The sequence below is a fragment of the Gracilinanus agilis genome, chromosome 4 (assembly GCF_016433145.1).
Source record: "Gracilinanus agilis isolate LMUSP501 chromosome 4, AgileGrace, whole genome shotgun sequence".
Lineage (NCBI taxonomy): Eukaryota > Metazoa > Chordata > Mammalia > Didelphimorphia > Didelphidae > Gracilinanus > Gracilinanus agilis.
Genome location: NC_058133.1, coordinates 209605408 through 209677192, shown reverse-complemented (window position 1 = coordinate 209677192; position 71785 = coordinate 209605408). Strand labels below are relative to the sequence as shown.

General features: G+C 39.0%; 3 protein-coding genes and 3 non-coding genes across 6 annotated transcripts in view; 3 read left to right on the top strand and 3 right to left on the bottom strand.

Moving 5' to 3' along the window:
- MRPL58 (mitochondrial ribosomal protein L58) overlaps window positions 1-3612 on the top strand; it is an 11213-nt gene extending 7601 nt beyond the window's left edge. The window contains exons 3-6 of the mRNA XM_044671849.1: window positions 1056-1115; window positions 2058-2140; window positions 2241-2410; window positions 3240-3612. Coding sequence (XP_044527784.1) covers window positions 1056-1115; window positions 2058-2140; window positions 2241-2410; window positions 3240-3324 — 398 coding nt within the window. The 3' untranslated portion in view covers window positions 3325-3612. The remainder of the gene's footprint in view (window positions 1-1055; window positions 1116-2057; window positions 2141-2240; window positions 2411-3239) is intronic.
- An 8198-nt stretch (window positions 3613-11810) lies between these two features.
- Window positions 11811-11883, bottom strand: TRNAR-CCU. The gene has a single exon. It is a non-coding gene; the product is annotated as a tRNA-Arg (tRNA).
- Window positions 11884-12346: 463 nt separating this feature from the next.
- Window positions 12347-12419, bottom strand: TRNAR-UCG. Its single transcript has one exon. It is a non-coding gene; the product is annotated as a tRNA-Arg (tRNA).
- A 349-nt stretch (window positions 12420-12768) lies between these two features.
- TRNAR-UCG lies at window positions 12769-12841 on the top strand. The gene has a single exon. It is a non-coding gene; the product is annotated as a tRNA-Arg (tRNA).
- Window positions 12842-37014: 24173 nt separating this feature from the next.
- On the bottom strand, window positions 37015-44743 carry ATP5PD (ATP synthase peripheral stalk subunit d). The gene is made up of 6 exons (XM_044676913.1): window positions 44658-44743; window positions 42956-43084; window positions 42566-42662; window positions 38979-39050; window positions 38006-38068; window positions 37015-37223 (listed from the first exon to the last, which is right to left on the bottom strand). The coding sequence occupies exons 2-6, from the start codon at window positions 43075-43077 to the stop codon at window positions 37092-37094; spliced, it is 486 nt and encodes a 161-aa protein (XP_044532848.1). The 5' UTR covers window positions 43078-43084; window positions 44658-44743; the 3' UTR covers window positions 37015-37091.
- Window positions 44744-44788: 45 nt separating this feature from the next.
- On the top strand, window positions 44789-65011 carry KCTD2 (potassium channel tetramerization domain containing 2). Its single transcript, XM_044676912.1, has 6 exons — window positions 44789-45312; window positions 50605-50713; window positions 52527-52618; window positions 54238-54333; window positions 59869-59994; window positions 61572-65011. Exons 1-6 carry the CDS (start codon window positions 44929-44931, stop codon window positions 61599-61601), a joined length of 837 nt encoding a protein of 278 aa, XP_044532847.1. The 5' UTR covers window positions 44789-44928; the 3' UTR covers window positions 61602-65011.
- The last annotated feature ends 6774 nt before the right edge of the window (window positions 65012-71785 follow it).

The window sequence follows — 71785 nt, the reverse complement described above, 5'->3', positions numbered from 1 at the left end:
TCACTACTGCCATATAGTAAATTTTAAACTGGATGTCTTGTAGACATCTCAAATTCAGTATGTCCAAAACAAAACTCACTCATTCTCTTTCCCTCCCATTGACCACAATTCCCAAACTTTGTTTCAACCTCACTTCCTTATTCTCACTCACTTATCCAATCAATTTCCAAATCTTGTGTTTTCTTTCTTCACAACATTGTTCACATACATTCTCTTCCCTCTCTTCACAAAGCTACCATCATAGTGAAGGCCTTTACCACCTCTTACCTGAAGTATCAAAGTTGCTATCTAATTGGACTCCCTTCCAAAAGTCTCTGTCCACCCCACTCCATCCTCCACACAGCTGCCAAAATGATTTTCTAGTAAGTGCAGGTCCAACCATGTTGTCCCCCAACTCAGTAAATTCTAATGACTCCTTATTACCCTTTAGGATCAAATGTAAATTCCTGTTTGGTTTGTAAAGCCCTTTACAGCCTGGCTCCTTCCATTCCAACCTTCTTATATATTACTCCCTTCAGTACAGTCTAACCATATGGCCTACCTACTGTTACACTTGATACTTAATCTTCCTTCTGTGTATTTTTGCTTTAGCTGTCCTCCCATGCCTAGAATGTTCTCCTTTATCTCCACCAACCTTTGGAATCCCTGACTTCCTTCAAGATTCAGTTTAAATCCCACCTTCTTTAGGAGCCCTTATTATATAGTTATTCCAACTTGCCAGTATCTACCTGTTCATATATATATATATATATATTAGACTGTAAGCTCCTTGAGGACAAATATTGTTTTTGCTTTTTCTTTATATGCCCAGTTCCTAGCAAAGTGCCTTATATATAACTATAATTAATAAATGTTTATTGATCAATTGTTTTTATTTTTTTGTTATAAATAATAGATAGCTGGGTAGGAAAAGGGGGAAAGATAGGATTAGAAATGAAGGCAATATATTTTTTTAAAACCACAAAGTTAACAATAAAAATTTTAAATAAAAAATAACCTAGTAAAAGGTTCGTTTTGACCCAAAGTAAAATGTCTTTTTTCCTTCTGTCATACAGATCGCCTACAAATATCTTATTCCAAAAGTAGTGGTCCTGGAGGACAGAATGTTAATAAAGGTACCTCAGTGCTCTTTTGTATTAAAACTAAATACTAGAATTGCCTAAGTAATAACTATGCTATAATACAACTCAAGTAGAATAAAGGGGTTTTCAGTAGGGACTTAACTGTGGCCAGCTCATAGTAATCCTGTTCTTCACTCTGGCCTCTGGCCTGATCCTAGAGCTTTTAGCTATGAGTTCCTACAGCTAAGCTTTAAGTACACTTATAAATGAAGAGGGGGATAGTGGGAACTTACTGCCTACCCATGGATATATTTATAGCATCATTCACATAGCCACCATTTTTTTTTTAACCCTTACCTTCTCTCTTAAATTCATAAAAGCAGTAAGGGCTAGGCAATTGAGATTAAGTGACTTGCCCTGGGTCACATAGCTAGAAAATGTTTGAGGCTAGATTTGAATCCAGGACCTCCCATCTCTAAGCCTTGTTCTCTATCCACTAAGCCACTGAGCTGCCCCTATAGCCACCGTCCTTACTACTTTCTTCAGATGTAGAAAATGAACATTGCATTGAGCGTTGATGCAATATGAAAGCAGTATTTTTCTCCTGAAAGTTGTTTCCCATCCTTAAGGCGTTAACCCTCTGTGTTCCTTTATGTCTTAGACTAACTTGAAGGAGATGGTTTGTGTGCTAGAATTTTAGATGTGTTGCTAATTAATTCACCAAATCCATTTTACCCTTTGGACCTTTGATTTTTCATCTATAAATGAAAGAGTTGAACTAATGATCATTAAGATTCCTTCCAGCCCCATATCCTCTGAACTTCACATTCTAGAATTTGAAACATAAAGTTTAGACATCTTTTCTCCTGGAGTGTCATCAAGGACAGTTTACAATTTAACTTTTTTCAGGATTACAAGCCTAAAATGTCTTTGTTATTATGCTTTTCATCAGAGCTTCTCAGTGAACTTAGATTATATTCTCCCTCTCATTCACAGTAAATACCAAGGCTGAAGTCCGGTTCCATTTAGCAAAAGCAGACTGGATTGCAGAGCCTATCCGGCAAAAGATTGCTGTTTTGGTAACTAACTACCTTTACATTCCCAAGAACCCTTAATTCTGTTTAAGTTTTTGTATTTTCTACTGTGAAATTTTGAGGATTTTTTTTATTCTTATTCCAGTTCAAAAATAAGATCAGCAAATCAGGGGAGTTGATCATTACCTCTGATTCTAGTCGCTATCAGTTTCGAAATTTGGCAGATTGCCTCCAGAAAATCCGGGACATGATTGCCCAGGCTAGTCAAGTTCCCAAGGAGCCATCCAAAGAGGATGCTGTGCTTCGAAGGATCAGGTAATGGAAAATTCTCTGCATTCCTATACTCAGGTTTCTAGAGACCTTCTTTCCATCAAAGCTAAAATCCACAATTTTTTGTTTGTTTTTAAACCCTTATCTTTGTAAGATTTAAATTAATGTCCAGCAGTCCAAGAATTATAAAGTTTATTAATAATCACTAGAAGTAAAGAAATAAAAAGGTAATTATCTAACAAAATAAGACCACATGACTAAATTTTCTTGCCTGTTTAAAAAGCCTGCTCCACCAAAGCCAAGACAGGAAGAGAAGAGAGTAAGAGGCGGGGCTACACCAAATTTATATCCTCCCTACATCAGCACCTATCATGAAGTGGAGAGTGGAGTGGAGAGTGGGGTACTGGGAATTGTAGTTCTAGGGTATAGATGTTAATTGCACACCTTCCGTCTTAGAATCAATACTATATATTGGTTCCAAAGCAGAAGAGTGGTAAGGGCTAGGCAATGGGGGTTAAGTGACTTGCCCAGGGTCACACAGCTGGGAAGTGTCTGAGGCCATATTTGAACCCACCCATCTCTAGGCTTGGCTCTCAATCCACTGAACCACCTAACTGCCTGCCACCACCCCTTACCCTTCCAACAAGTGTTTTAAAGGAGGCATTAAAAGGAATAAGGGCTCATGAGCAGACTATTATAATATCATAAAGATGGGTTTTTTGATGAAGGGCTTTTGATGAAGAAGATTCTGAGTAGGAAGAGAGGAGCTTACCAGTGAATCTCAGTGCTTTTTTTTCTACTCTGTAGTTCCTCTACCTATCACTTTGAAAGTTGTTGATTAGGCATCTAGGCATGTTTTTTTCTCTGTTTTCAGGACAGAAAACATGAATCGTGAAAGGCTAAGACAGAAGAGAATCCATTCTTCCACAAAGGCAAACAGGAAGGTAGATATGGACTGAACTCAGCTTCCAGCTGCCTGGAGCAGGCCTCTTCAGTGGTTCTCAAACTGTTTTTGCTCAAGACCTTCTTGCATCATTCTTTGCCATGAGGAATCATGGCACATTGAACTTTTTGGTTGGCAAGACTAGAAATCACCAGTATAAGTCTCATTCAATTCATAAGATACCAGTGACAAACTCCTTTGAGTCTAACAACTGCAATTGATGGTCATTTGGAACCACAAAGAGACTGTTCTTGGTGGGAAAAAATATACCTCTTTTTATTTAACAATAAAATATCTTCAATGATTTGGTTGTTCATGAAGAATGCTGAGTAACTAGGAGAATGATGTTGTCCTTGACAAGTAGAGGAAGGGTGGGTTTGAGAGAGAAAGAAAATCAGTTGGCCTTTGGGACAACTTGTTGGAAATACATGGTAGTTGGAAGTATCAAGATCTCAAGAATGAAACCAGGCAAGTAAGTACAAGTTTATTTTATGTCTGCATATACCCATGAGATCATGAAATGATGAGTGTTGAGAGAGAAGAAAGCCCAAGACAGAGCCTTGGGATCTGTCAACATGGGCATAATGTTGATGCTAAGAAATCATTGTTAACTTTGGAGAGCATAATAATGGAAATTCTCTCAAGAGGCAGTATTTCTTAATTTTAAAATGATTTATTAATTGACCAGTCAAAACATCCTAACCTGGTCCACTGACTCTTTACAATCTAGCAGGATGAAAAAAAAAAAGCTTCCTTCCTCTGGCACAGGTTCATATACCTCTTGTGAGCTCACCACTCAGCTCCTCTACATCACAAGACAATCTCTGATTGTTAAATAGCCACCAAGGGAGAAATTAATCAAATTGAAAGTAAAAGAACTATTGAACTGTTAAATAAGACTAGGAGCTGGTACTTTGAAAAAACAAATAAAATATATAAAGTGCTAGTCAATCTAATAAAAAAAGAAGAAAATTGAATTAATAGTATCAAAGATGAAAGGGGCAATCTCACCTCTAATGAAGAGGAAATTAAGGGAATTATTAAGAACTATTTTGCTCAATTATATGGCAATAAATATGACAATCTAGGTGAAATGGGTGAATATTTACAAAAATAAAAATTGCCTAGATTAACAAAAGAAGAAATAGAATTCTTAAACAATCCCATCTCAGAAAAAGAAATTCCAGTAGGACTGGAATTTAGAGACTGAAAAGTAATTTGGTGTCAGAATATGAGGAGCCTTGAATGCCAGATTTAAGAGTTTTATATGCAGGTGTATAAAGGTTTTTGTTTTTTAACTAGAGAAATGTATTGCAAAGCTTACTCAAGGAGCAGTGTAAAGAATACTTCTCTACCTTCCCTGTCCTTTTTACTGCTTCTCTACTAGAAATTAGGCTCTTTCCCTTGAACCACTTTGGACCATATTGAATAGGCCAGCTTTGAACTTATCTTGCTAAGACCTTGACTTCCATGGCACTTCTCAGTCATCTCCACACCATGTTGCCAAGCACATACCTACCTCTCTTCCCTTCTCTAACCCCTCTTTATATATTATCTTCCCCTATTAGACTGTAAATTTTTCAAGGTCAGGGACTATCTTATTTGCTCATATTTGCCTTCCCATCATTTAGAATGCAAATTTAGCTTGGGGTTTGGCATATTGAAAACACTTTATAAATATTTTAACCCATCAATCAGAAGCTTTCATAAGAGGCAAGAAAAATAAGGGAAATTCCAACTAAGATGGCAACATGAAAAGCTATCACTAAAACAAACAAGAACAAGAAAAAAAAAACACTGAGTAACTCTGTCCCATAACAGATGGCACAAGGAAATGGAAATAGAAGCAAAGGCCTCTGCAGAGGTCCTTGGCACTGTTTCCAGGGGCTTAGAATGCACTAGGAAAGCAGCTTTAAACCAGGGAAATCTTGGGCCCCTCCAGAGGCTACAACTTTATGGCAAGACCCTCCGGCAAGCATCAGACAAGCCCTGCAAAACGAAGATCAGGGGGTACTCCAAGAAAAATCAGGGAATACCCCACTAGATTACAGCAATGGACAGAATCTGATATCCATGCCACATCCAACCCCAGTCTGAGGCCAAGACTAATCACAGACCTGACCCTAGGTACTCTCCTACCCAGGGACTGCAGAGCAGCTGCTTCTGGATTATAATTGGAACAGGGCCTAGCACTAGTACAATATGTCACACCTACTACCAGCAGCACAACTACCGCAGAAGAGAAGACAATCATTGTCACCAGAACTAACAGGAAAGGAGGAGAGAGATCCTGGCTCTGCACCAGTACTGATCAGAGGACTGAAACTGAAGACGTGAGCAAAGGCACAAAAGAAAAATATGAATATAATGAAGAAATAATCTGAGTCAAAAGAATTCCAAAGTAAAACCCAAGAGAAAGGAAAAAATCCAAAAGATTACAAATAGAACCTCGGAAATAAGAATGACTTGGCCACAAGAAGCCCTAGAATGAATGGATCAAATTAAGAACTATCTGCCACAGATCAAAAATGAAGTTAGAACACTAGGAGAAAGAATAAGCAGCTTAGATTAAAAAAATAGACAACATGACCAAGATAATCAACAATGACTACTTTGACTCTGAAAAACAGAATGTAGGGTAAAGGGTAAAATTATGGTTGGACTGAATATTTAAAAGTATGGTGTCCAGGAATTTAATTACTTAATTCCAAATGAAAGACTCAAGTCAGAATGACTTTTATGGTAGTTTATTTAGTGATTCAGTGAGGCAATGAGAAATCTTAGAACAAAATCATGGGGGCAGCTTGGTGGCTCAGTGAATTGAGAGCCAGACCTAGAGACAGGAGGTCCTGGGTTCAAATGTGACCTCAGGCTCTTCCTAGCTGTGTGACCCTGGGCAAGCCACTCGACCCCCATTTCCTAGCCCTTTCCACTCCTCTGCCTTAGAACCAACACACAGTAGTGATTCAAAGATAGAAGGTAAGGGTTTAAAAAGAAAGAAAAAAAAGGAACTATTAGGACAAAATCAAGAGACTAAAAAATTAGAACAAATGAGATCTGTCAAAAAATAGAAATAGAAAACAATAAGTAACATTGAATTCCCTGAAAACCAATAAACCAACAAAACCAACAAGACCATAAACAAACAAAAAACCTGAATACTGTGTTTCAAGAAAAGACCTAAAACTACTAGTGCTAGAGTACAAAGTGGGAATAGAATCTACTATTGCATACTACTAGCTAATTTTTTGGAGGAAGCCAAATTTGGAAAATCAAAAAGGAGAAATCATAACAGATGAGAAAATAAAGGAATTGACTAGAAACTATTTTGCCTAGTTATATGTTAACAGAACTGACTAAAAAATGGATTAATTAAAAAAATATGATACCTCTATTATCAAAACAAAAACCAGAGAATTTAAACAACCTAATCTCAAAAAAAGACATTTTAAAAGCTATAAATGAATTCCCAAAAGAAACACCTAAGGCCTGGGTGTTTTTACTAGTAAATCCTGTGAAGAACAATGGATTTAGAAATGGCTGAGACAAACCAAGAAAAAAAACAATAAAAAGTACAAGAAGAGTCTTTCTTTTTTACAAAGAATTGGCTGGAGGGTAGGGAAGCAGGGAAGCAAAGATGCCATAAGAACAAAATATCAATAAAACGTTTTTTAAAAGAAAATTTAAAAAAAAACAGCAACAAGGGAAAATCACTTTGGCCACTGTGGAAATTATATATTATAGAGTAGAGAAATTTGAAGTAGGAAGACTAGTGAGGAGGCTGTCATTACAATAGTTCAGTGATGAAGACCTTAACTGGGTAGAGCTGGGGAGTGGCTGTGTGAGTGGAGAGAAGGGAACATATAGGGTCTTCAAGGGTCAGTCTTTAGTCTAACAGGTTGGGGAATCATCCTGTTCAAAAAAGGGTGAAGTGGGATAGGGAAAATAGGTGTGGGAAGGGATCTTATCACTGTCTTTAGGGGCTGTCTCCCCAACCTTCCTAGAAATTTATATTCCCCTATAACTAGTCTAAATTTGAATTTGCATTCCTGTACTCTCAGTTATCATCTGTTGGTCTTCTTTCCTTGCATGAGGTATTGCCAATCTGTTACCATAAACGCTTTTACTAGATACTAAATCAACTTTATAGTCCCAGGAGATTCTTCCTCACACAATGATTTCCAAAGTCAAATTATATTGGGCAGTAAATTATGTCATAATTTATGTAACAGTAATAAATTATGTTGGGCAATAAAGTAGTTAATTTTTTTAACATTCATTTTTTAAAATTCTTTATTTTAATAACAAATTTCCACATAAGTTTTCTGAAGTTATAGTTTCCATATTGTTTCTCTCCCTTAACCATTCATTTTTTTTTAAGTCAAGTTTCAAATTTTTCCTCTCCCACTTTCCCTTCCTTACCCATTGAGAAGGCAAGCAATATGATATCAATTCTACATGGAAAGTTGAGTGAAATATATATCTATATTAGCTGTGTTGCCAAACACACACACACACACACACACACACATAAAGCAAGAAAAATAAAGTGAAAACAGTAAGCTTCAATGTGTACTCAGAGTTCATCAATTCTCTCTGAAGATGGATAACATTTTTGATCTTGTCTTAAATTGTTGTCTTGAACAGAATAGCTAAGTATTTAATAGCTAAATGTCATTATAATATTTATACCTGTTACCATGTACAATGTTCTCTTGGCTCTGCTCACTTCACTTTGCATCAGTTTTCTCAGAATTTTCTGAAACCATCCAAGTAGTTAATTTTTTAAAGTAACGTTGATACTAGCAAGTCTAATTACAGTCTAATACGTATAATGATCATTGAAACAGCCACTTTTGGTATTCATTAAATTTATGCAAAGGCTTTCTAAAAACTTTTAGCACTTTATCTTATATTCCTAAAAAAAAAAAAAGTCTCACCTCTCCTTCATATAACCAGGCTTACATCTCCTTCATTGCCTTTTCCAAACCAAATATCCCCAATGAAAACTAAAAATTATGAACATAAAAATGATGGCACTGTGGAATTTTATATTGAAAACTGTTTATAAAAGGCTTACATCAAGAGGATGTTTATCATTTGAATACCACACTGGTAACCTGTTTCCCATTTTGATTATATTCAAAAAATTCCAATTCTTATGGAATGTACTCTATTCGAGCTATGCCTCTTGTGTTCTCATAGGAGACCCTGCCTACTCATTACTCCCAAGGAAAAAAAGATCCTTAGAAATTCTGAATGGATTTAGTCTCTAATTAACTCTCAGTAAACTGCTATGGAATGGCCTTCTGTCTTCCCACTCTGGAGAAGGAGGAAACAGAATTCACATATCTTTAGGTCTTCTGTATAGAGGGAAATTGTTGAAATAAACAGGATCCTAATCAGATGTATATATAAAATCCAGTGAACTGTGCATCACAAATGGTATAAAGTGTTAAAGACAAAACAAAGTTCTAATTACTCTATTTAGAGGATTACTGAATTTCCATAGAGATCTCTGAGATTTCATTTTTTTCCCAAGTTTAAAATATGTGAAGATTTTTTTGCTCCACATAAGCTGTGTAGTGGGCATTCCTACTAACACTGATTCAGTAGGGGATGCTATTTTGACTTCAGAATGTCATGTTAATTAACGAGAGTATAATATTTAAAGGATCATTTGCTAGAGGAAGAGAGTGCTATGTTCCCCAGGCAAATGTTCCTATTAAGGGTTGCTCCAATAGCATGTTTCAAAGTTATAGCTCCCATGGCAGAAAGTGAAGAAATATTAAGGTTCTTGATAAAGTTAAAGGATGCAATCAAAAAAAGCTAAGTCTTGGCAACTAATCCCCTCACTTTCAGACAATTAGAGGTAGAAGATATGGAAGAAATGTCAGATTTTATATCCTTGGTCTCAAAGATCACTGCAGATGACAACCACAGTCATGAAATTAAAAGACACTTGCTCGTGGAAGGGAATCTATGAAGTTTAGCTAACAGTTACCTAACAAGCAGAACCATGACCTTGCCAACAAATGTCCATAGAGTCAAAGCTGTGGTTTTTCCAACATTAATGTATGGCTATGAGAATTGATCTATCAGGAAAGCTGAGTGCTGAAGAATCAAGGCTTTCTAATGGTTGTCCTGGAGAGGATTTTTTGAGAGCCCCTGGGGACGGCAAGATCAAATCAATCAATATTTAAAGACTATTTTAGACTATTCACTGGGAGGTCAAATACTGAATCTGAATTTTGGCCACATAATGAGCAGACAGGACCCTCTGGGAAAGATCCTTCTGTTGGGGAAGACTGAAGACAGAAGGCAAAAGATAAAATAGCATCATGGAAATAATGAACATGAACTTGGATAGACTTTGAGAGATAGTTGAAGATTCCTGGCATGCTTTGGTTCATAGTGTCATGAAGAATTGGGTATGAATGAATGACTGAACAACAAAGTCATATAGCCCCATCAGTGAGATTTGGCATAAATCATTAGAAATGTCTCCAATTATATGATACTATTGTCATTAGGAGACTAGGCTGAAAGACAGTTTCTGTTACAGTAACAATAAATGAAATAGATCTTTAATAGAAAATTCCCAGAAGGGTATTTGTACATTGACATTTATATGGTAATTTAAGGTTTAAAAGGCACTGTAAGCTAATTATTCCACCTCATCTTTACAACAACCCTGAAAAGTAGGTGCTATAAAGTTTCTTCACATTACAGATGAAGAAGTGAGGCTGAAAAAGGCTAAAGGGCCTTTATTTCCCCAGTCAGTTAATAAGTGAGGAGGGCTCCTCTTTTTTTTCTTTGCATATATGCTGCCAAATCGAGCACCTCTTTTTACCTTTGTAAGGAAATTCTCCTTTCAATTTATAGCCAGGCTTGGCCAAGATGGGGAAATGGTTTAAATAAGTAATCAATCATCAACAAAATGAAGGCTCACCGATATAAAAAGGGAGATGGGGGGGGGGGGGGGGAAGGAGAGGGCAGGGAAGAAATATACATCAGATTAGAGTGACCATTGATGGAAACAGCTGGAAAAAAAATCGTGGTACATGAATAAAATGGGATATTATGTCCCTGTAAGAAATAATAAAAGATAATTTAAGAGAATCCCAAGAAACATAAAAAGCGAAGAGAAGTCAGCAGATCCACCAGAAGAACTTGTACTAAGGATGAGGACAACATTGATCCATGCCATGACCAACCATGTCTCCAGAGCACCAAGGATTATAAAGCACATGGTCCATCCTTCCCCTGCCAGAGGGGTGATGGGCACTCAGGTACAGAATAAGACACATTTTGTAGTATGGACTCAGTGTAGATATATGCTTGGCTACTGTTATTTGATGTTCTTTTTTTTCTTGGTTTTTAATTGGAGTGGAGGAGGGGATGGGGTTAGTCAAAGGCCATTTTGATAGCACATAATATGCAGTTTTTTATATATGAAATTAGAGATTCCCTGTTGGATAAAGAATCCTCTTTCTGTAGAGAAGTGATCATTTTTGAAGAGAGAGGAGATAAATTCAAAATAAAAAATAAGAATAAATGCAAGCTGTCCATGGAGCTTCTTTTTTTATGGCTAATCTGAGTTCTTTGGTGTCAGGATGTTTAAAAGTTCAGAGCAAAAAAATGAAGTTTTTTAAAAAAAAGATCTACACCAGATGGAGGGTGGCTAATCAGTTTGTATGTGAGAGAAAGGGGTTGAAAAGATTAAAAATTTTAAATTAATTAAAATATATAGAGAGACTTGTTGGGGGCAGGGGTTTCATTTTTATAGATAATCAGTTCTTTGGGATAGGAGTATTTAAAAGTTCAGAACAAAAATATTTTTAATTTTTAAAAATGTGTGTGTATATATATACATATTATATATACATATATATGTATATGCTTCTTTTTGGTGACTAAGCAGTTTTTGATGGTGGTGGGAAAGTTGGAGTTGAAAAGTTCAAAAATTTTAAATTAAATTATTTTAAAACTATGTATACATAAACACATTTATATTCACTAGATTGGCAGGCTTCTTTATAGCTAATCAGAGTTCTTTGCGAAATAAAAATAATATATCTGCACCAAAGGAGTCTTTTTTTCCTCCTGGCTAATCAGTTTGCTGGGGAGGTGAGAGGTTAAAAAATTAAAAAAAAAATTTTTTTAATTAATATATGGACTGGAAGGGGAGCTCTTTATAGCTGATCAGTTTTTTGGGTGAGGATGTCTAAAAGTTGGTAACATAATATATAAAGATAGATATAAAAACCTACTATCTTCATATAGTTGCTCATCTCTCTCTCTCTCTCTCTCTCTCTCTCTCTCTCTCTCTCCTTCCCCCCCTCCCTCTGTCCTAATTTTAAGAATGTTTTTAAATTTTAATTTTTAAGTTCATAATTTAAAGAAAAATTAAAATTAAGAAAATGGGCTGAATTGGAAAGAGGCTTCTTTATTCTGTTTTAAATCACTGTTGAGAGCGAAAAGAAAAACGAGCGTACGCTCCACCCCAGATGGGACTCGAACCCACAATCCCTGGCTTAGGAGGCCAGTGCCTTATCCATTAGGCCACTGGGGCTTCCTGTAGCGAGTTGCTGATCACATGCCTCTTCTTCGTCGGACCACGCGCCAGCTCCTTCCCACCTGGATGGAAGAGTGGGGGATGGGGCCCTTGGTGCCAGAACCCGAGCTCTGCGGCTCTCTATGTTCCGGAGCGGGCAACCACTTTGTTGATTGGAGATTTAAAGGTTCTTCTGCCCTTTCGGTCTGGCGGGAAGCGAGGAGGGCGCAGGGATTCCTCTCCCTAGAGTGTCCGTTTTAAAAAACGCTGAGAAGCGCCGGCGCAGAACGTTCTAATGGAGGCCAGCTTGGATTCTGGGACGCGTATAAGCGCTCGCTCGGGTTCTCTCTGCTCAGCCTTCTGCATTTTCGGTATTTGTCAGGGAAGCATCTTCTTGTTTTGTTTCAAAACGTTGCAATCCGCTTAAATGCAAGGTCAGGGATTTGTTTCCACACACATGCCTTTTGGAATTAAAAGGATACGACCACGAAGGGACTCGAACCCTCAATCTTCTGATCCGAAGTCAGACGCCTTATCCATTAGGCCACGCGGTCCCTATGGAAATGGGTCCCGAAAGAGATTAGTTATTTGGATTAGAAGCGGCGTAGCGGAGACATGGAGAAGTAAGTGTTCTTTTCCTTTTAACTTCCTAGGGCTTTCCAAGGAGTTCTGCAGCTGCGGGGCGCCATAAGCATGGGCTGAACTGCAAAACAAAATGGCATTTCAGATTTTCCTGTCTCTATCCCCCGAACCTCCGGGGTCCTTGGTTCCCACCTACCCTCTGGGTTAGGACTGGAAGACCCTCTTCCCTTTACCATACCTTTAAAGATTGCAGAAAGGATAGGAAAAAAAAGCCCGCACATCCCAGGTCCTCACATCCGCTGCGGAAAGACACAGTAGGGTGACCGCGTGGCCTAATGGATAAGGCGTCTGACTTCGGATCAGAAGATTGAGGGTTCGAGTCCCTTCGTGGTCAGATGTTATTTTAGCATGGATCTTTACTGAACCCCATCCGGGATTGGACACGTTCCCTCTGCAGAAGAAAATCTCGCGCTCCCTGGGAACCCGTTCTTGGCAGGGGCTCTCCTAGTCTGCGGGAACCAGGTACCAGCTTCTCATTTCACTCGCGTCCTAGGTACACATGATCATGACCAAGTGAAATATTAGCCATACAAGCCTTCTGCCGGCATGTGTAATGCGTAGCACCTTCAATGCAAGCAAAGTAGATTTGGAGATAGAATTTGGGAGCCATACGTAGGCCAAGGTCAAAATCCGATTATGCATCTTAGTTTTGATATAACCATTTGAAAAGATGTAGTTGGGACTCGCAAAGTAGGACGTTTCCGTGGATACAAAGTGACACTTGGAGACAGCAAAGAAGGAAGCCGGTGAATGGGCTGCAAGACTTGTTCTGGAAAAGGTTAATGGCCATCTTTATCAGACCCTTTTCCAACTCATTCTCTTGGTTTACCAAAGACCACGTGACTCATCATTTCCTTTGTCCAAATGGCCTAATGGTTAAGGCGTTAGTCTTCTAAACAAAGCGTCGTAGGTTCGAGATCCATAGTCGGGTAAAGTCTATCTTCCGCTTTGCAACTCAATGTAAAATCTCCAAATGTTATTCTATTGTTCTCTATCCGTTTTCGAGGCTGTTCCTGGATTCATTGAGTCCAATTTGCTTTCCAAAAGCAGGTTTGCATTTCTCCCTCCCCAAACAAGTATTGAGCCTTTCCTTAACATGCACTACCCTCTACTGGTCTTTTCTTGCACTGCAGGTGAGAGAAACCACGTGATCTTTGTACAGGGTTTTCGGTTAGTGTATTAAATGCTCAATTTGTGTTTTCGGGGTACGCCATATTCCCAGATTTACACCTGTGTAATTTGGTCCCCTAAATCAACCCTTGCAAGGGGACCGTGTGATGGTCTGGGGGATATACTCGTGGGATTACTCTGCCCCGTAGGTCCTCCTTAGATGTGCCTGGGAGCCCGGCTTGCTTTAGCCCCTCAATTTAGGAAGAATTAGACTTTTCCTGAACCATTGCCAGAGCTTTGAGAGGACAGTCTGGGCGTTTTTATTAGACACTCTGCTCCTAACTTTGAAAATCTGGAGAAATAGGGTCAGTGCAATGAGTGTCCATGATTCTAGAAAACCCACTTTCAGACAGACAGAAGGAGGCATGTATGTTTTCTGATAAGCCAATGCAGGGATTCTTTTTGCTTGACTATGCATATTTGTTACAGGGATTTAGGTTTCTTTTCTTTTTCTCAGAAGTGGGATAAGAGAAAGTAGCACAAGAATAGGAAGAAAGAAAAGAAAGAGAAAGGAAGAAGGAAAGAAAGGAATGAAAGAAGGAAGGAAGGAAGGAAGGAAGGAAGGAAGGAAGGAAGGAAGGAAGGAAGGAAGGGGAAGAAAAGAGAGAAATTCAGTAAAACCAATAAATACAAGAAAAGACCTGACATCATATGCACTGTTCCAAAGCCATGGACCCCTCAACAAAAGTCAGTTTTCTGGACCAACAGAAATGTTTGCCAAGCAAAGAAAAATGGCCCTTTATGATCATTTCTATCAGTGTCCTGCCATACTTACTAGATGTAAGATATAATGCAGTAGATTCTCCTTTTATATTAATTATTGTACTATTTTAATCTGAGTCAAACTAATAGTCTTGGACCTATTGAAAGGCTATATGTAACTGTTACTTTTTGTTTTGCAAAACAGGGAATGTCAGCATTAGAGGCTGTCTTCACAGTTCTTATTGTATGTTTTCATTAAGTTTTAGCTAAAACCANAGGGAGGAAGGGAGGAAAGATTTTTTTTTTTTCATTCACAGGGGGAACAAAAAGAAAACCACAAAGAATCACAGACAAGCAAGACAACTTCTTAATAATAACAGGTTAAATAATAGCTAGCACTTATATATCATTTTAAGGTGTGCAAAGTGCTTCTTCACAACCAACTAGGAAGTTAGTGCTATTATTATTACGATTTTACAAATGATAAAACTGAGGCAGATAAAAAGTTAAATGACTTGCCCAGTCACATAAGTATCTGAGTTAGGATTTGAGCTGGATACTCCCTGAGTTTATATCCAGTCCTCTAACCACTATAGTTTCATGATTAAATAGTCAATCCTCTTTCTCTGTTCTACAAAGGATATGGAAATACCCGTTTTATTTCATGTTTGCTAATCTCAGAAATTTTCTTTTTTAAATTATATATTCTTTGAGGACAGGGACTCCTGGATTTGTTTTCCCATCTTTTTTATCTACAATGTGTATCATAGAGCTTTGTATGTGGTAAGCTCTTAATAAAGGTTTGTTGAATTGAATTCATTGAAAAACAGCATATTATCCTCTTCTTCAAAAAGTATTTCAACTCTCCCTGCAGCTCTGTTTGTCTAAAGACTCCCTAGTTGATGGAACCAAGCAAAGGAAACATATTACCAGGGAAGGATTTCAAGGAGGAACCTTAGACCTCAGAAGCCTCAGGACATCACTCTGGTGGAGAGGAAGACTCAGGATGCTGCTGTAGGAGAGGCAGCTTCCTGGGAATGACCCAAGCAAAGGAGTTCACCAGCAGTATGACTTTCTAGTAGTTTCTTATATTAACTAATTATTTTTGCTAAATAGTTCTTGTTTATTCCATATCCAGATTAAACTCTATACATTCTGTAAATTTCAGTGTTTGGGCACAAGGCTCCAATTAATTACCCTACCCTAGTTATGGCTCTACAAGTAACTTTCCATCACAAAATGTATCATAGAGAAGCAGAGTAGAGTCAGGTATAGCCTGATATGCCTGCTAGATTTGGAGAAAGAAAATCTGCATTTTAGAATTAAAGTAGGACTGGTGTAGTAGAAGGAGAGTTGGGCAGATTCAGGAAGACCTGAGTTTAATTCTCCTTCAGAAACTTCAGGGGCAGGTTAATACATAGTAGATTAGTACTAGGCAAAGAGTTGAGAGAACCTGGGTTCAAGTGTGATACTTCCTAGCTGTGCAACCCTGGATAACTCATTTAACCCCAACTGCCTAGACCTTGCTCCTCTTCTGTCTTCGAACTGATACTAAGACAGAAGGTAAGGGTTTAAAAAAAAAAAAAAAAAGCAATTTATTTAGCATACTCTGTATGATCTCCCAACCTCAGTTTTCTCACCTGTAAAATGGAGATGCTAACCTGTTTCACAAGGTTCTTGTAAGGATCAAAAGAGGATCATATGTGAAATGTTTTGTAAACCTTAAAGCCTATATAAATCCTATTAACCAGTTATGTTACTTTGGGCCAGTGATTCCCAAAGTGGATGCCACCGCCCCCTAGTGGGTGCTGCAGTGTTCCAGGGAGGCGGTGATGGCCATAGGTGCATTTATCCTTCCTATTAATTGCTATTAAATTTTTTTAAAAAACAATTTCCTGGGGGCCAAGTAATATTTTTTCTGGAAAGGGGGCGGTAGGCCAAAAAAGCTTGGGAACCACTGCTTTGGGCAAATCACCACACTTCTCTAGCCCTCAGCTTCCTCATCTGTAAAATTAAGGGATCGGGCATCTAAAGTCCCTATGATGATTGTTAACTTGACTTCACTTGGGTTTATATGTCCTATAGGAAGTTGGAAGGGAGGAACCTAGAAGAAAAATCTGGGTTTTCTGGTGAAGAGAAATGCAGGAATTCTCTGCATTGAAGTGATAATTAAAGCTGTAAGAATGAATGGGATTGCAGAAGAAGACTGTACAGAGGAGAGAGGGATTAAAGAAAACAGAGAAGGAGCCATGTTAGAGGCTTTGGAAGAGAGGCAGGAGAAAGTAATGTTTTGGAAGCCAAGAAAGAATGGAAATGATGGGTATTTAAAAGGTCATTTTATCAAATGATGAAAGTATAATATCCAAAATATACAAGTAATTAAAACACCAACCACCATGTGTCATTTTGAAGTAGATAAGAGGTCAAAATGGGAATCATTTTCAAAAAAATAACTGAATTATAACAACTACATGAAAACATGCTCTAAATCATCAATTTTAAGAGATATGCAAATCACTAATAACACTGAACTTTCCTCTCATACCATGCAAATTAGCAAAGTTGACAAAACATGAGAATACTCAAGTGTTGGAGGGACTGAAGGAAGATAGAGACCCCTGATTGGTGGAATCATTAATTCGTCCAACAGTTCCAGATTTAAGATAAAGATATGCTAAATTCACTGGAAGGTTAAATACTGAAGCTAAAGTTTAAAAACTTTGGCTACATAATAATAAGGCAGTACTCACTAGAAAAGATCCTGATATTGGGGATGATTTTGAGAGACACTGGAGGATAGAAATTCCTGCTGTGCTATGGTCCATGGAGTCATGAAGAGTTGAATGTGACTGACCAACTGGACAACTATGTAAATGAAAATATCACAGGAAGTCAACCTCACTCTAGTATACAGCCTGGAGGCAACTGCTTGGCTGAAGCCAAGAGGCTGGCTACTTGTACAAAAAATCTCTGCCCTTTCTCTAGTCATTGTAATTTATTCCAGTTCAGTTCCCCAATCCCTAATAATGAGAAATAAACTCTCCATTTTCAGATTCAATCCCAACTCTGGTGTTACCAGTAAGTTTCTAATAATATTGATACTTTTGGCTCAAAAGTCCAAGGGGTTCCCCAGGAAGGAGAAACACACAAAAGGTACCCAATCATGAATCAAAAACAAAACCAGTCATTTATTCCCACATAGAAAGAGGAATGTGAAGAATTAAAGAATCATAGCATGCAGTACCAAATGATTAGAATAGAATTTCATGTCCAAACTTTTTACTAGTAAGTCATACAGAATGCCGATATAGAACACTAAACCTTCTTGAGACGTAAATTAGGTTTTTTTATAAATTAATTTTTTCGTAGGGCTACTTCATATCTCACCTCTGAGCTAGGCATTGTTTGATCAAACAGCCATGCTTGAATTCCTTACTTTGGCCTCCACTGCTAATGCTTTCCTTGTTACAAACTCAATCCTATTGTGGCTTCTATTTCTGGAAGGTCACCAGCCAGAAACCATCTCCTTTTTCTACCAACCGTGTAATTTGAATTTTGCCCCCAGGACTCTAAATCCCAGTTTCCCATGTTCCTTCTCCTGTTGTGTGCTAACGGAGGGAGGATATAAGTTTTGTGTAGTTCGACCCTTGCTCTTTCTTCCCCAGAATGCAGTTGGTGGAGGTTGGGGGAGAGACAGGCAGGAGAATTTTATTCATGTGGTCATGCTTAAGTTTTGTACTTTGTTCTTTTATTTCTTCTACTTCAAGTGATTACTAATAAATCTTATAAAATATAATACTTGGAGTTATTGGCTATTAATTTAAATCTTACACAACTGTGGCACCCCATGTTATTAGCTCTTCCAGCTCAGAAGCCAATTAGGGCACTATCAGAAGAGGAGCCAGGCATGGCCAGAAGCCAATTTGCAGTGTTCCCTGATGGCTGATCAGAATGGCAGCTGCACATGCTCTCAGTGGGGGAAGGGGAACCAGGAGAAGGACCTCTTTTTATTTGAAAAACTGAAAAACTTATGTTCCCAAAAAACAGACAGTAAAAGATACCTTTTCATTCTCAACAGAGAGGCAGGAAATTACTAGGATAGAATATTATATATGCCCAGGCAGGTAAAGGTCTCTTACCACAAGTTTTTACTTGTTTATGTTTGTCAAAAGGGAAGTTTCCATCTGGAGATAGTATAGGGAATTACTAATGTCAGGATAAATGGCATCAATAAAATACTGTGGGTTTTTTTTTTTTTAAAGAAAGAACATCATTGGATTGAGTCTTCGGTGAGCTTGAACAAAGAAATTTCTATGAAGGTACAAAGATAGAAGTAAGGGATTAAAAAGAGTGTGGGTAGTGTGGAAGGAACAATATTTCCCAAGACTGGGGTCAAATGGCAAATTTTTCCCAGGTCCTTACTACAACACAGGTTAGACAGTGTTTGCTTTCAAAGATATTGAAATTATAAAAAATATTGAAAAAACTATATGAACTAATACAAAATGAAGTGAGAAATACTGGGACCTCATTGTGCACAGTAATAGCAATGTTGTAATGATGAGCAACTGTGAAAGAATTTGCTACTCTGATCTGATCAATATGGTGATCCAAAACAATTTCGAAGAACTCATGATGAAAAAATGTTATCCATGCCCAGAGAGAGAACTGATATACTCTTGAAGTAATTGAAGCATTTTGAAGTATAATTTTCTCACTTTATCTTTCTTGGTTTTTTAAAAATATGGCTAATATAGAAATATGTTTTGAATGATTTCACATTTTTAATTGATATATTTCTCACCTTCTTCAGTGGCTAGGGAAGAGAGTGGAAGGGAGGGAGAGAATTTGGAACTCAAATTTGAAAAAGAAAGGAATATTTAAAATAAACAAATTTTAAAAGAAATTTTAAAAAGAAGAGAAAAAAGAATAAAAATAACATTTAACATTTAATTTTAAATTTTTTTAAAGATATTGAAACTGTCCTTGAAATGTAATTACCCCAGGGGACTAATGGCACCAAACCACTGATATGGTTTCCCAGTCCACTAAGGACATAAAGTGACCGATCCAGGAGGAGTTGGTAACCCCCTCACATTTGGCATATGTCTCCGTGATATTGAGTTTACCATGTGTTGATGTATGGAAATGAGGGAAGCTACTTGGACCCAAAATAATGTTCTATCTTTGCTGAATATCTTGTCTATGCTATGGCTAAGTAAATCTTTTGTCACCTGTTAGATAAGCTACAAGTGTCCGATTTTCTTCTCGAAATACCAGACTGGCCTGAGTCAAGACTGAACTTTAACATATGGTTTAATACATATATGTAAAGAATAAAGTATCTTTGGAGAATCTGGAAGTAATCGCTTTGGCTTTTAAGGTCATAGCTAGACCCCAAGTCCCAAAGCCCATTGGTATGGAACTCTCTTCTCCTAAACGGAGATCAGTGCCCAACACCTGCCTAAGTTTACAAGAGCAGGAGAAAGGAGAACAGCAGCCTTTTTTGTGTCTTGTGTTTCTTCAGGCTCTCTCTCTCTTCCAGCTTTAGGCACTTCTGGCTTCTAGTTTCAAGAGAAATGATGGATGATAACCCCACTTAAGGTTGCTGAAGGAAAACTAAGATTATGGGAAGAAGCTGACACGAGAGGAGTTTACAATCTATGGTGTCCCTGTCTGCAGCTTGCTACACTAGACCCTTTGGGGAACTTCTCTTTGGGTGGGATCTGGGACCCTCTCTTTTGGTTAAGCTGAGCGACCTCACTTCTCTTCTACTCAGTGTCATCTGCTATGAATTCTCCTCTGTATACCTTTTTGTTTGCTATTGACTTGGATAAATGGGTTTCTCTGCTAATTGTTATACCTGTTCATTGTTGAACTGTTATTTGGTGAGAAGGGACAAATCCCGATTCAGGTTACATGGGAAATCTGGAGTGGCTTTATTTCCTTTTTTCCCTCTGATTGTGGTATGGGGGATGGAAAAACCAAAAGCCACCATTGTTGTTGTTGTTTAGTCATTTCAGTTGTGTCCGCTTCTTCAACACTGACCCCATTTGGGGTCTTCTTGACATCTTTTATCTTTATACTGGAGTGGTTTGCCGTTTCCTTTCTCCAGCTTATTTTACAAATGGAGAAACTGAGGCAAACAGGATAAAATGACTTGCCCAGGGTCACATAGCTAGTTAAGTGCCTGAGGCCAGATTTGAACTCAGGGAGATGAGTCTCCCCATTTCAAGCCTTGAAACTCTATCCATTGTGCCACCTAGTTGCCCATCCACACCTAACCCTGATCAGGAATATTCTAGAACATCCCTAGCAAATAAGTCTTCTATTCCTGTCCTTAAAGATGTTCAGCAAAATGGAACTCATGGACAACTTAGGTGGCTCAGTGGATAAAGAGCCAAGTCTGGAGATGGGAGAACTTGGGTTAAAATCTGACTTCAGATATTTCCTAACTGTATAGCCTTCGGCAAATCTTTTAACTCTAATTGTCTCACCCTTACCACTCTTCTGCTTAGTAACCAATACTTAGTGTTGATTCAGTATTACCTTACAGAAGGTAAGAGTTAAAAAAAAAAAAAGAAAAGAAAAAGAACATGTTGTCTCCCCTAATAGAATTTAAGTCTCTTGAGTAAGTCTCTTGATTCCCTCACTTTATCTTTGTGTCCCCAGGCTCTGGGGCAGTGTCTGGCACATTTGTTGTTCAGTCATTTCAATCGTGTCTGACTCTTCATGACTCCATTTGAAATTTTCTTGGCAAAGATGTTTTGTAGAGTGGTTTGCTACTTCCTTCTCCAGCTCATTTGACTGATGAGGAAACTGAGGCAAATAGGGTGAAGCGACTTGGCCAGGGTCCCACAGCTAGTTCATAAAAACGAAGACCTGACATATAGGAAGTCTGTGGATTGATTGATGAATTGATTTTTAAAATTCCATTTTCTGTGGAAGAAAGTTATAGGAGGAACAGGAGAAGAGCCAAATAAACAAGAGAAGTTGATGACATGGAAAAGTTGGGGCTAGTGAAGTATGAGAGGAGTTGAATAAAATTTAGGAGAAAATAAGGAAAATTTGAAAAAATTATCTCTATGTTCTGAACTACAGTATATTCTACTTCCAGGTATAAAGATGCTCACGATCAAGGGCAATTTAAAACATGGTAAAAGTGGACTGGGGAGTAAAAACCAAAGAGGAAGAATGAAGGGAAAAAAAGAGAAGATAATAACAAATCAAAGCAAGATAAATAAAACAAAGGTAAAAGGACAAAGAAAACTGGTATGTAGGATAAACTGATGAAAAAAAAGATAAGCGATTAAGGACATGCTGGATGGAAAGCAACTGAGTTGTGACTATGGAGTTGTTGAAACTAAGGAAAGGAAGTTGAGTGGGTTTGTCAGGTTATGCTCTGAGGTGATTATCCCAGCTCTTCACTGGTCCAGATAAGTCAGTTGGCTCCTCAGAGTTCAGCTACTAGATACCTTCAGGAGTTTAGGATTAGCATTGAAGTTCTAAGGAAGAAAAGGACTAAGTATATATATACAGAGAGAGAGTCAGAGGCAGAGACAGAAAGAAGGCTCATGAGCCCTCATCACTATGTTTCCATCATGATTATCAGTTAAGAATCATTTAGTCAGGGGTAGCTAGTTGGTTCAGCTAGGCCTATAGATGGAAGTCCTGAGTTCAAATTTGACCTCAGACATTTTATGGCTGTGTGACCCTGAGCAAGTCATTTAATCCCCATTACCTAGCCCTTACAGCTCTTCTGCCTTGAAACCAATACACAGCATTGATTTCTAAAATGGAAGGTAAGGATTTTTTTTAATCATTTAGTCAACTCCAACAAACTCATAACAAAAAAAAAAAAGGATATCTACTGCCATTCTGTGGAACAGAATGCCAAATTAAAATACATCATTCTTTACTTTATTTCCTCCATGAACTTTTCTTTAGTGTAAGCAATATGAGTCTTCTTTTATATAAAACATGGAAATGTGTATGATAATATATGTACAACCTATATCATATACCTGCCTTCTTGGGGAGGAGGGTGGAGAGAGAGAACATGGAATGCAAACTATCAGAAAAGAAATATTAATGACAGAAAAGGAAAGTAATAAATGTTGGAGGGGGTGCAGCAAAATCAGGACATTTTAATGCATTGCTGGTGGAGTTGTGAATTGATGGATGGCAATTTGGAACTTTGTCCAAAGGGTGCTAAAAGACTATCTGCCCTTTGATCCAGCCATACCACTGCTGGGTTTGTACCCCAAAGAGATAATAAGGAAAAAAACTTGTACAAAAATATTTATAGCTGCACTCTTTGTGGTGGCAAAAAAATGGAAAATGAGGGGATGCCCTTCAGTTGGGGACTGGCTGAACAAATTGTGGTATCTGTTGGTGATGGAATACTATTGAGCTCAAAGGAATAATGAACTGGAGGAATTCCAGGTGAACTGGAAAGACCTCTAGGAACTGATGCAGAGTGAAAGGAGCAGAGCTAGAAGAACATTGTACACAGAGACTGATACACTGTGGTAAAATGGAAGGTAATTAACATCTGTACTAGCAGCAATGCAATGACCCAGGACAATTCTGAGGGACTTATGAGAAAGAACACTATCCACATCCAGAGAAAGAACTGTAGTTGTAGAAACATAGAAGAAAAACAACTACTTGATCACATGGGTCAATGGGGATGTGATATGATTGACTCTAAACGATCACCCTAGTGCAAATATCAATAATATGGAAATGGGTTTTGATCAATGACACATGTAAAGCCCCGTGAAATTGCTTGTTGGCTATGGGACGGGGGGTGGGAGAAGGGAAGGGAAAGAACATGAATCTTGTAAGCACGGAAAAATATTCCAAATTAATTAATTAATTAATTAAAATTTTCCAGATATAAAAAGAAAAGAAATATTAAAAAATTGTTTTGACATGTCATCTGGAAAAAATGTTATAACAATAAAAAAAGAAATATTTAGTCAGCCAAACTCATAACTTTTAGAAAGGGATATTTACTAAAGTGTTACATTAAGAACAGTTGGTACAAAACATCTATCCCCAAAGTCCATTATAGTCTCCTCAATGCAAATAGTGTCCAAGAGGAAATGGACTGAAATATATAGACCACATATGGCAAAGTGGTAACAGCTCCTAGAAATCCTTTTCTCCCCATTCTGGGGTGTTCAAGTTCTCCTTAAGCACAGCATAGCTTCTTTAATGGGATCTTAGTAGAAAGGTATCTAGTTTTCCCCTGATTCCAGTGCAAACACTGCTACCAGATATTTCAAGGATGACATGTAACGCTGATATGACAACAGGAAATCTTTCTTAGCTTCAAAATTCTCAGGAGCCTCCTCCAACCAAGAGGAAACTAAAGCTCATATGGTAGGACTCTCCTTCCCCTGAGTCACACTTTCTCAAGGGAGTTAGCAAAAAACTAAATTTCTCAAATCACTTAAGTAGGCAAATAGTAATTTTTAGAGAGGATTGAAAAAAAGAGACTAGTTTAAATTAAATTTTTTTTACTCCAAAAAGAACTGAAAGGATATCCATTGATTTGGGAATGGCTAAACATTGTAATGGAATACTATTGTGCCATAAGAAATGATGAACAGGACAACTTCAGAAAAACCTGGAAAAACTTATGTGAACTGAAAATTAGTGTCAAATCTGAGTACTATAGCTCAGGAAAAACTGATGCTAGCAAAGAAAACTAAGGATAACAACAACAACAAAGTCTATTAAGTTATAATGGAAGGTTGAGGTGATGCATACAGAAGAAGCAGATGGAAATTTGCAGAGCTACTTATTTCTTATTTTGTTCCTGTTTTCTGTACCAAGGAGAACAACCTTGACACAGAAAATGATAAAGCAAAAGTAGAGATAATCATGGAGTACCCAGTTGCCTTTCATGGCCTTTGAAAGAAGAAATTGTTCTCATCTGCCCCTTCCACTGGGGGAAGTCTTCACATGCTTGGGGGGTCAATATCTCCCCTAACTTAGCAACAGGTTTGAGGCCTGGCTTAACCCATCAGCCAAAATGTTTTTAATGGGGTTTGGTCACTGTATATGCTACAGCTTCTTGGAGCTTCTGGTGAGAGTTGGGGGAAAGGTAGATAGTAATTGTGAACAAGCAGCCCTGAAGAGAGCTCAGCAAACTCTCACACAAGGGTTACTAGTCCTCCTGGAACACCCCATATACCCCCTACGTAGCTAAGCAAGGACTGAGGAGAAGGGATCACCTGCCAGTAGTAGAATGTCTGCGCCAGATAAATATAGCTCAGAAGGTGATGTTTCAAAGAAGGGAGACATTGTTTACTAAAATCAATTGGCCTTGCCTTTGACTATTGAGGTCTTTGGTTCAGGAAACATAGAGACAGGATTCCTATCTAGTGTTTTATTTGTAGAGACTCAGGGTAGAGAGACAATCCATTTTATTTGAAAATAAAGGATGTCCATTATCAATACTATTTTTTTAAACCCTTACCCTACCTTCCATCTTGGACTCAATACTGCGTATTGGTTCTAAGACAGAAGAGCAAAAAGGGCTAGGAAATTGAGGTTAAGTGACTTGCCCAGGTTCACACAACTAGGAAGTGTTTGGTGCTGAATTTGAACCTAGAACCTCCTGTCTCTAGACCTGAGCCACCCAGTACTATTCTTTAGTGTTGTTTCAGAAATGATAGTGTATCTGGGGGTTCGAGACCTAACAAACATTCTGGGATATGTAATTTAGATAAGTAGTCCTTCCCAACCCCGAGAGACAGATTGGTCTTTGAGTAAGGGGACAGATTTGAGTTACATCCAGGAGTTGTGTAAAGAAGGGCATGTAGCCTATGACAGATGAAACAGACAGCACAGATGGCACATACAGTCTTCCTGGGGGAGATCAGAGGAGAGCAGAGCACTGGCTATACTAGATGGAATAAAGAAATTGGACAGGGGCCACATTAAGGAGAGGTGAAGAGAACTCTAGAAGCTTTTTACTCTCCCCAACTTCCCTTTCCATGTCTGTTTTTCAATAAATGTTTCCTTCTAATTTTCTTCTTTTTTATTTGTCTCTTCATCCTGATTTTCTTGCTTTCAATAAAAATCCATCCTTAACCATAAATGCTTATTCTAAATATCAATATCATTACATGCCTAAGAAGAGGAGGTAGAGGAGGGAGCAAGTAACTAGTTGGAATACACAGAATTAGAAGATCAGCCCAGAGACTATATTCTGTCCTAATTATCTGAGTTGAATTCTAACCTGGGGGCTCAAGAGTTAGGCGTGATTTTTTTTTTTTTTTTTTTTAACCCTTGTACTTTGGTGTATTGGCTCATAGATGGAAGATTGGTAAGGGTGGGCAATGGGGGTCAAGTGACTTGCCCAGGGTCACACAGCTGGGAAGTGGCTGAGGCCAGGTTTGAACCTAGGACCTCCTGTCTCTAGGCCTGACTCTCACTCCACTGAGCTACCCAGCTGCCCCTAGGCGTGATTTTTAATGAATAGTCTCTCTTTTTCATCTGATGTGGACCTTCTCAGACAAAACTCCAATGTCCAAGGAAAGTTTGGGGACAGGGAAAGGTTAGCCAACTTTGATTCAATAATAGGTCATAGTTACTATAGTTATATAAATAAGATAAGAAAAAGAAATTCAAAGAATATGCAAAGGCAAAAGAAGGTAGGGGAAAGAATAGCTATTTGTGTATGATATAATAATGATGGAATTATATAATATTAGAAATGTATATAATATAATACTAGAAATTATATAATAATAAAAATTGAAATATAGCAATGATATAAATGTAATGCCTATTTGGAAATATGCCCAAAGTGCTTTAAAAGAATACCTGCCCTTTGATCCAGCAATACCCTCACTAGGTTTATACCCCAAAGAGATAATAAAAAAGGGTTGTACAAAAATATTCATAGCTGCACTCTTTGTGGGATCAAAAAACTGGAAAATTAGGGGATGTCCCTTGATTGGGGAATGGCTGAATAAATTGTGGTATATGATGGTGATGGAATACTATTGTGCTATAAAGAATGATGAATTATAAGAAAAACAACTGCTTGAACGCATGGGTTGAGGCGGACATGATTGGGGATGTAGACTTGAAACTACCACACCAATGCAACTAACAACAATTTGGAAATAGGTCTTGATCAATGACACATGTTAAAACCTGTGGAAATGTGCGTCGGCCACAGGTGGGGGAATGCGGGGGGTGAAGGGGGAAGTAGGGGTATGAAGCATGTAACCATGTTAAAAATGAATATTAATAAATGTTTTAAAAAAAAGAATGATGAATTGCTTGATTTCTATATGAACTGGAAAGACTTCCATGAACTGATGTGGAGTGAAATAAGCAGAACCAGGAGAACATTGTACACAGAAACTGAAACACTGTGGAACAATCAAATGTAATCAACTTTGCTACTAATAGCAATACAATGGATCCAGGACATCCCTGAGGGACTTATGAGAAAGAATGCTATCCACATTGAGAGACAGAACCATGGGAGGAGGAACACAGAAGAAAAGCATATGATTTCTCACTATATGGGCATATGATTTGGGGTTTTGGTTTTAAAAGATTACTTTATTACAAAAATGAATAATATGGAAAAATAAAATAAACGTAATGTCTACTGTGGCCCAGGCCCAGGCACATGTGCTAAATACTTGACACATATTAAATCCTTTGAGTCTCATAATAATCCGGGGAAGACAGATACCATTATAATTCCAATTTTTCAGTTGAGGAAACTGAGGCAAATAGAAGTTAAATGACTTACTCAAGGTCACATAGCTAGTAAGTGTCTGAGGCCAAATTTGGTCTTCCTGTCTCTAGGTCCAGTGCTCTATCCACTGTACCACCTACCTATGTGATACCTAAAGAATCCTAGAAATTCAACTAAAAATTAGTTGAAATAATAACTTTAGTAAAGTAGTGGGATATAATTTAAACCCACAATTAATAGCTTTCTATATATTACAAACAAAACCTAGTAGGAAGAGACAGAAAAAGAAATCTCATTCAAAAAAATCTAGAGACTATGCAAAGTATCTATCTATCTGTTGTGCCACCTGCACACAAGACACCCTAAAGACTTGCCCAACTATAATGCACTTTTTTGCATAAATAGGTCATCTAAATCTAATCTAAATATAAAATAACAAGATATTAATTCCTCATAGTTGGATCATGCCAATAGAATATAATTTATGGTATCACCTAAATTAATTTACACATTTGGTACCATACTAATACAACTACAATGTAGTTTTATAGTTATAGACAAAAAATAACAAACTGTATCTGGAGGAACAAAAGTTTGAACATCTCAAGCAAGATAATGAAAAGAAAAAAAACTAAATTAAGGAAGACTAGAAGGACCAGATCTCAAAATAAAGTATAAAGCCATAATCATTTAAATAATTTGGTACTAGATTTTTAAAAAAACCCTTATCTTGTCTTAGAATCAATGCTACATATTGATTCCAAGGCAGAAAAGTGATAATGGTTAGGCAATTTGGGGGTTAAGTGACTTGCACAGCTAGGAAGTATCTGAGACAAAATTTGAACCCAAGACCTCTCATCTCTAGGCCCCGCTCTCAAACCATTGAGTCAACTAGCTGACCCTTAACACTAGATTTTTTAAAAAGTGAATCAATGGAACAGATTATGTAAATGATTCAGAGGCAATTATAGTGATATAGTGTTTGGTAAACCCAGGAATACTCTGAGAATGTATGGTTGAATCCCTGAGTCTAAGGAATAGCCTGTCTAGGCTGAAACTCCCTTCTTCAACTATTTCCTATTCCTTCGTACCAATTCATATCAATACTAAATGGGGATAGGGACTCCCTTTTTGATTAAAAAAAAAAGTCTTCCCATAATCCAAAGCCCTCCCTGATCCAAATCCATTCCTATATCTTGTCATTAGCTCCTCTGACTACTAAGCATGAGTCTTCTGCTTATTCTTCACTATCCAAGGACAGAAGGTATCCCTAAATTTGAAGCCTTTTGCTATTATTGATCCTCCTATCTGAAATGCCCTTCAGCTACCTGAAGCCTGGCTCTCCATCCACTGAGCCACTGAACCAATAATTGGTATTGATTCTAAGACAGAAAGTAAGGTTTTGTTGTTTTTTTTTTAAAGGAAACTTATTCAATGATACTACATAAGAAACATACAATAATGATGCACTTGGATGCTGCTTCTCTCAGCTCCACATTTGCAAGTGCCCAACCAGAAGGATGTATTGACTTATAGGAAGCATTAGGAGCTTAGATAAATTCAGTCTTAGACACGTGAGTTAGAAATGTCTCCAGGATGTCCATTTTGAGATGTCCACAAAGCAATTAAAGATGTGAGACTGTCAGGAGAGAGGTTAGGAATGAATAAATAGATCTGAGAATCATCTGCAAAGAGATGATAATGGAATTCATAGGAGCTGATGAGATCACCAAATGAAACAGTCTAGAGAGAGAAGGCTTAGAGCATTTGAACTTTTACTAGGCATGATCTAGAACAGTGGTTCCCAAACTTTTTTGGCCTACTGCCCCCTTTCCGGAAAAAATATTACTTAGCTCCCTGGAAATTAATTTTTTAAAAAATTTAATAGCAATTAATAGGAAAGATAAATGCACCTGTAGCCATCACCACCCATATGGATTGCTGCAGCACCCACCAGGGGGCTCCCACTTTGGGAATCACTGACCTAGAAGATGATCCTGCAAAGGAGATTGGGAAGGAGTGGTCAGACAGGAGGGAAGAGAACCAGGAAAGGAGGGTTTGAGAGTTTCAAAACCTAGAGAGAAAAGAATATTAAGGAGAAGAGTCATTGACAGTGTTAAAGCCTTCAGAGAGGTAAAGAAGGATAAGGGTTGAGGAAAAGCCATTAGACTTGATAGTGAGTTGATCATCGGTAACTTTGGTGAGAACAGTTTCAGTTGAATGATGAAGTAGGCAGCTGGAATGAAAAGGAGGAAAAAGTGAGGGTGAGGGTGTGAAGATGGGATTAACTCTCCCCTGACCATTTTTAGATTTAATCACCAGAAGCTTATATACCCCACTTATTCTTAAGTGGGGGAGGTCTGTGGCCCATGTGTGCGATAGTGGGTGATGAATCAGAATCGACTGCTGCCCCCTGTGCAGTCCTAAGCAAAGCTTTAGCTGTAATTCATCCATGTAAAGTAGGAGGAAGGGACAGAAAGTAATGAAAGGAATGCTCTTTATAAGTGGCAAGAACTTCCTATGAGAGGGGCTTTTGCCTTCAACTTAACCCTGGAGGAGCTCTAGCTGAAGACTGCTTTCTATTAGGACTACTACATGGGTGAGTGAAAGGGCTGACTCCCTTTCTTGGCTTGTTCTGGAGGTACTAGCCTCTGAAGAGGCCCCTTGTTTTGGAGGAGGCCTTGTGGCTAAAACCCTTCTTTAATTTACCTCTGGGCCCCCCTTTACCTGCTGGGGCCTCTGAAGCCCTAACTAATTTGGACCAAGCAGAGTAAATATCTACTCTCTCTGATTTTCTTACTTTCACTCTTTCTCCTTTTGAAAATAAACTACCGTAAAAATCAATTTGGAATTGATTAATTCGTAGGGACCACACTCTGATAAATTTAGTCCAACCCCTTAATTTTTAATCCCTTACATTTGTGGCCCTTTCAAGAGGAAAAGGAAAGGAAGTGGAGGACCTGATTATAGACAGCCTTCTCAAAGAGTTTAGCCAAAGAAACTGAGGCAGACAGAAATAAGGTGACTTGCCCAGCTTGTATTGTCTAAGGGAGGATTTGAACTCAAATCTTCCTGAGTCCATCATGCTCTCCAGTATCCAATATTGGTTGAATACATATAATATGAATTTATTTATATTAATTAGGAATGATAAAAGATAGCACTTGCAGTTACAAAATTTTAGAAGTAAAACCATCTCCTGATACAGAATAAAGGGGTTATATAGGCCAAATATAATGAAAAGCACTGTAGAAGCTAAAAGTTTTGCTGATCTTTCCAGAGGTTCCTAAATGTCCTGGTGAGATTAGCCTAATGGTCGCTAAGTGCATTAAAAGAGAGAATAAATATACCACTAGGGCTTGTATTCCCTAGTTGTTGATGGTTCTAGAAAAATCTAGACCATCAGTATAAAGAAAATGGAAGTGAACTATTACCAGGCCTACAGAAACTGGAGATTTTTATGAAAGCAGATACTGACCAGTCACTAAAGTATAGTGTCTGACCCAAAGGTCTTGCTGGAAAATTGCTGAACCCCACTGAGAACAGGACTGGAAGGGCAGAGGAGAGCAGGAGATTCTGGAGGAATCAACCCATCAGAGGCATGAGCTGGAGGATGTGTGGAGAATGAATGATCCAGGATCTGTAGACCACTGTGGCATGGTGGGTAAAGAGAGCCCAGGGAGAAGTTTTGGAGAAATCAGAGGATGAGAACCCAGATGATTTTGGATGCAAACCGGAGCAAGTTACTGATGCTCACCAGTCAAATAGGTGCTGGCAGCAGGCATCAGCAGCAGTCTCATAGACACCCACAGTAGGGACCAGCATCACTGTAGGTTTTAGTATAGTGAACAGCAATATCGTAGGCCCCAACAGAGTGGGGACCAGGTTATGACCCATGAGTCACAGGTGCCAATATCAGGTAGAATTGCTAGCAATGTTCACAAGTAGGTTTTGATTCTGTCAGAGGCTGAAGCCTCCCATCTCAGCCCTGACACCCTTACCTCCTCTATTAGCCCAATGGGCCCCCACCTATGAGAAAGCGGCCCCTGTCCTTAATGAATTTAGATGCAAAAATGTTCAATAAAATACTAGCAAGGAGGGCAGCTGGGTAGCTCAGTGGATTGAGAGCCAGGCCTAGAGACAGGAGGTCCTAGGTTCAAATCCGGCCTCAGACACTTCCCAGCTGTGTGACCCTGGGCAAGTCACTTGACCCCCATTGCCTACCCTTACCAATCTTCCACCTATAAGTCAATACACAGAAGTTAAGGGTTTAAAATTTAAAAAAAAATAAAAATAAAATAAAAAAATACTAGCAAGGAGACTACAGCAATATTTCACAAAGATCACTCACTTTGACCAGGTAGGATTTGTACCAGGAATGTGGGGATAGTTTATTATTAGGAAAACTATCAGCATAATTGGCCATATCAATAACAACTAACAGAAATCACATGATTATCTCAATCGATGCAGAAAAAGCCTTTGACAAAGTATAATACCCATTCCTATTAAAAACACTAGAAAACATAGGAATAAGTGGGCCACTCCTTAAAATCATACATAGTATCCACCTAAAACTATCAGCAAGTATCATCTGTAATAGAGTTAAGTTAGAAGCCTTCCCAGTAAGATCAGGGGTGAAGAAAAGATACTCATTATCACCACTATTATTTAATATTGTACTAGAAATGCTAGTGGTAGAAATAAGGAAAGAAAAAGAAATTGAAGAAATTAAAGTAGGCAATGAAGAAACTAAACCATCCCTCTTTGCAGATGATATGATGGTATACTTGGGAAATCCTCAAGAATCAACTGAAAAACTAATTGAAATAATAACTTTAGCAAAGTTATTTTATAATATCATCAGCATTTCTATATATTGCTAAGAAAGTTCAATAGAAAGAGAAATTCCATTTAAAATCACTCTAGATAATATAAAATACCTGGAAATCTTCTTACCAAAACAAACACAGGAATTACATGAGCACAACTACAAAAGACTTTTCACACAAGTAAAGTCAGATCTAAACAACTGAAAAAATATTAATTGCTCATAGGTAGGCCAAGCAAATATAATAAAAATGACAATTCTACCTAAATTCTACCTAAATTAATTATCTCCATACCAATCAAATGACCAAATAATTATTTTATAGAACTAGAAAAAGTAATTTCATCTGGAAGAACAAAAAATCAAGAATACCAGGAAATTAATGAAAAAAAAAATGTGAAGGATAGGGGCCTAGTGGGGTACCATATCTCAAACTGTACCATAATGCAGTAATCAACAAAACAGTCTGGTACTGCCTAAGAAACAGAATCAATGGATCTATAAATTAAAAAAACATGGGGGTAAATGACCTTAGCAATCTAGTTTTGATAAATGCAAAGACCCTAGCTTTGGGGATAAAAATTCAATATTTAACAAAAAACATTGGGAAAACTGGAAAACAGTATGGCAGCAACTAGTTATAGACCAATATCCCACCCCCTATACCAAGATATGGTCAAAATGGGTATAAGTAAATTAGGGGAACACAGAATAGTTTGCCAGGCAGATCTATGGAAAAGGGAAGAATTCATGACCTAATAAGAGATAGAGAGCATTATAAAAAATAAAATGGATAATTTTGATTACATTAAATTAAAAGGCTTTTATACAAAGAAAACAATGTAGCCAAGATTAAAATGGAAATCACTGGAAAATTTTTAGTAAAAAATTTCTCTGATAAAGTCTAGTTTCTCAAATTCATAGATAACTAAGTTAAATTTATGTCATTCCCCAATTGACAAATGGTCAAAGGATGTGAGCAAGCAGTTTTCAGATGAAGAAATCAAAGCTATCAATAATCACATGAAAAAATGTTATAAATCCATCTTGATTAGAGAAATGCAAATTAAAGCAACTTTGAGGTACTACCTCACACCTATCAGATTAGCCAATATGACAATAAAGGAAAGTGATAAATGTTAGAGGAAATGTTGCAAAATTGGGACACATGCATTGTTGGTGGAGTTGTATGTGAACTGATTCAACCATTCTGGAGGGTGATTTAGAACTATGCCCAAAGGGCTATAAAACTGCATACCCGTTGATCCAATAATTCCATTTCTGGGTCTGTATACCAAAGCGATCATAAAAAAGGGGAAAGGACCTACTTGTACAAAAATATTTATAGCTGCTCTTTTTTGTTGTGCAAAGAATTGGAAATTAATGGGATGTCCATCAATTGGGGAATGGCTGAACAAATTGTGGCACATGTTGGTGATAGAATACTATTGTGCTATAAGGAATGATGAGTGGAATGATTTCAGAAAAAGCTGGAAAACCCTACATGAACCAGGAGAACATTGTACACAGTAACAGCAATATTGTACAATGGTCAACTGTGATAAGACTTAGCTACTCTCAGCAATACAATGATCCAGGACTATTCTGAAGGACTTAAGACAAAGAATATCCACCTCCAGTCAAGGAATTGGAGTCAGATCAAAGTGTACTATCTTTCACATTAATTTACTTACAGTTTTATTTGGGGTTTTGGTTTTATATAAGTATTCTCTTACAATGACCAATATGAGTATGTTTTGTGTGATAATACATGTATGATCCAGATCTAATTGCTTACCATCTCTGTGAAAGAGGAGGGAAGGGAGAGAGGGAAACAATTGGGATCTTATAGTTTCAGAAAACATATGCTGAAAATTGTTATTACATGTAATTGGGAAAATAAAATATCTTTGAATAAAAAAAGAAAGAAACTGGCCCCCAAGGATTACTATTTGGCATGCTTGACTGGACTCTACCAGCCAAGTATCTGCTAATGGATCAAGTTTCTGACAAATGCTTCCAGTGAGCCAAGCTGCCAGGAACATAGATTGGCAAGAGAGCCTCAAGAAACAGATGGGATGAGTAAAACCTCAATTTATTCAGATACCTGGGTTTGGCCAAATGGTCTGGGATTTGGAGGGAAGAAGACTGGATAATTAGTTTCTTCTTTTTTGGAGTCAAAACCAAGAGAGGAATTTTGCCAATCTCCATCCCATCCATAAAAGTTGTGAGGGACTTCAATGTTTTGCTAAACTGAATACCAATGCAATGCTGTCACAAGGATGGCAAAGGTTTGGGAGTAGATCTACTGTTTATCTTGGCATGGGAGCCATGATGCCATGTTGTGGTGGGTACAGAACCATATGATACCTCTAAAGATGAAGCAGCTACTTCTGCCCAGTGTGACGACTTCCTATAGTTCAAAATATACTTCCAATGGAAAATTTTATCATGTTGTTGTCCCCACCCTCCCATCTCTAGCCAAGAGGTTTGCCCTGCTAAATAGTTTCATCATCATGCCCTTGACCACTTAAGCCTGATTGTCCCACCTCCCAGAAGCACAACCACCAATGAGCAACACCCCAGGAATCAATAAATTTCTTGGATTTGGTTTCCATGGAATTTTACCTGATAAGAACCCACTCCTTTAAAAAAAACAACCCTTACCTTCTGTCTTAAAATTGATATCAGTTCCAAGACCAAAGAGCTAGGCAATAGGTGACTTGCCCAGGGTCACACAGCTAAGGCCACATTTGAACCCAAGACCTCCCATCTCCAGGTCTGGCTTTCAATCCACTAAACCAGGGGTCGGCAAGGTATGGCTCTTTCTGCAGGAGCCATGAAGTCAATTTTTTTTTTCAGGCACTGTTACAAGAGCGTGCACTGTGAGTACTGTATGGCTCTCACGAAATTATATTTTAAAAATGTGGCGTTTATGGCTCTCATGGCCAAAAAGGTTGCTGACCCCTGAACTAAACATCTAGCTGCTCCAATCCACTCCTTTTAGACATTATTGCAGTTGACTATGCTGGAAGCACATCTATGCTGTGGCCCTATTCCTGGTGCTATTCCTGCTTCACACCAGGAAATACACTTCCCTCAATATCATACCAACTTCAGTCTTCCCACATACTAGATTCTAATTTTCAGGATAGGATCCTTTTGAAATGGGGAGATGAAGCCTAGGATCTCTGGGCCTTTTTGAAACCCAGAGGCTGCTGTTGTCCATTACTGGTGATGAAAGGCTCTCAGGTCATTTAAAGGTCTCCGAGAAGAGTGTTAGGTGGAATATTAGGAGCAACATCTATTAAGACTAAAAGACCCTTGCTACCTAGGCTGATTTTTTCCTAAGAAAGGTAATGAAACTGTCCTTGAGTCAATTGATCTAGGTAGGAGACAAAGACTCAAACTATCTTGGTAAAACTTCCTGGTTTCTTAAGCATTAAAGCCCAGGGCACAGGCTCCTCAGTTTGGATAGACTTCCCATTGCCCAAAAGAAACCTTTTGACAAGACTCCAATACTGTAAACAGTTGAGTGGGGCCTTACCCAACTGAATTAATGTGGGGTCTACTGAGGATTTCCATGTTATTGTTGAGTAAACATCCTCTGGTTGAGTTGGATGGCTTACAAAGATCTCATTTCATTCCAACCTCATCTGTCTGGACTACCCCAAGTCAGGCCTATACCAGAACAAATGATATTGAATCACCGAGTCCAGGCTTATATGCTAGACTGAGCCTCCTCCTACCATTAAATATTTTAAATGACCCGCCCACCGCCACTATAAATATAGTCAGCTTCCTACAGTAAGGTGGAAAGGAGGTGGGGGCTGAAATGAAAGGACCTGGATTTTCATTTGTAGCCCACCTTTCCTCAACTCTCTAAAATTCTCACTGCCCACCAGCCACCTTCTACTCTGGAAAAACTCAAAACCATGTTTGGATTAGTGGCTTCTTCTCCAAGATCACTAATTTGGGAAGGGCCCCAGCCTTGCCTCCCCATCCCCATCCTGCACCTGTCCCTGCCCCTCCCACTTTACAGCCCCTCTTTCTGTGATTTTTTTTCTCTGTTAGAATGCAAGTTTCTGAAAACAGGATCCTATTGTTCCCCTGGACTGATATCCCCAGGGCTCAGTATAGTACCTAACACATACTAAGAGGTTAATAAAGTGCTTTATCTGTCCATTTATTTCCTACATGACTTTGCATAAGACATTTCACCTTTCTAGGCCTATTTCCTCATCTCTAAAATGAGAAGGTTGGACCAAATCCTCTCCAAGTTCCCTTCTGATTCTAAACCTATGATCCTCTAGCTTGTTTTTAAACCTTCTGCCTTAGTATCAATTCTAAGACAGAAAAGCAGCAAGGGCTAGGCTATCAGGGTTAAGTGACTTGCCTAGGGTCGTGCAGCTAAGAAGTATCAGGTCCGATTTTAATTCAGGTCCTCAAGCCTATATTTTTTCTATAGGATTCCCTGCAGGTTTTTTCTTTTTTTTTTTTAACATGCTGAGTTTTCCCAGTGAATAAAAATGTTTTTGCTCAACTTTTTATGAAAGTAAAACAAACTTCTTTCAGCTTTTTAAACATTTTCTAACTTGCTTAGCATGGAGGAACAGTAGGTGTTCAGAACTAGAGTCCAAGGACACCAGTTTGAATGCTGGCTCTTCCACTTACTATCTACATGACCTTCAGCATGGCATCTGTTTGAGATTAGAATCTTTAGATTGGATTTTCAACGTAGATGGGATCTTAAAAGTTCAGAGTTCACCTTCCTCATTTTACAGATGTGGGAACCTCAGCCAGAATACTGCCCAGTAGTTCTATAGATCAGTGCTGTATGTAGCTGTGAGCAATGACAACATAGCACTAAGAAAGAGAGCCTCTCATGGACAAATGTGGGGTTATCCACCCAGACAAAATCCCTATCTTTCTTTGGCGCACAGCAGCCTCCCCAATCTTTTCTGTGCATGTCACTCCTACTCCTTTGGGTCAGAGGAGAGATACTGCATTACTTCCAGGGCAATCAGCCTGAATCTACTCTCTAACTTTAGAGAAGAAGCAGATATAAGGCTGTACAACTGCTTTATTCCAAATTTCAAGAGCATATAACAGGAAGGTCACAGCTTCCTCCAAGACCCAATTTTAAAGGTTCTCAATTGGCTGGTGAGGCCAATAAGGATACTTCTTCTTGTCCAGTTTGGTTTGAGGGAAGGCTTCATTCAAATCCTCAATGGTCATCTGTTCAAAAGGAATTATATTCTTGATCTTTTCCAGCTAGAAAAATAAAGAACATAAATAATAAACAATACGCCACAGTGAACAAGAATCAAAAGCAAATGAAAGAGAGAATAAGGAAAAAGACTTGTACAAAAATATTTATAGTTGCCCTCTTTGTGATGGCAAAAAATTGGAAAATGAGGGGTGTCCATTGATTGGGGAATGGCTGAACAAATTGTGGTATTTGATGGTGATGGAATATTATTGTGCTGAAAGGAATAATGAACTGGAGGAATTTCATGTGAACTGGAACAACCTCCAGGAATTAATGCAGAGTGAAAGGAGCAGAACCAGGAGAACATTATACAGAGACAGATACACTATGGCACAATCGAATGTAACAGAATTCTCTACCAGCAGCAATGCAATGACCCAGGACAATCCAGAGGAACTAATGAGAAAGAATGCTATCTACATCCAGAGAAAGAACTGTGGGAGCAGAAAAGAAGAAAAATATATGATTGATCACGTAGTTCAATATGAATATAATTAGGGTTCTGATGTTAAAGATCACTCTACTGCAAATATGAATAATATGGAAATGAGTTTTGAAAAATGATATATGTATACCAGTGGAACTGCTTGTCAGCTCTAGGAGAGGGAAGAAAGGGGAGGGATCATGAATCATGTAACCGTAGAAAAACATTCTAAATTTAAAAATTAAAATAAAATAAAAGGGAAATTAAAAAAGAATAAAAGGCAAATTAATTCTATTAGGCAGGAAGAATTATAGTAGATGGAAAGAGATTCAGTGAGAATAATGTGTGAATAACATTTACCTCCTTCTGAAGTCCTGCAATCCTAGCATTTGAAGCTTTCACAAACTCAGCGCCAATTTTAATCTTTAAGAGATTGGATAAATCATTGTTTTAAAAATCAAATTGTATGCAATATTGCCTCAACCCTGAAATTTCCTGGCTTCCTTGTACCAAGGGTTAAAACCACCCCCAAAATTCTATTTTGTTTGCCTACATGCAACAAGATTATCTACCTTTTCCTGGTCAGTGTATGCAGCCTTGTTAGTGAAGTCCTTTTGGATAAGAGAGGGAGAGGGCCTGGACCAGTAATTTCACAAGAGAAAAGAGAAAGCTCTTTCCACCAAAGTAGGTTGGTAACTCACTTGCACTGAAAAGGGGACTTGCCTAGCATGTGTCATTCAGGCAACACATATTAAACTACAAAAAAATCAGAAACTATGGTTGTTAGTGATAAAGCAGACTCAACTTCTCTACAAAAAAGGAATGATATTTTCACTGTTTTTTGCAAGGAAATTTTTGTTAAATTCAAAGTATTTCAGAAATGTTATTTTATTTATTTTTTTGAATATTTATTTCAATAATAAAATTTCTATTTATATTTACATATGTAATATATTTTATTTATTTATAAATAAATATTATATTCAGAAATATTATCCACAAAATTATTAACCCAAGTAATTTTGGTTATTTAATAGCTGGGTTGGAAAGTAATCTGGCTTTGAAGCAGGAAAACTTTCCCAGAAATATCAGATAAAAATATAAGCATTTTTCAAATGTCTGGATTTCTAACAACATTGCGAACACAGGGAACTCAAAAGTCAGATATTTAAGTAGCATTTCAGCTGTTTCCTAAACTTGGGAGAATACAGAGGTCCATTCAATCTTGCTAAGATTTGACTCAAATCACTCTACCTCAGTCTAGACACTCAGATCCTATACTTTTACCAGGTTTAGGAAAATTCCAAAAAATTGAGCAGCTTTAAGCACTTACATCTTCCTTTTCTTCAGCATCCACGAGGGAAGTGAATTTATCTTCTGGTATGGGTATCTTCAGTTCATTGAACTGAAAACATAAAAATAGAGTAATAATAGTCAGTATAACTGATAACCCAGAAAAGGCTCACAGCAGCCAATCCATAACAGATCTTTCTCCAAAAAACAAAATTACCACCTCTAGGGTTGCTTAGGTTCAAATCAGATGTTTAACTTTTGGGCAATACAGTTATACTCTCTGTGCCTCGGTTTCCTAATCTGTAAAATGAGAGAGCTAGAGTAGTTTTGTTAGGGTTTTTTTAAAACCCATACTTCCATCTTAAAAATCAATACTGTGTACTGGTTCCAAGGCAGAAGAGTGGTAAGGGGGTTGGTTAAGTGACTTGGTCAGGGTCATACAGAGAGGAAGTGGCTGAGGCCAAATTTGAATCCAGAGCCTCTCATCTCTAGATCTGGCTCTCAATCCACTGAGACACCTAGATGCTCCCCTAGAGAGCTTTAAAATCTCTTCTAATTCTACATCTGTGATCCTAAAAAAATACCAACATATCTCTATTTAAAAAATCAAACAATGGAAAGTAATTAATATAAAGGAAGGCACAAGATACAGGCTCAAAGGTAAAACAAAGGCAAGTACAGAATGGAAGAAAAGCAAAAAGTCACATATTAAGAGTATTGGGACCTATTATTTTATCCAGTCCAACTTCATACTCTATGAAGAATCTACTTCTGTAATATCTCTGATGATCAAACAGTCTATGCTTGACCTTCAATGGAAGAGAACTCATGAGTTACATGAAGCAAGTCATTTCATTTTTAGGCAGCTCTAATTCTATAAATTTTTTTTTATATAAGGACAAAATCTTTCTCCTTGTAATTTTTACTTCCTAGTTCTGCTTGTCTGCAAATACAAAGAACAAATCTAATAATTTTATCCTATATGGTATCCCTTCAGATACTTGAAGACAAATCAAACCTATCTCCTTCATTTGTGCCAAAATCCTTCTTGCCAAGTCAAAATCCTGTACTTGTACAAATGATTATTTTATACTCCATCTTCTCTGGCAAGCTGTCCTCTCCATCATCCCACTTTCTCACTAAACTTCTTGTTTACTGACTGCTTTCCTACTATCTACGAATATGTGCAAGTCTCTTCCATCTTCAAAAAAGTCATTTGATTGTCTATCCATCCCTGCTCGCTACTGTCCTATTTTTCTCCTGCCTTTCATGACTAAATTCCTTGAAAAGTCTATCTTCAACCAGGGTCTTGATTTCCTTTCCTCTCTCTTAACGGGCCTGATTTCTGGTTCCCAATCTCATGATTTAAACTGAAGCAGTTCTCTTCAAAGCTACCAATGATCTCTTAATTCCAAATCTAAATCCTCATCTTTCTTAACCTCTCTATAGCTTCGAAGACTAAGAGGATCAATGATACTTTTCTCCTAGATACTCTCTTTTTTCTGTTTCCAAGACACTATGAAACTCTTCGTGAGCTTTCCCAGTTCTCATTCTACCTGTCACATCACGGCTCAGTAGCCTATGCTGGACCTTCATCTAGGGTCTGCCTACTAAAAGGGGAAGTACTCCATGGTTCTACCTTGGATTTTCTTTTTTTCTATACTATTACACTTTGTCATCTTATTAGCTTCCCTAGATTCAATGATCATCTCTATTGAGATGATTATTTATTTATCCATCTTTAAACTCTTTCCTGACCTCCAGTCTCTCATTTCCAACTACCTGTTGGACATCTTGAACTGGTTATCCTGTACATTTAAAGTCAATATGTTCAAAATTGAAGTAATTTTTTTTCCCTTAAGCTCTCCCTTCTTCTAATTTCTGCTATTATTATTGAGAGTCTCCGTAGTCACTGAGGTTTGCTCCTACATATCATCCTAAACTCCTCATTGTGTCTCATCTAATATCCAATTTGTTGCCAAGTCTTATGATTCTGCCTTTGCAAGATGTCCCTTTCTCTCTTTTGACACTGCCCCAAAGTTTCTTCCCACCCCAGTATATCCTCCACTCAACTGTCAAAATGATCTTCCTAAAATGGTAGGTCTGACCATGTCAATAAATTCCAATGGCTCCCTATTACCTCTAAGATGAAATATGTAATCCTCTGGCTTTTAAATCCCTTCATGGTCCATTCCCTTCCAAATCCTGACTCCCCTCTCAAGTACTCTGCAATTCAATGATAATGGCTTTCTGGCTATTCCTCCAACTAGTCATTCCAACTTCATATATTTTCACCAGCTGTTCCCCCATATCTGAAATGTTGTCCTTTCATCTCTTTCCTGGGTTAGCTTGATTTCCTTCAGGACCTGGCTAAAATGTTGCTTATTATGAGAAGTCTTTCCTGATTCCCTTAAAGCTGCCTTGCAAAGATTATCTCCAATCCTATATATACCTTGATTGTACCTAGTTGTATGCATGCTGTTTCTCATCAGAAAGTGAGCCTTCCTTTGTATTCCCAGAGGTTAGCTCATTGCCTGGGACATAAAGGTGCTATGCTCACTGACTTGATTTGACAGCTATCACATCAGCCTCTGAGTCTTTTCTACTTTTCTATTTCAAGCTAAATATCTTCAGTTACTTCAACAAATGCTTATTTGAGTTTCCAGACCAAGTTAATAGACTTTATGAAGAGAAACAAGGAATGCAGCTTTGTCAGTATGCTTTTGCTTGTAAGTGACAGTAATATAAATCAAAAGGGGCACCATAAAACTTTTTTAAAAAGAGTAAGAGACTGAAGACAAGTTAGGACAGACATCTCAAGCAATCATTATTTTCCCTTGTGGATTGTAAAATTAATATTCAATATCTCCAAAGTATAATATTTATAGATTTATTAATATTTAACTAGAGCACTAGAGAACACAGAGAATCTTCCCCACTCGCTTCACGTGGAAGAGAGCTAAGGCAACAAAGACTGGTCACCACTCAATTCACATGGAAGAGAGCGCATGGCAGAGTGAACCCAAATTATATACAGACCACATAAAGACCCTCGTATTCAAAAGGCAAAAGGAATTGTGGGTAGTATAGAAAGGAAGTTTGGGTAGTGTAGTTTTAGAGGATTCAAGAACGTTCTAACTATACACCCTTTGGCTTTAAGATTTCATTGAGTTTGTTGCCCTAGAAAAGAAACAATTATCTATCGCCAACTGTTCTGATTTTAAATAGTTTGTTTCTAAATCAGCCTTGGCTATTCACATCGTCATTAAATTTCCCTCTAGATCAGTGACGGGCAAACTAAGGCCTTCAGGCCAGATGCAGCCCCCTGAAATGTTCTATCCCAAAGCTGACATTATTCCTAATCTGACGAATACAATGAGTAGGATACAATACAATGAAACTTTGAAAGAGTTACCTTAGAAACTGTCAGATGGGTATTTCCTTTCCTTTGGCCCCCTCTTTAAAAAGTTTGCCCATTACTGCTCTAGACTACTAGAACTGCCAGTAACCTCTCCTCACTATCACCCTTAAAAACCCTACTTTTCCAAGATGTTATTGGTTTTCCTGCTTCCCCACTCACGAATTAATTTCAAGAAATGTCAGTAAGGTTTTTAATGGTGGCCTCACCTTCTTCTCAAAATCTTCCACAAGACCAGGCTTGGCAACATTTTCCTTGTAGAAAGCCCAGTTGATCGCTTGTGGCTTCTCAGGCAGGGCAGCCAATCTGCCCAGATTTGGAAAAGCAAGAGTTAGGACCAACATATGGCAACTAAACAAAATGTATGTTTCCCATTTTCTTCCATGAGTCAACCCAGAAATAATGTAATACCTAGACATTATAATATATAATATAATATATCCTATAATATAGAGGATACAGAACTATGAACACTTAAATTTTGATGCTACATAAATTCTTTAACTTTCTTTCAAACAGGAAGGAAAATGGAACTTTTACATTATACCATTACCCTGTCTAGAGTCAGAATCCATTAAGCTCCCTTCTCTCCTACTTACCTGGTAGTAAGAAATTCATTTTGGGATTTCAAAGCATTAGCAATGGCTTTCTGGTTTTTAGGGATGACCTCCCCAAATGCTACCCAATCAATAGTTTTCAGAGCAAGCTTTCGTCCAGCCATCTTAGAACTGGAAAACAGAGAAAACAAAATGGGTCAGAAAAGAAATAAAGAGCCCATAATGATGTAATGAAAATAAGCTCCTTAGGATGGGAGTTGTCTTTCTTTTCCTATTTTTTTAAAACCCTCAACTTATGCCTTAGAACCAATACAGAAGAATGATAAGGGCTAGAGGATAGGAGTTAAGTGACTTGCCCAGGTTCACACAGCTAAGAAGTGTCTGAGGCCAGATTTGAACCTAACATCCTGTCTCTTGGCCTGGCTCTTAATCCACTGAGCTACCCAGCTACCTCTTTTCTTTTTCTACTTTTATTCCCAGTTCTTAGCATAGAGTATATAGTAAGTATTCAATAAATGCTTTATCTAATGATTCTAAGTACAAAAAAGGCAATAAACAGTAATTCATACTTTTGAGAAACAAGACCTAGACCTATGTTACCTATTTAATATGTGCCCTTTCAATACTTGTCAATAATTTCTACAGATTGGGGGCAGCTAGGTGGCTCAGTGGATTGAGAACCAGGCGCAAAGAAAGGAGGTCATAGGTTCAAATCTGATCTCAGACACTTCCTAGGCTGTGTGACCCTGGGCATATTACTTACTCCCCACTGCCTACACTTTCTACTCTACTACTCTTCTGCCTTCGAACCAATACATAGTATTGATTCTAAGATGGAAGATAAGGGTTTTATATAGTACATAATTATAAATATATAATATAATACAACATAATATATATAATATATTAATAATTTCCACAGAGCTAGAAAGATCTGATCCTTCGAAAAGGGCTTACTCAACCAATGCAAGAGAGTAAAAGAGACATGGCAAATGACCATTTCTGGAGGCATCAGAACAAAAGAAAAATAAGATTAAACCAAGGAAGAACCTCCTGAGAGAGGTGGCAAATAAAGGGATTGGTTAAAGAAGAAGGTAGAGGAAGTTTCTTTCAGAATGAAAAAAATAGGGGGGGATGGACACTCCACCCTCTTTTTTTTTTTTTTTTTTCATTTGCTTGAATGAGCTCAAAGGAAGCCCATTCCTTTGGGAATAAGGGACATCCACATCAGGATTTTTATAAATTCTTGAAAGCAAGTGGGTAGGAAAAGTATTGTATAAGGGAATACAATTCAATTTTCAAATATCCTTAGCTCGCGGGAATATCATAACTTTAAAGCTACAGAATTAAGAATGATGGGTTGGAAGGAAGACAGAATTTAGATGCTGAAAGGAACTTTACAAATCATCCACTCTCTCTCATTTTACACATGAAGAAACTGAGGCCCAGAGAGAAGCAGGGACTCGCCCAAGGTCACATATCAAGTTAAGATGGGCCTCTGTCCCCAGATTTCCACGCAATATTCTATCCCCTACGCACTGTTGTGTAAAGTTTCACTGACCCATGTCCCTGGCTCCCGTCTGACAGGTGGAGTCAGGGCCCGGGAAGTGTACTGGCCTCCTCGGGGGTACACCCTGGGAGGGAGAGAACTGGGTGCTACGGAGAAGGTCTGTTGGAGAAAATGCAAGGGCTAAAGCTGGCAGGTGCTAGGAATAAAGTAAGCAAAGGTTTGACCCCAACTCACCTTCACCGACCCCGGCGGCGTATATGCCTGGGCAGAGAGCAGCCGGAAAAAGCGTCACCGGAAATCACCTTCCAACCAATATCTCTCCGGAGTAGGCGGGCCTTCCGTCCAACCAAACCAATGGAAATAACGAGAGGGTCCCAGAGGCCCCGCCCCCTGAGGGAGGGACGTGTGCCCGGCTCGGGGTGCTGGCGGCGCAGACCCCTCCTTCCCCTGCCGTTGGGCCGGTCCGGCTCTCCCTGCCGCGGAATGGGAATGGGCCGGCCCGGGGATGCGCGGGCAGGAGGGGTCCAAGATGGCTGAACTGCAAGTGGACTCGACGGTGGGAGGGGGCGGCCTCGGGGACGGCCGCGGCCCGGCCAGCGCCAGCCCCCGCAGCTCCTCCTCCTCCATCGCTGCCGCCGCCACGGCCTCCTCTCGCGGCCACGGCCGCCCACCAGCCGCCGCCACGGCCTCCGCTCTGTCGTTACCGCCGCAGCCGCCGCCGCAACCAGGGCCGGGGCCGCCGGAGCGGACTGGGGGCGCGGGGCGCTGGGTCCGACTCAATGTAGGAGGCACCTACTTCGTGACCACTAGGCAGACGTTGGGTCGGGAGCCCAAGTCCTTCCTGTGCCGTCTTTGCTGCCAGGAGGACCCGGAGCTGGACTCGGACAAGGTGAGCCAGGGCCGAGCCCCCGGCTCCTCCCCCTCCCCCTTTCCCATTCCACCCTTCCACCCCACCATTCCTTTCAAAACAAGACTTCCGTCCCTCTCCAGCACCCCAACACTGCGCCCCCAAAACCCTTCTTTACCTAAACATTCAACTCCCTTCCACGGTCAGCCCCAACTCTTTCCACCTCCCTGCCCTGTCCCCAGCACCCCAGGCTACCTCCCTCACCCAGCCCTTCCCTTCCCAGCATACCGGGCTCCACCTCCAGCCCTTTCCCTGTTGTACCCCTTTCATAGTCAGCCCCAACTCCTCCTACCCCACTCTCCCCAGTCCTCCCCTCCGCATCATCCTAGGCTCTCCACCAGCCTTTCCCTCTCCAGCATCCCAGAATTAGTTTCCAGCCCTTCTCTTCCCTCTCCTCTTTTTCAATCTTCCCCGGCCCCCACATTTTTCCTTCTACCACGCCTGAAGTACTCTTTCTCCTCCATCAGTATGTCAATAAGGATTAAGCGCCTACTATGTGCTGAATATTGGGTATACAAAGAAAGGGAAAAAAGCCCTAGCCCTCACAATCTAATGGGGGAGACAACGTGAAAAATTGTATACTGTAAACAAGCTATATATAGATTCGGAATAAAGGGAAATCAACAGAGGGAAGGAACTAAGATTCTAAAAGGGGTTGAGGAAGATTTCTTGTAGAGGTAGGGATTTTAGCTGAGATTTAAAAGAAGCCAGTAGGGAGAACATTTGGAGGAGCGGGAAGCAAAGAAAATGCCTGAGGCTGCATCTCGATTATGGAGTAGCCAGGAGGCCAGTGTCACTGGATCAGAGACTGTGGTAGGAGTAAGTTGTATGAAGACTGGAAAAGTAAGAGGAGGCTAGATTATGAAGCACTTTGAATGCCAAACTGCATTTTTTATTTGATCCTAGAGATGTTAGGGAGACCCTGGAATTTATTGAGATGAGCTATAGAAAGATCCCAATTAGTGACTGAATGACAGATGAATCTGAGTGGACAGACTTTGAGTCAAGCAGATCCACCAACACATATTTGCAGTAGTTAAAGTGTAAAGTGATGAGGATCTGTACCAGGGTGGTGGCAGTGTCCTAGGAGAAAGGTGGTAGGGGAGGTATTTATCAGAGATGTTGAAGAGGTGAAATCAACAAGATTTGGCAACAGATTGGATATGAGAAGTGAGAGACAGAGATTAATGAAGGGTGATACCTAGGCTGCCAGTCTGGGGAATGAGGAAGAAACTCTGGACTATACTAGGGAAGTCTGGAAAGGGGAAGGGTTGGGAGATAAGCTCCTCTGTGCCTCAGACTGCTTCCTAGCTCCTTCTCTTTCCTTTCTTCCAAGTTCATCCCTCAGTCCCATCTCTTCCCAGTGCCCCTGGAAGCTTTTTCTAGCCATTCCCCCACTCTCTCCCTCTCAAAGGTAGTGCCTGCAATAGAAATTCACATATGCACCTACCCCATGATCTTGCTATGGACCAGACACTCCCCAACTAACATTAACATAGGCATATTTGGCTGGCTCACAGCCACCTTTTCTGGATGGAGAATCAGAACCTGGGTTAGAAATCTAGGCCTGCTACTTGCCATCTGTGTTGCTTTGATGAAAGGCAGAGCCTCCCTGGATCACAATGTCACATTTGTAAAATGAAGGAGTTAAAGTAGAGGATCTCTGAAGGCTTTTCAAGTTTTAAATCTTATGATTCTGAGTTCCCACATCCAAGAACAGCCCCTTCCTCTAATCTATTCAACTTCTTTGATGTATAAAGTGTAGAACCTATTGAAAATTCCACCCCCTTCCTTAAAACATTTTCTTACTAAATGGTTTTCTCCTTCCTTCCATTCCTTTCAAGAAACTTTTCTTCTCCATGCCTCGATGCCATCCCATCCTGCAGTGCTTGGAAACTACTTTTTTTTGCTCTTTCCTGGATGCCCTTTCTCTCAAATGGACTTTACCTTTCCATTCTCCCATATTGTTTGTCTTCCATTCTTGCCCACTTCTAATCTCCTTGTTTGCTATTTCCTTCCTAGCTGCCTACAAACTTGACCACATCTTCTTCTATTTCCTCTTGTGTTAAAATAATTAAAAAAGCTCATCTATGTCTGGAAGTCTAGCCACTTTGTGTCTTTCTAGTCTTCTCACACATTACTCCTCTCCATGAACTTTTCAGACCAGCTATATTGGTGTGCTTTCTGTTCTTTACACAGGATGATGGATATTTTGTCTCTGAGCCTTAGCACTCGTTGTCTCCCATACTTTTCTCACCTTATCTCAGCCTTTTAAAGTTCCTTGTTTCCTTGTAACTGCCTTCATGAAGCCATAAAACTTTTCCATATTTCTCTAGACATCTAAGTCATCTTATGACTTTTTTCAGTTCTCATACTTGTCCTCTGCAGCATTTGACAGTATTGGCCACCTTCTCCCCTGGATAGTCTTCTCTTTGGGTTTTTTCCTGTTCTCTTGGTTCTCCAACTTCTTTAACTACTACTCAGTCTCCTTAGCTGTATTTTTCTCCACATCATCATAGCCAACTCTAGGGATCCTCCAAAGCTCTGGCCAAGACTGTCTTTTCTCTTCCCTCCATGCTCTCTTACATAGTAATTTCATTAGTTCTTATTAGTTCAATTATCTGCATTCTGATGGTTCCCAGAATATCTATATATCTATATCTGTCTGTCTGTCTAGCTATCTATCTATCTATTTATCTATCTATGTATCTATCTATCTAGTGTATCATATATCTTCAGTCTCATATCACTAACTGCCTGTTGGGCATTTCAGACTTTCTTATAAGCATCCCAAATTCATTATGTCCAAACAGAAATTTTCTCAATTACACTTCTAACTAGACTACTTGCAATAATCTTTAACTAGCCTTCCTGTCTCAAGTTTCTCACTACTCACAGTGTCATAAGATATAGCATCATAGATGTAGAACTGGAAGGGAACTTGGAGGTCATCAAGTCCAATGCCTTCATTTTAAAGATGAGGAAACTGAGTCACAAAGGTTAAATGATTTGCCCATTGTTGCACAGCTGTTAAGTGTCACAGACATGGTTTGAACTCAAGATCTTTTTTATTCCAAGTCCAGTACTACCTATTGTAACCACCTAGCTGCCTGTTCTTCCATCTTTTCTCTACTCAGCTGCCAAAGTAATCTTCCTAAAGTATAGGTTTCATCATGTCACCCCAGGTCCTCAGTATATTTCAATACCTCACTATTACCTCTAGGATCAATATCAGTTTCCCTCCTTTGTTCTTAAAACTCTTCACCTCCTATCCACTTCATGTCTTTCTTCTCTTCTCACACATTACTCCTCTCCATGAACTTTTTAGGCCAGCTATATTGGTGTGCTTACTGTTCTTCACACATGATGATGGATCATTTGTCTCTGAGTTTTAGCACTCATTGTCTTTCATTCCTCCTCCTTTTCTCACCTTTTTTTCTCTGCCTTTTAAAGTTCCTTGTTTCTTTGTAACTGCCTTCATGAAGCCATAAAGCTTTTCTACACCTCTCTAGCTGCTAGTATCCTGCAGGATTAACCCTTGTCCCTCTCAATATACATTGAATATATTTTGTACAGGTTTTCTCCCTCGGAGGATGTACACTCCCTGAGGACAAACTGTTTCATTTTTGTTTTTGTATTTCTAATGCCTAATAATGTCAGACTTGTAGGAGTTGTTTAATATGTGTTAATATTAATAATGCTCATCAATTATTGATCTGTCCTTCCCTTTTGCTATCTGCTAAGCTTAGAGTTGAAATGGAAAAAGTTCTTGACAAGTCTTCAGGTGGTGTTCATTTTACAGAAAAAGAAATTGAGCTTTAGAGAGTTTAAATAATTTGTTCAAAATTACATAGGAAGTTAATAGTAAAGTTAACCTACATCTTATGGCTCTTAATCAAAATCCAAAATTAATTTCACTACACCTAAATATTGTCCTTTCATCCAAGCTAGGATGTGTCAAGACTGGGAAAAGAAAAGCATATTAATGGAGAAGTTTACTATCTTTCCCTAAGTTCTACAGTGAAGCTCACTTTGGAACTTAGGAGCTAGGGGATATATAAGGAAGGAAAAGAGCCAGCAGGATCTCTGACTGAGAGGGTTGATTTCAGATCCTAAACCAGACAGGGATAAAGAAGGGGAAACCTCATATATACTTCCCTGATTCCAACTTCTCTTCACTAAATAGAATCACAGAATATTGATACATCTAACTCATTTTTAATTTTGAGATATAGTTTTGTTACTTTTATTGTTTCATTTTCCTTTTTGAGGGAACTAGATTATAAGTGTAATAGACTCCTATGTTTTAACTCCTTGAAATACCCTCCAGCACCTAGCATGATACCTTGCTGGAATTATGAACTCAGTGGATAGTTGCTTTGATTTTATTTCCTTGCCTGAGTGATACCATTTAATACATAATGCTTATTCTATTTTTAAGATATTTTGAGAAAATCCAAAACATTTCTTTGTCAAGCAGAACCTTTTTTTATCCAACCTAAATTTCCCTCATTGCAATATAAGCCAATTTTTTCTTTTTACAAGAACTATAGTAGTCTTGGAATTTCTGAGCCAAAGTCTTGGTTCTCCCAGCCTTCCCCTGGACACATGGCTGGATCAGGTGAGATTGGTACTAGAATGCAATCATCTGCTAGTATTGGCCTTGAGCTTCAAAGAGTTTCAAAACCCAGGCAGGGGTTTTCTTATAATTAGGAATATGGCCCAAAAAAGATTGGAAAAATTTAAAGATGTCTTATCCAAAGGGGGCAGTTAGGTGGCTCAGTAGATGGAGAGCCAGGCCCAGAGACAGGAGGTCCTGGGTTCAAATTTGGCCTCATACACTTCCTAGCTGTATGACCCTGGGCAAGTCACTTAATCCCCACTGCCTAGCCCTTACTGCTCTTCTGCCTTAGAACCAATACCCACTATTGATTCTAAGATGAAAAATAAGGGTTTAAAAAAAAAGAATGTCCATCCAAAGACAAATCCTCTAGTACAAGACTTTCTTTTTATGCCTTTTCCTAACATATCTTTTAGAAGAACATTTGTTATTTATTTAAACCCTTACCTTCTTAGTATCATTTCTAAAGCAGAAGAGTAGTAAGAGCTGGGTAGTTGAGGTTGTGTGACTTGAGGTTATAGTGTTTAGAGGCTGAGCCCAAATTTGAACCCAGGGCCTCCCGCTGGTGTTCTATCTACTATGCTTCCTAGCTGCCCTCCTTAGCCTATTTTTAAAGCTCCTCTTGACACAGCATTCTTATACCAAATTGACAGGATGAGACAGGAGCCTATCTGATTGACAGAGATCCAACATACTTCGGTCCTATCCTAAACTACCTCCGCCATGGGAAACTCATCATTAATAAGGAATTGGCAGAAGAAGGTAAGAAACATCTGCTAGAAAGGTAAGAACAGGTGTTTTCTAGTTTGAGTATCATTGTAATAGCTAACATTTATAGAGCACTTTAAGGTTTGAAAAGTGCTTTATTTATATTCTCTTCATTGATCATCTTTAAATACATTGTGAGTTATATGTTGACTTGCCCTGGCTTTCTAGTTCCCACTAATACATTTCAGTTGAGATGTTCACTAAATTTATGAAAGCACACAGGAAACTGCTATTTATTAGGTCTTATCCAGGGGAACACTTTTATGATCAGTCTTTTGTGGGAAAGAAAATACTTAATTTATCTTTGCATATGGCTTCAAAAAGTTTCCCTAACTTATAGTCATTTTTATTAGTCTTTTCTCAATAAGACTATTGTCCAAGAAAGTTCATTTGATGGCATTTAGCATGATAATCTATACTAAGTGATATTTTAATTTAGCACTTTAATTTTCTTCCAAGTATGTATTTTTTAAAAATTACAAAATCTTGAATTGAAATTCTGTTTCCTTTGGGAACCCTGCAAAGTTTAATGACTGATATAGTTTATTCTTAAAATTCATTCCTAGTTGCCCTGTAGTTTTTTGGCTTTTAGAGAAGACAAGATTCTGTATCCAATCACTTTTCCAAAAAATATTGGTTCTCTTTCACAGAGGACATCTAGTAGAAGATTAGATTGCCCTTCCATCCAACAGATTCCAGATTTGGGGGCATTGTTATAGGGCAAGCATGTAGTAATTATTACTTCTAATAAATTTTTCTAATACTGAACCATCCCTCCATTCCTGGTATAAAACCTACCTGGTCCTAGTGCATGATCCTTCCGATATATTGCTATAATCTCCTTGCTAGTATTTTATTAAAAATGTTTGCATCATTATTCACTATTTGTTAACATTACTACAAAACAATCAGTCAGGAGATTGGTCTATAGTTTTCTTTCTTAATTATTCTGAAAAATGTAGCAAAGTAACCTATACAGAGCCAGTTGATTCTAACTTGTTCAAGCTCACACTAAATATAAATATATTTTTCTGAAACTCTTGATCTGGCAAAAATGGAAAGTCTTTCTTTTGGTTGGTTGGTTGGGTTTTTTAATTTATCAAGTAAAGATCACTATGTTACATTAAGTCTAAATAAATCAAAGATATTTTTCCCTTTTGGATAACATTACAAAATTTTAAATGACCTCTTTCTCCATATGTTCCTGGAAGTATCCAGGATGAGAATAATAATAGCTAACATTTGATACTTTTAAAGTTTTCAAAGTATTTATAAATCTCATTTTGTCTTCACAACTACGTTGGGTAGTATTATTAACCTCATTTTATAGATGAGAAAACTGAGGCAAATAGGTTAAATAACTTGCCCAGGGTCTTACTAGTAATGATCTGAGGCTGGATTTGAACTCAGATCTTCCTGACTCCATATCCAGCACTCTTAACCACTGTGCTACTTAACTGCCTCTAGAAACCACAGAAACTTGACTCTATCTCCCTACTTGAAAGTGAGACACTACTTAATGATGAATCACAATTCTAGAACTATAAGCTCTAGACTTTAGAGGCCATCCAATCCAGCTCCCTTGTTTTATTGATCTGGAAATTGGTATGAGACTCTACTGAAGCCCAAGGTTTGGGTCATTCCTGTCTGTTTCCATTTGAGAAACATTCTAAAGAAGGTAACTCAAGCACAAATATGACATTATATGTCTCCAGTTAAGAGGGAAGAAAGACTAGAATCTTAGTTTGAAAAACAAAAGTTTATGAGCAGAGATGAGTGAACAAAGCATTTTATTTGCTTATTTTAGGTGTGTTGGAAGAAGCGGAATTTTACAACATTGCATCTCTTGTGCGACTGGTTAAGGAAAGGATACGGGACAATGAGAACATAACCTCACAAGTAATTTGTTTTAAAATTTTATGTGGAAAATGTCCCAAATAACAGTCTTAGCCATTTCGAGTATGGTGTCAAAAGGGTGATGTGCTGCTTGGAGAGAAAATAGCCCAGCTTTTATTATACTTTTTAGGAAAGTATATTCCTAAGTCCTCAAAGATGGTCCAGGCATGCCCAGACACTCATGATTTTGAGGCTAGCTACTCAAAATGAGGAAGTCAAGGGGAAAAAATCAGCCTAGATGAAGAAAGCCTTTAGGGGAAAAAAAAACAACACTCAACCAAAGGAAGGATAATCACTTTTATTTTAGTACTGTAGTAATAGTGAAGATCTTGAGAGTCTTTGCTTTCAAAACTTGCTCATACTGATGGAGAAACTCCCTAGAAAGAGAAACGTATGTGTGTGAGAAGGGCAAAGGAATATTTTTCAAATAATACCTTCATTAGCTTCTATTCAAAAAGTTTTATTTTGCATTGTTGTCATCCTGTAAATTGTTCTCCTGGTTCTGTGTGTTGTTTACATATCTTCTTTTCTCTTAATTTATCATATTCTCTTACGGAGCAATAACATTTCACTAATCACATACCACACTTTGGCTAAAAGTTCCCAGTGATAGGTACTCATTTTGTTTCCAAATGAAGTAAAGTGATTTCTTTTTTAAAGTTGAACATTGGCCTTTGTTTAACACATTTAATTATATTCACCCTACTGTCTGAGATCAGGGCAGAATGCAGAAGAAGGAGATGGCAGAGGATGAGATGGATAGTGTTATGGAAACAACAAACATGAGTTCAGACAGATTTTAGGAGACAGTAGAGGATAGAAGAGCCTGTGCCTTGGCATGATCATAGTCCATGAGGTCACAAAGAGTCGGATGCAACTGAACAACAATAGATATATGAACACTTTGACCCCAGACTAATTTGTTTTGGAGCAGAATCTCCACTTATTAAAATTAACCTTTTTCTCCTCAGTGCCTCCAACAGTTTGTTCTGTTGGAGAGATTTATATGGTAATGTCCAGCTATTGTTTTTTCCTGCCTGACAAATTAAAGGTTGCCTCTTTCTTGGTCAAAGATGAATCAGACAGTGAGTCCATATACCACATGTTTTCTTCTAGTAAGTGATAATCCTTTACTGTTTGTGATATGTACATGCTAAATATCATCATCAAGATTTCCTTAAATGGGGAATATTTTGATAACAATATTTCAGTGTAATTGATTTCCTTTGTATTTCTTTGTATTTTATTTTATCCAGACCTCTGCCCTAGGGATCTGTGACACACACAAAAACGCTAAGAACCCTAATACTTAGGTGCTCCATCCCTGCCATATTGCTTTCTCACATTCCAAAAGACCTCTCAAAAACTTAGTTCAGGATCCTCATGTTGTAGTCAAATTCTTCTGAGGTTTTCTAACCACGATAGCTTAACATTTCCCTATTCGCTCATTGGGGGGCATGGGGTGGGAGGGGTGGTATTGTATTATTTATGACGAGATCAGAGAAGTAAATTATTTCTCCACATTTTAAAGGTTTTCTAGACTTAGAGCTAAGGGGGATAGTGTGACCCTTTTGAATCCCTAATATGAAACTCAGAAATCTTTTTTTTTTTTTTTTTGGTAGGGTCCTGTGAAGCATGTATACAGAGTACTGCAGTGCCAAGAAGAAGAACTTACACAGATGGTTTCCACTATGTCTGATGGTTGGAAATTTGAGCAGGTAATAGTTTAGAATCTTGAATTCTTTATGATATGTGTATCTGACTGCTGAAACCCCTTCATATGCTTTCTCACTTCTCATAAGGTCTAGGTGGTATCTGCTTGCACAAGAGGGAAATGTGAAGGTCTTGAATGATTGAAAGATTTGCTGAATCAGTCAGCAACTCAAATGCCTGTTATGTGCCAGGCACTGTGCTCAGTGCTAGGGATAGAGTGAAAAATTAAGCAGACCTTGCTCTTAGGAAGTTTGAGGTCTAGTGAAGGAAACTCGTGAGTATGTATAAATGTATGTGACATACAAATCTAAGATTAAATAATAACCTCGATGGGGAAGGCAATAGCAGTCTCAAGGGGTGGGAGGGAGGAGGAAAGGAAAGGCTTCATGCAGCCATTGACCTTTGAGTAGCTGCATACTGGAGAAAACCAGAGATCCCAGGAGGCAGAAATTTGGAAGGAAAGCACAGAGAATAGCCAGTACAGAGGTACAGAGGTGGGAGGTGAAGCTGTTTCTTCAGAACAGCAGGTAGGCCAGTATCATGGAGGGGAGTAATGTGAACAAAGACTGGAAAGATAAGAGGCTGGGTTATGAAGAGCTTTAAGTGAGAGAGTTTATTTTTATTCCTAGAGGTCTATAGGAGTTATGGTCAGACCTCACATTAGGAAAATCACCAGCTATGTAGATGAATCAGAGAGGCAAGAGTGGGGGCAGGGAGACGGCTAGGTGGTGCTCTGGAGTTAGGAGGACTTGGGTTCAGATTTGGCCTCAGATACTTCCTAGTATGTGACCCTGGGCAAGTTACTTAACTCCTGTTGCCCAGCCCTTACCACTCTTCTGCCTTAGAACCAATACTTGTATCAATTCTATGACAGAAGGTAAGGATTAAAAAAAAATTTTTTTTTAGAGGTAATAAGGGCTTGAACTAGAGTGGTGTCTATGAATATAGAGAAGGTATGTATCCAAAGATATCATAGAGAAAGAAATCACAATATTTGGCATATGATTGAATTTATGGGGTGAATGGGAATGAGGAGATGAGGATGACAGAATTAGGTGCTGTGGAATTAATATGAAAAACTTGGGCTAAAACTTAGGCTTCCTAATTCCTAGTTCAATGCTCTCTTTATTAAATGAATGTGTTAAGATTTTTGCTAATAACTTCAAATCTGGGGTGAGGGGAGTGAGGTTTCCTCTCAAAGTTTCCTCCTTCCCTGGGGGTGAAAAATCATCTTTATTTTACCTATTTTCATATAGAGAGTGGAATTATTTTTCTTTCTGGTGATCTCAGGTACCTAATATGTGTGCCAGTAAAACATACTAAATGGGTACAATATGAAAGGATTCAAATTCATGGATAAATAAACTTTGGCCATCTCTTGTTAGCCTATTCAGTTTATCAATCCACAGTCATTCATCATATGCCTTTTTATGGATCAGCTACTGACATAAGGGGGATTTAAAAACAAATGGGAAACTGCCCCTGCTCTCAAGCAGCTTCTTAACATTCTGTGAGGAAAGAGATAGCATGGAAAGAAATGTGTACAAATTAAACTATTGCAAAGTAAGGGTTATAGAGTTCATTGTGCATAATTTCTGTGGCTCTGTAGTGGCCATTGAGTGCCAAAGCTTTGGGAGTTTGTCAGGCCAGAAGCTTACTGGTTTTTTTCCTTAAGGTGGCAGAATTGTCAACTTTATCATTCCCGCTCTACAATAAACTCTTACTCAGAGTGAAGTGAATGAAAGAATTTTATGTGTATCATCTTTGCTTTCAAGTACAGTTTATCAGGCAGAATTGTTTAATTACCAAATTGACCGCTTTTCTCCCAAAAGAAAATTTTCTTATTTAAGCCAAATGTACCATTGTAGATTAAATGAATTCAGTGATCCTTCTCTCTACTTCCAAAATTATTACACTCAACTTTTATAATTCTGTGCAAGGCATTGAGGGAAATAAAAATGTTCTTAAAATACAGTCTTTATTCTCAAGGAGCTGATAAATAATTAAACAGAGGTGCTAGGAAAGTGCACCAGATGTATTCAAAAGCATTGGTTATTGCATCTGCCGATTTAGCTAGAACAAAGAGTATTTGAAGAGGTATAATGTGAAATATGTGGAAAGATAGACTGAAGTCATATGTGAAGGTCATTAAAATGTCAAGTTGTAGAGTTTGTATTTTATCCTGGAGGTAGAAGGAAACCATGAAATATTCTCAGGCAGGGTAGCGATATGGTCAGATCTGTGTTTTAAGAATATTAACTTGATTGATGAAAGAAGATATTGGGAAAAGGGAAGCCAATTACACTATTGCAAAAGTCCATTCACAAGTTAATGACATCCTGAACCAGGGTGGTGACTGTAGGTTCAAATTGTCAAGTTTTATTAGCCGACCAATTATGAAGGGCAAAAGTGGGTGAAAAGTTGAGAATTATTCCAAGGTCTAAGTTCTATGGTAGAAGAGTGGTAAGGGCTAGGTACTGGGGGTTAAGTGACTTGCCCAGGATCACACAGCTAGGAAGTGTCCGAGGCTAGATTTGAACCTGGGACCGCCCGTCTTGGGCCTGGTTCTCAATCCACTAAGCCACCCAGATGCCCCCAACACTCACTTTTGTGTATCCTTTCTGTTATTTAAGTCTGGTCTCTGTTAGTTTTCCTACCTATCTGATCACTTCTTAGTCTCCTTTGCTGCTTCAATCTAAGTCACAATTACTAACCATGAGAGTTTCCCAATACTCTTCTTAGACCCTTTTCTCTTTTCTCATTGTTACTTTCTCATATCACTTTCTCATTTTGTCATCTCTTCAATTCCCATGGATTCAAGTTTCTGTGCCAGTGATTCCAGTAATATGTTTATCCAGGCAGTCTTATCACCAGCCACCTAGTGAACATTTCAAATTGGATGTTTTGGAGATAGCTCAAACTCAAGGTGTCCAAAACAGAACTTACCTTTCACCCAGAACCCTCCCCTCTTCCAGACACTCCTATTTCTGTTGAGGGTACCACCACTTTTCCTAGTGTCACCCAGGATATCAACTTCTAATGCCATCTTCAACTCCTCTCTTTCCCTACAATGTCCAGTCATTTGCCAAGTCTTGCTGTTCCTTTTTCCACTATATCTCTTGTTAGATGGCCCTTCTCTCTACTCTCCTAGTCACTACTCTAGTTCAGATTCCCTCCTAATCAGCCTCCTAATCAGATTCCCGATCTCTGGCAATAAATTTCCATGGCTTCCCATCACTTCTAAAAACAAATAGAATCTCCTCATCAGCATTTAAAACTCTTTACTACCTGGCTTCTTCCTGTCTTTCCATTCTTTTTGACATATTACGTCCCTCCACAAACTCTGGTCCAATTTTATTGACCTACTTTCTATTTTCCACACATGGTGCTCATCTTCCTTTTCTTTGTGTGTCCTCCCCCCATCTGCCTTGCTCTCTCTTCTCATCTCCTCCTGATAGAATCCCTGGCTTCCTTTGAGACTTGACTTCATTGGCACCTCCTTTATGAACCTCTTAGCTGCTAATGCCTTCTCCTCTTAAGGCTGCCTTCCTTTTGTTCTCTGTATTAATCTTGCAAGTATTGATTTATGTGTAAGTTGTCTCCCTATTAGAATTTAAGCTCTTTAGCGTCAGGGGCTGTTTTGGCTTTTTTCTTTGTGTTCCTCAGTACTTACTAGCATAATGCTTGGTATGTAGTAATCACTTAAGAAATGCTTACTAGTTGATTCTGGAACATTCTTCTAAAGAAAGGTATTACATTTTATGTTCATTATTTTGCTCTGAGATAGAGAAGGCAAAATATCAATGATTCCTTTTTTTATAGTGGTAGTACAGTGATTTCCCCAAGTCAGTCCTAGTAGAACTAGCCAGCACTTGCTGTAGAACCAAGGTTTCCTTACTCCTGATCTAGTGTGTTTACCAATCAGGTGTTCTTGTTTTCAGACTCAACTTCTCCCTACCAATTGTTTCCAGAATAAAATACTGAACTATGATAGAATATAATTTACTTCAAAAGTTGGAAGCACTTTAATCTCTGGCCAGATTTACCTGTGTTGCGATTAAAATTCCCTGAAGACCATATATTAATTTATAATTATTTATTAAATAGTTTAAAAAAAAAAAAAAAAGGTCAGAGAAAGAAAAGGCACACAGCCACCTGGCCAGTAGCACACTTTCTTCCCTACCTAACCCAAAGTTCCTATTCACCTTGCATCTCCATTCACTGCTATAGCTTGGCCAGAAAGCCCACGAGCTTCCTTAATCTATAACTTATACCCCCATGACATCACTTTTTCTGGATCTCCTCATTGGACAGTCTTGACCTCAGTCCAGGTCAGAGGTCAATCTTCCAGGACTCCAGGAGTCATGTGGGACAAGAGGCAAGCTTCTTTGAGAGGGGACACCAGGAAGCCATGAGGCTTCTAACAACCTCCCAGAGTGTGCATGTATTCCCTTTATCCAGATAAGCCTCAGGCCTTGTTTTTAATCCAATCATCAGGTGGGGATGAAACTGAAATGGATTTTCAAATTCAAAATGAAATTTTCTTTTTAAAAAGGAAAGTGGGGTATAGATTTGTGTTAAATTCTCACAATTCCTGGGGGCAGCTGGGTATCTCAGTGGATTGAGAGTCAGGCCTAGAGATGGGAGGTCCTAGGTTCAAATCCAGCCTCAGACACTTCCCAGCTATGTGACCCTGGGCAAGTCACTTGACCCCCATTGCCCACCCTTACCACTCTTCCACCTAGGAGCCAATGCACAGAAGTTAAGGGTTTAAAAAAATACAAAAACAAATAAATAAATGAGGGAGCAAGCAAATAAATAAATAAATAAATGGATTCTCACAGTTCCCCCTCTGATTTGTTGGGAGACATGTTAGTCTCTCCAGTGAATCATTCCATATATAATATCTATATTTCAGGATTGTCTCACCGTGGTACATAGGGGCCCAAAGATAGTATACGTTTCATGGAGGTTCTAACTACATTTGGGTGTTTATTTACATATTAAAAAGACTGATAGATGTATTGACAAGGAGCCATTAGGAGGCTTTTAAAAGGAAAGATGGGTATAAATTTGTGTTAAATTCTCACATCTGGTATGTTACAATATCTGTTTCTGTGGTATATCTCCCATCTGCAAGTAAAAGTTTTGACTGAAGAGGATGCCTATTATTCATACACACTTTCTCACAAAAAACATTCTGTTTCATTTCTTAATGTTTAAATTGGGATTGATAATGTGATTTTTAATTATTAGATTATACTTCTAGTGGTTTTTTCTTCCCTCCATTTTGTATTTGTTGGCTTCATGGAAGACTGTTCTTTGATCAGTTATAGAATTTCTGTTATCAACAAAGGGACTCCAGGAGTTCTTTATCCTTTTAGAAGAAAAACTATAATATATGTTCCTCCAAGAGGAATATTCTTGTTGAAAGTTTATATTGGATTCTGCTAATAGGTACACCCATGAGGGTGTGTCAGAAGATAGAAAGATGAATCTGACTCTGTGTATATTCACTCTGTCCTTCCTTCTTTTCTCAGCTAATAAATATTGGATCTTCCTATAGCTATGGAAATGAGGATCAGACAGAATTCCTCTGCGTTGTCTCCAGGGAGCTAAATAACTCTACTAATGGTATTGTCATAGAGCCTAGTGAGAAGGCAAAGGTAAGAAACTTGGCACTGTGTGTGGGGCGGGGAGGGGGGAGAGGTAGGGTGCAGGATTACTGACCACCCTAAACCTAAACCTATCTGGGTCTTTAGTCTTAACTAACATTTATCACTCCTCCTATCTCCTGCCTAGGTTAGCTTTGCATTTGTACCTGCATTGTAGTTCCTTGATTTTTAAAACTAAACAATGGCCCCATCTTCTTGCTCCAAGACTTGGGTGAGAATTGAAGTTCAGAATTGTGTACTTGACAGAGTGGAATGAGCTCTTTGCAGTCTCTATTGAAGTAAAAGTTAATTAAAAATAAAACCTTTCTAATGTTTAAATATTAGAAATTGACAATTCTGATGTACTCCTTGGAAAGCATACTCCTTTTGAGTACTTAATTTAGTCTTCGAAATAGCTGACATCACTGTTTCCTCCATAAGAAAGGTCTTCATATTTTTCATACATACACACCCCTAACTTTTTTCCCATATTAATATTTATTATATTTATAATGGTCTATGTAGCATGCCTTGAAGTTCAGAGATGATCTCAGGAGAATTAGGTCAATTAAAGCATGTACTTAGATAGGCCAGATAAAGACTTATCAAACTCTTATTGTTTTATGTAAATTGTGTTTTATATATATGGTCCCCTGGCTTCCTAAACAGAGAAGAAAAAAAATCACTCTTCCTCCTAGTCTAGGGATCATTGCATGTATTGGACATAGATCTGATACGGAGTCTGCACAAAGCCATTCTACCTAGATTTAGGTCTCCTTGGACACTGACCAATTACCATTTGAGCAGACGATTAGAACTAGTTGGTGATATTCTTGTGGACATTTCTTCATTTAATGATGACTAAAAAGGATGGTCAACAAAGTGGATTGGGCTATCTTGATCCTAACCTTTGGCTTTTAAAAATGTTGGGTTTCCTGGTTAGCATAATCCATAGTTGAGCATCCTGAGGTCCAGAAGGTAGCTTCATAGCTGTTGAGGCTTGAATATCTTTTTTATTACCTTTATCTACTATCTCTATTAAATGATTAATTCCTTGTGGAATTTATTAATTAAATGATTAATTCCTGAACCTTGAAAGCCTAGTATCTTGGACTGATAAAAGTATTTCCCTACCCTAAAACAATTTCCAAACCCATGGCATAAGCCTTCATAAGAGCCATGCTCAAAATTAAGGTACCTAAAAGTATTTTTGGTTCATCAATGCACAGACCTTAGACCTCACTTTGAACTGTCAATAAACAACAAAAATTAAACCACAGTAGTTGGCATGCTTGAGAAAACTTGACCCTCACATTGTTAAAAGGGCTCCTGTTGTACCCTTCCTCTTACATCAATCAGCCTAGCAGTCTCCATTTAAAAAAAAAAAACACAAAAAAACTAATCAGACACTTCCCAGCTGTGTGACCCTGGGCAAGTCACTTAACCCCCATTGCCTAGCCCTTACCTCTCTTCTGCCTTAGAGCCAATACACAGTATTGATTCAAGACAGAAGGTAAGGGTTTAAAAAGGAAAAAAAAAAGACTAAAACCCAAATCCAAACCCAAGTCTCTCACCTAATCCTCTTTCAGATTCTTCAGGAACGAGGCTCTCGGATGTGAACTAAGTATCTGGATCCACTGAAGTCCTAAACATCAAAAGGGCAGTCCAGCAGAGCATCTCTCCAAAGTTCAACGTTGCTCTTGTACAGTATCCATGCTAAGGCAAGGCAAAGCTGAACCTGGCCCACCAGTGGAGAATCATTCTGGTCGAAACCAAAGGATTTTCCCCTCAGCCTAGGAAATTAAAAAAAAAAAAACAGATGAGACTCCTACCTAAAGAGTTCTTTTTCAGACACCTGCGTTTGTTTTGTTAGCCAGGGCTGTAACCGATCTTTACAACAGGTGTGCCAGGTTCCTAATTGGAGCCTTTACCAGGATCTAGTGGAAAGGGAGGAGGAGACCTATTTAGCCAACCTCTGCTCCATAAATGACTGGATCAGGTGAAAAACAGGATTCCTACTTGGGCTGTACCATGTTCTCACTCCAAGATTTACTGAGTTGGAAATTTGCAGCTACTCAGCATCCTTCTCTCCTTCCTCTCCCCCCATTTCTTCAAACAGGTACGGCATATACAAAGAAATCTAGCACAGATTAACAACAGAAAAACTTTTATTTTTAAAGGAAAGGTGATTTTTGACTCTGAAACATTTCATCTTTGCTTTATATGTCAGTTTCCTAGTTTTGGAATTGGGGTCTAAATAAATTAGAGGAGAGCCTTGTGTCTTTGTTGAACTCAGGCGCTGGGATTAAAAGATTAACTTGCTCACATTGTGTCACATCACTTAAACCTGCCATTTTTCCACAGGAGTTAGGAATAGAACCATCTTTCAGTAAGGGGTGGACTGTGGCTCCTTTTCCTCCATGTCCCACAGAATCCCAAGCAATCTGGCCGATTTGATTGGGGTTAAAGTATGCTTGCTAGCACTTCTCTGGGGTTCTTTGTGCTACCCTGTTCAGCTTTGCCTTGCTTGCCTCTAATGGCAAGGATGCTCCTAAGGCCTCTACTGTGTCCCCTACACTTGTTGCAGAAGGTGTGAGGCTGACTTTTGTTCTGTACTCTTATCTATCCAACAGGTAGGCTACTTAACCAGCAGATAAATGAAAGTTTCTATTTGATTATTTCAGCTGCCTCTGCAGCCTCCCTCCACCCTGTTGGTCCTGTCTCCCTCTGCCAGCCTGTGAGCTTCCTGGCAGTAGCCAGGGCAAGACTTGAGGGAGGTGGGGAAGTTGCCAAAATTGTTGTGATGTTGCCATGTATTGTAGCAAAGTATTGTTGACTCCTGTGACTGTCTTTTTGGGAATGCCTTGATTGAAAGTGCAATGTTTGTATATGCCTCTCTTGGATTTCTAATTTTTAGCCAATAGGACTCATGGATGCTTCAGTGATTCTGTACCATACTAGTGTTTGTACTTACTTGGATGGAAGTTTCCGAGGTCTTGCACTTCTCCTATGCTTCCCTTTGTCACCCCTCTCCCTAGAGTGTCCTGTTGTGTAATCCCAAACTACTTGTTTGGCCAGGGTGGAGAATCATACTAAAGTCCTCTGTTAAGCAGTGAACAAAGGAACTGCGCCTGGGACTCTGTTTCTGGCATTTTCGGTTCCTGTCTTTGAGAATACAAGGGGCCCAGTGTCCCTTCCTTTATTCCTGATGATGTGCAGTGTTGTGGTGTTATACTAAAGATGTCAAAGTTCCCCTGGGAAGCAGAAACTGGTATTGGAATTCTGACTGAGTTGAGGGGTTTGGGGAGCACTTTCAGACCTGGGTTACTCTGTGCTGCTTAACTATTATGTTCATTAGATAAAAGTTCTTTCTGTGGGACCAGGGCAAGTCTGGACTGGCAATTTTTTGAAACTGCCCACTGCCAATTGCCTTTTGAATTTTGTGATGGGCCAATGCTTCTTAGATGGCCTGACTGTCAGATTATGAAGTCTGGTAATGTCTTGTGTCCCTTATTCTTTGGTATGATTTGATAGCTTGTATTTGACCGAGCTTCAGTAATACATGGGGTATGTGTATAGGTGTATGTATATAAAACCTGTATTGGTATATAAAACCTGTATTGGTAATGTGAATCTTCAGCCTGTATCCAGTACCTTTTCACAGCAAAGAACCATATAAAGACGTGTAAGAGAGCTGAAAACAGCCCCATGAGGCTATCTCTTGCAGAGAGAAAGTTCTTAGTAAAGAAAAGAACACAATGTAAAGGTAACGGAAAGGGCTGCTGTGTCAAGAGAGATCTGGGTGGGTGAAGAAAACATGCAGCTCAACCTCTTAACTGCAGATAGGAGCCATGTCATCAAAGAAAGAAGGCTTCGTTTGGGGTCCTCTGCCTAAATTCTGTATCTTGTTTGGGGATTCAACTCCCCTGTTTGCCTTATGGAATCAGATCAATTGAGGCATCTCTGATAATCAATATCTGGTTATAAAGACAGTGGTTGTGGGTTAATCCTAAACCCAGAACCTAAGCCTAGGTATCTAGAAGCCCCAAACACAGATTTCAGATGGAAAGAGGAGTGACTAGGTGAGTGTCTGAGCTGACACCTAAAAGGTAAATAAACTAAAATTTGGGCAAGTATCCTGTGAGATGCCTTTAGAGCTGCCAGTGTTTCCTTTAAAGATAATCAAGAAATACCAAGCATCTACTATGGGGCGAGACGAGTAGTATATGAGGTCCCTGCCCTCAGAGCTCTTCTTATAAGCTATTTGGTATTTAACAAATTACTCCACTGCATCCCAATGCCATTAAAAAAACTAAGTTTCCAGCAGTTTTAGAAATCCAATCCCCTTTCAAATTTTGGAATTAATGCAACAGATGATTCAATTGGTTTGGTTTCTATAGCTCAAGCCACCTTATAGAAGGCCCTGTCTGAACCAAGATAATGGGCTCAAAAAGCTTTGTCGCACAAGGAAAGCTAGCCTGATCCCTGTAGGGTTTACCCATCAGCGTGGTCCAGTATCTTGTTATTCAGTCTTGTCCATTGTATTCAGCACAGCCACGTTGAAAGATGCGCCCCTTCTGCCTTTTTATTCCCCTCTTAGCAACCACCTGCTCTTGAGATTGTCGGGTGAATGCCGAGAAAGGGCCAGCATCTCCCTAAGGAGGTGCCCTGCGCCCTATGTGGAAGCAGGTCCTTTCTGTCAAGTTCCCAGAGGCCTAATCTGTTTCCTGGCAGTGAGATGGGAGGGAGGGTGTGGAAAGGCCCAACCTCCCCTAACGTGTCTTTGTTTCTGCACATTTCTCACTGATCTCAGGGGTGACACTGAGGTGCTGGGGAGGAGGGGCCAGAAACGAGAGAAGAGGGCAGCACCCCAGCAGGGACAGGACTCCCATGCCCTCAGTGTTGCCTGTAATTCAGATGTGCGATACTGTATCTGTCACTTGTTGGTGCCCTTTGCTACTGTTAGTGTTTGGATAACATTTGAAATGCTGTGATTTTTTTTTTTCGTCAATAGACAGTAAAATAAATTTATGAATCTTGCAACTCCTGTGTGTGTTTTTTAATCCCTTCAAAGTGACTATTGTCTCATAAAAGCCATTGATTCCCTTCAAATTCCTGGACAATGAATTTCTTGGCACTATTCTTTGTCCGCTCCCTCTCAAGCATAGGTAAGGATGTCATGTGGACTGAGCTGAAAAACAGTAACCAAAATCTTGAAATCTGCCACTTCGGCCATCCCTTACAGGGTACCAAGAAAGTGTTGAAAGCCAAAAGGCAATAAATGAACTGTATAAGAAGGCCTAAGTAGCTGGCCAGGAGACACTTTGCAGCAAAGTAAGCAGATGGGGGGGGGGGGTGTCATAAATTTACCTAATACCTACTGGGTGCTTATCAGTACCTGGGAGAGGAAGAAGCCTGTGTCACTCATTTCACAATGAAGAGATCTTTAACGCTCATCTATTTTTTAAACCCATACCGTCTGTCTTAGCATCAATACTAAATATTAGTTCGAAGGCAGAAGAGGGGTAAGGACAAGGCAGTTGGAGTTAAGTGACTTGCCCAGGGTCACCCAGCTAGGAAGTATCAGTCGGTATTTGAGCGTGGGATCTCCTGTCTCTAGGCCTGACTCTCAATCCACTGAGCTACCCAGCTGCCCATGACTTAGTTAAGTGCTCTTTTTCTTAGAATATAAGCTCTAGGGGAGCAGGGTTCGTTTTTTTTTTTTTTACCCTTGTATTCTCAGTTCTTAGCAATATGCTTAATAAATGCTTGTTAGAGGGCAGCTCAGTGGATTGAGAGCCAGGCCTAGAAATGGGAGGACCTAGGTGCAAATATGACCTCATTTAAATATAACCCCATTCCCTAGTCTTTAACACTTTTTTGCCTTGGAACCAATACATAGTATTGATTTTAAGGCAGAAGGTAAGGGGTTTTATAAATAAATGCCTGCTAAACTGAAGTTGGGAAAGCAACTTGCATAGTCTACACAGCCCAAATTGTAATTTATACTTGCATGGAGGTATTCATAGAGAATACCCTGACATTAGCTGTGAAAATTGTTTTGAACTTAAAATCGCCTATGGGAAGTTCTTTTGGGAAATGTGATCTCTCCTTTGATACCATTGGCTCACTTTAGCAACAAAATTATTCTTGCCCAAAAACAAAAGGTTTTTTTTGGTGAAAAAAATGTTTTCCTATATTCATAGGAGAGCTGGAAGGGATCCCAGATATAATCTAGTCCAATTTCCTGCTTCAAATGCTTATTTTCAAATGACCTAGGCACATTTGTCCCTCGACTTCCTGAACTTCAGTTTCTTCATCTTTAAATGGGCCAGTGAGCCAGACAGATCGGTTCCTGGGGAGGTCATGGGAAATGAATTATAGGACTCAAAGGATGCGGTGTAGTTTAACATTATGAGCCAAGTCTAAAGAGATTTGGGTTCAAATCCCAGCTCTACTATTGGCCCTGTATAGAAGTGGGAATGCCATTACCCCCTCTAGGACTATTTACTCATCTGTGTAATAGATCACAGACCTAGAGCTTCAAGGGAACTGAGGCCATCTCCAGGTCTATGATCTATTTAATCAAGTCCTAGAATTTATTTCCCATGACCTCTCAGGGCGCCATCTGTCCCCTGGAGACAATACCTGGCTCACCAGCCCACTCAGCTTAGGATCTTAGCCACCCTGATTGCCAACCTCTCTCTCCCCACCCCCGCTTCCTCCTGGGCATCCACTGACATCACAGGGAGAATTCTGGGGTTGATGAGGCTTGAATTGTGAAGTCACCCAGCTGAGCCACCGGCAATCCCCCAAAGCAGAGGGGTAGGCCTTGGAAGGGAGACCTCTGGGCAGCAGCTAAAGGGAAAGGTAAGAAGGCAGTGCTCAGATTAAGGAAAGGTAATGGTCACAGGGGTGCACTAGACTATTGGGTGCCCCCCCAGGGGATCTGGATGACTAATGGGTGTCTTCTGGTGCAATCTACCCCACAATTTCTCTCCCTTTCCAACCCAGGGCAGGGGGCTAGGCTCCATCCCAGGGAGCACACAGGGAGCTCTATGTAACTTGGGCTTCCAATTCAGTTCCTTTCAAACGCTTATTACACATTGGCCTTCTGGGCGCCTGCTCCACATCTGTGAATGTCTCCTTTCCCACCACTTTGGGATAAGAGGGGACCAAAATAGCCAGCCAGAAGTCCCTGCTGCCTCTACCCACAGTCTACATGTCCGGCTCGCCTAGGTTTAGAGGGATCAGCAGCAGAAGCTTCTACCACCCATCTGCCCCAACTGAGCTCTGGCATCATGGTGCTAGAGGAGGTGGGATACCCCAGTCACACAGCTCTTCTCCCATTCTATGGTTGGCAAGCGCCCAGCTCCTGCTCCTCTTAGCCCTGTGTCCAGGCAAACATCTTTTCCTCCTCCTCTCCAGACTCTGATCCTTCTCCCCTCAGCCCTGCTTCAGCAGTCCCACTCATATATCCTCTGTATCTCCTCTTAACTTCCATTCACCCTCGATCCCTTCAAATCCTCCCTTTCTTTTGAGGTTAATGGAAACTTGATTCTCCAGAAGATATAGAATCTCCAATATGGGGTGCCTCTCTCATGAACCCCAACATGTTGGTCCCAGAGATGAACGGGCCTGTTCCTTGCTCCTATTGCCACTTCCAGACCAACCCCCTACAACCTCTTCTACTTTTACTTTGACTCCATCCATCCATATTGCCCAGGCCAGATCTTTGTCACACTTATCTGCTGGCCTCCAGGCCATTCTTTTTTCTTTAAATTTTAATCTTATTTTTATTGATACCTTTTAAAATATCACATTCATATATGAAGATATCCCTCTCATCTGCCACTTAGGAAACTTTTTCTTTTTTTATGTGTATGTAGATAGATTGATAGATAGATGATAGAGGAATGGATGGATGGATGGATGGATGGATGGATGGATGGATGGATGGATAGATATGTATACATATATACTATATATACATATGTTTTATTTTTTTTACCATTAATGAAATTCTATTTTATCTTCCTATCACTATCCCCCACCCCACTGGGAGTGAAAAGCAGAACCCTTATAACATTTAAAAATAATCAATCAAAATAAATTCCCACATTGGCTATGTTAATTATATATAGTGTCGGTGGGGGGTGGGGGTGAATGCAGCTAGGTGGTTCAGTGGATTGAGAGCCAGGCCTAGGAATGGGAGATCCTGGATTCAAATTTGACTTCAGACACTTCCTAGCTGTGTGATCCTGGGCAAGTCACTTAACCCCCATTGCCAAGACCTTTCTGCTCTTCTGCCTTAGAATAGACAGTATTGATTCTAAAACATAAGGTAAGGATGTTAAAAAAAAAGAATATAGATGTGTACACACACACACACACACATACATACATACATACATACCTACATACATTTGCAGAATGAAAATGTTTTATTCTGTACCCTGAGTCTATCATCTCTCCATTAGGAGGTGGGCAGCATTCTTCCTGATCAATCCTCTGAAATTAGAGTTGATTATTGTGTTCAGTTAAGCCTTTCAAAATTGTTCTTCTTTAAAATGGTGTTGCTACAGTATAAAATATTATTCTGGTTCTGTTCACTTCACTGCACATCAGCCTAAATTTCTCAGAAATTGTCCTTTTCATTGTTTCTTATAGAACCATAGTATTCCAATACATTCATACACCATAATAGAACAATTCCCCAACTGACTGGGGAAGCATACCTTCTAACAATTTTTTTTTTAGACCCTTAACTTCGGTGTATTGTCTCATAGGTGGAAGAGTGGTAAGGGTGGGCAATGGGGGTCAAGTGACTTGCCCAGGGTCACACAGCTGGGAAGTGGCTGAGGCCGGGTTTGAACCTAGGACCTCCTGTCTCTAGGCCTGACTCTCACTCCACTGAGCTACCCAGCTGCCCTAACAATTTTTTTTTAAAGAGGAAAAAAAGTCCAACTCATCAAAGTGAATCAACATTTCAACTGAGTCTGTCAATTAATGATATAATTCATAACTATAGTACCCCATTTCTACAATGAAGGAAGCATATTTTCTCAAATCTTAATATTTACATATCATATAATTTCTCCTCCTTTCCATTGATGTTATTATAGTAATTTTGAATAGTCTTCCTATTTTTTGTTTACAATTTTTTAAAGATCATTACCTTCTATCTTGGAACCAGGACTAAGTATTAGTTCTAAGGCAGAAGAGTGGTAAGGGCTAACCCGTGTTGGTGAAACTTTTAAAGATCATGTGCCCAAATGACACCCTCAAGTTGCCTGTGAGGCCCCTGCAAGCCCCTTGCATTACCCCAGAGAGCAGAGGAAGGAAGTACTTGCATTGGACGACTGGTCAAAGAGGCAGGGCATGTGGAAAATGTCCTCAGGCATTGTGGGCACTCAGGGGCACACATGCCATAGGCTCACCAACACAGGGATAGGCAGTGGGGGTTGAGTGACTTGCCTGGGGTCACACAGCTAGGTAATGTCTGAGGCCACATTTGAACCCAGGACCTCCGCTCTCTGGGCCTGGCTCTCTGAGCCACCTAACTGCCTTTTTTTTCCTTCTCTTATTTACATTTGCTTATAATAATTCATATGAATTCCTTTTTTCTGTGAATTTTTCATATTTATTATTTCTTATGACATAATTATCCTCCATCACATTCATATTTGTTTGGTCATTCCCCAACTGATGACCACCTATTTTGTTTCCAGTTCTTTACTATTTTGGTGTACATGTAACATTTCTCTTTGCCTTTGGGGTACAGACCCAACAATGTTAAAAGGCATGGTGAGCATTTTAGCCATTTTAAAAAATTACTTTTTTTTGGAATACTCAGATCAATTCAAAGTTTCACAAAATATAAGTATACCTGCTTTCTAGCAATCCCTTTAACATTGCCTATTTCCACTGTTTTTCATCTTTACCAATCTGCTAAGTTGAGAGGTTTATTTTATTTTTTCTATTTTTTTCTGTTTTTTAATACTCTTGTTATTAATAACTTGGAGCAGTCTTTCATATGGTTGTTACTTATTTTGCAATTCTTTTGAGAAGCATTTACTCATATCCTTATACCATTTATCTTTTTAAATTTTTTTTAAATTGTTTTTTTATTTAATTAATTAATTTAGAATTTTTTCCACAGTTACATGATTCATGTTCTTTCCCTCCCCTCTACCCACCCCCTCCAATCGCCAACGACACCATTTTTCTTTTGAAGAATGGTTCTTGACCCTGTATTTTGTTAGTTCTTTATATATTGGATGGCTCCACTAGGTGGTGCAGTGGATATAGCACTAGGCTTGGAGACAAGAAGACTCTCAGGAATTCAAATCCAGCCTCCAACACTAAACTTCATGACCCTGGGTAAGTCCCTTAATTAGCCTCAGTTCCTCATCTGTAAAATGAGCTGGAGAAGGAAATGGAAACCACTTCAGTATCTTTGCCAAGAAAACCGCAAAATGGGGTCACAAAGAGTCAGACATGACTGAACAATTTATTGGAAAGCAGATCCCTGTCAAAGAGAATTGGTGTAATTTCTCCCCATTTGATATTTCCCTTCTTACCTTGCTTTGCATTCTTTGTTTATTTAAAAGATTTTCAATTTCACGTATTCTCTGCCCTTTAAGGAATTCCCAGCACATCTCAGTCTACTTTGCTTTCATACTCAAGAATTTCAACTCAGGCATACCTCAGAGATATTGCTGGTCTTGTTACAGACCACTGCAATAAAGTGAATATTACAATCAAAGGAGTCACATGAATGTTTTGGTTTCTCAGTGTGTATAAAAATTATGTTTGGGGATAACAGGGTAGTTCAATGGATTGAGAGCCAGGCCTAGAGATAGGAGGTCCTGGGTTCAAATCTGGCCTCAGACACTTCCTAGCTGTGTGACCCTGGACAAGTCACTTAACCCCCATTGCTTAGCTCTTACAGCTCTTCTGCCTTGGCACCAATACACAGTAGTAATTCTAAGACCGAAGATAAAGGTTTTAAAAAATTATGTTTATACTATACTATAGTCTACTAGTGTGCAATAATATTATATCTAAAAAATAATCCAACAAAAATGCTTCCTCTGCACCTACTTTGTGATCTTTACTATTATAGGAGCTTTAATACTGTGTGTGTGTGTGTGTGTGTGTGTGTGTGTGTGTGTGTGTGTGTATAATCAGCTGCCATCTTGACTCTGCCCTCCTTCCAGCTTGGAATCAATACTAAGTATTGGGTCCAAGTCAGAAGAGTAGTAAAAGCCTAGGCAATTAGTGTTAAGTGACTTGCCCAGGGTCACATACCTAGTGGAATCTGAGGCCAGTTTTGAATCCTGGGATTTCCTTTCTTTGGACCTGGATCTCTATTGACTGAGCCACCTAGTTGAACCCCTAAACCCAACTTCCAGGCCTTTCTTTCTTATTCTTCCCACCTATTTCCACTTTTCTGGCCTCACTTTCCTTCCTTTATGATCTTGATCTTATAATTGCAGAGTTCAATTATATACTATTGTCCCTTTCCATATTCATTTTTGAAATAGATTGCTCTATTTTTTTTATTACTCTATATCTTTTAAGATCAAAACCCCAAATCATATACCCATATAAACAAGTGATCAATCATATGTTTTTCTTTAGCGTTTCTACTCCCACCGTTCTTTAGATGTGGATAGCATTTTTTCTCGTAAGTCCCTCAGGGTTGTCCTGAATCATTGCATTGCTACTAGTAGCATAGTTGATTACATTCGATCATTCCACAATGTTTCACTTTCTTTGTATGATATTCTCCTGGTTC

Excerpts from the sequence above, each read along its gene's own strand:
- ATP5PD (XM_044676913.1), bottom strand. The coding sequence starts at position 43,077 with ATGGCTGGACGAAAGCTTGCTCTGAAAACTATTGATTGGGTAGCATTT. Across the intron at positions 42,663-42,955 it reads AATGAATTTCTTACTACCAG|ATTGGCTGCCCTGCCTGAGA; the intron begins GTAAGTAGGAGA and ends AAATCTGGGCAG. Across the intron at positions 37,224-38,005 it reads TTGCAGGACTTCAGAAGGAG|CTGGAAAAGATCAAGAATAT; the intron begins GTAAATGTTATT and ends TTATTTTTCTAG.
- KCTD2 (XM_044676912.1), top strand. The coding sequence starts at position 44,929 with ATGCGCGGGCAGGAGGGGTCCAAGATGGCTGAACTGCAAGTGGACTCG. Across the intron at positions 52,619-54,237 it reads ATGAGAACATAACCTCACAA|GGTCCTGTGAAGCATGTATA; the intron begins GTAATTTGTTTT and ends TTTTTTTGGTAG. Across the intron at positions 54,334-59,868 it reads ATGGTTGGAAATTTGAGCAG|CTAATAAATATTGGATCTTC; the intron begins GTAATAGTTTAG and ends TTCTTTTCTCAG.